Below are 69,213 nucleotides of genomic sequence, written 5' to 3'. Positions count from 1 at the left end.
AGGAAACAGCTGACATTAACAGCGGGATGAGTGTTGTGGTTACCGCACGGACATGGGAGAAAGGGTGCAGATCTTGCAAGGTCTGGTATGCATTTTACTCAGAAATGGGGAGCCAGGAAAGAAAATGACAGAGCTGCTGGGCGTGGTGGCGCACCCCTGTTATCCCAACACTTGGGAGGCTGAGGCAGGAGGATCGCTGAGAGTTTGAGGCCAGTCTGGGCTACATAGTGAGTTCAAGGTCAATCTGAACTACACAGAGAGACCCTGTCTCAAAATATGAAGAAAAAAAAAGAAAATGACAGAACAGTGATTGGTAGCAAAATTCAACCACTGTGAGATCCAGAATCCAGACATAACAACTTGTTGAAGAAAAAAAGAGAACATCACCAAGAATTGGGAAGGAACTGACAGAAAAACTTAGAAGCCACACAGAACTTGGAAAGATGGCCCAGAACACAGAAAAAGGAAACAACTTATGCTCTCCCTGGCTCTTGTAGCCTGAAGGCGGTGGTGGTGGGGGACTGGACTGCACAGAGCCAAGGTGAGTGAGCAGGGCTGGGGAATCCCAGGAGAAATGTCAGCAGAGTCCTTGTGAACTGCAAAAATTTAGGCTAATCTAAGATTAATTGGAATAAGAGAAAATCAGAAGACAGCACCAAGGGCGTACAAATCCTGGTTACAGAAATAATAGCAGAAAACTTTCCAAATATTTAGAAAGAATTGAACACTCAGATAAGTGAGGCATACAGAACCCCAAATAACCAAAGTCAAAAGAGAACCTTTCCACATCACATCATAGTCAAAATCCCGCAAGTCCAGCACAGGGACAGAATCTTAAAAGATGTTAGAGAAAAGCAGTGAATCAGGTGTAAAGGTAAGCCCGTCAGAATTACAGTAAACTTCTCAACACAAATCTCCAAGACCAAGAAAGCTCAGAGTAAAGTTTTTAAGCCCTAAAAGATAACAACTTCCAACCAGACTGCAAAACTTTCTCTTTTTTTGGTACCGGGGGTTGAACTTGGGACCTTGCGCTTGCAAGGCAGGTGGTGGAACCACTGAGCTAAATCCCCGGCTCCTTTCTTTCAAAACTGATGGAGAAATACAGTATTTCCATGACAAAGAGCACCTCAATAAGTTCATGAGCACCAAAGCAGCATTACAAAAATTCTCAAGGACATCCTAGAAAAAGACAACGAAGCCAGCAATGGCAAAAAGAGTCAACACACAAAAATCAATAGTGTTCCTGAACACCAATAATAAACTCATTGAGAAAGAAATTAGTGAAACAATACCTTTCACAATAGCACCAAAAAGTAAATACCTAGGAATTAACCTAATCAAGCAAGTGAAAAATCTCTACAGTGAAAACTCCAGGGCCGGGGATTTAGCTCAGTGGTTCCGGCACCTGCCTTGCAAGCACAAGGTCCCAAGTTCGATCCCTGGTACCAAAAAAACCCAACAAAAACAATGAAAACTACAGTACTTTGAAAAAAAAGATACCAGAAAATGGAAAAATATCTCCTGTTCCTGGATAGGCAGAACCAATATAGTAAAAATGGCCAACTTCCACAACTGTTATACAGATTTAACACAATCCCAATCAAAATACCAATAGCATTCCTCACAGAACTAGAGAAACAGTCCTAAAACCCATATGGAACCAGAAGAGACCTAGAATAGCAAAAGCAATTCTGAGCAAGAAGAGCAAGGCAGGGGGCATCTCAATCCCCAACTTGAAAGTATACTACAAAGCTACCATGATAAAAACGGCATGGTTCAGGGGGGAAGACCTGAGGATCAGTTTAACAGACTAGAGGATGCAGAAATGACTCCAGGCACACTCAGCCACCTTATCTTTGACAAAAGGGGCCAAATATTTTCACTGGAGGAAAGGCAGCCCCTTTAATAAATGGTGCTGAGAAAACTGGCTTTCCACATGCCGAAGACTGAGTCTCAGCCCACATCTCTCACCATGCACTAAACTAAAGTTGAAATGGATCAAAGATCTAAAATATTAAAACAGCAACAATCTGTTGGAAGAGAGAATAGGTAAAACTTTTGAAGACACAGGTGTATGTAAAGACAAGGACTTTCTGAACAGAACCCCAGTTGCATAAGGGATAAAACCAAGAATCAACAAATGGGATTGGATCAAATTAAAAAGCTTCTGGACAGTAAAGGAAATAACCAACGGAGTGAAGAGACAGCCCACAGAATGGGAAAAAATGTTTGCCAGATATTCCTCAGAGGACTAATATATAAAATACACACAGAATTCAAAAGAATTAGACTCCCGGGCCGGGGATTTAGCTCAGTGGAACCGTGCCTGCCTCACAAGCACAAGGTCCTGAGTTCAATCCCCGGTACCAAAAAAAAAAAAAAGAATTATACTCCCCCAAATAAAAGACCCAATCAAAAATGGGCAACTAAAATGAGCAGAAGAAATACAAGATGGCCAATAAATATATGAAAAAATGTTCAACATTTCTGCCATTAAAACAACAAATTAAACAACACTAAATTAATTAAAATAAAAACACTGAGATTCCCCATCATACTTCAGAAAGAATGGCCATCAGCAAGAAATCAGATAACAACAACAACAAAAGAAATCAGATAACAACAAATGCTGGTGAGGCTGTAGGTGGGGAAAGGAACCCTTCTTCATTCCTGGTGAGAATGTAAACTAGTACAACCATTATGAAATCAGTATGGAGATTTCTCAAAAAGCTAAAACTGGAAATTCCATTCGACTTAGCTCTCTGTGAATGGTCTCAATTCTCCAATCAGATACCTTCCTAGGTGTCTTCCCAAAAGAGATAAAGTAATCATATTATAGAGACACATGAATACCCATGTTTATAGCAGCACAATTTATGATAATTAAATCTTGGAAGCAGATTATATATCCATCAACAGATGAGTGGATAAAGAAAATGTGGTTGGGCCAGGGATTTAGCTCAGTGGTTCTGCCACCTGCCTCGCAAGTGGGAGGTCCTGAGTTCGATCCCTGGTACCAAAAAAAAAGAAAATGTATTTATACACAATGGAGTACTATTCTGCCATAAAGAAGAATAAACTTGAGTCATTTGCAGGAAAATGGCTCCATCTTGAGGCTATAATGTTAAGTGAGGGCTGGGGATTTAGCTCAGTGGTTTCGCCACCTGCTGCATAAGCGGAAGGACCCAAGTTCGATCCTTGGTACCAAAAAAAAAAAATGTTAAGTGAAATAAATCAACACACAAGCTTAAATATCATATGGTTTGTCTTATATGAGAAACCCAAAATATAAGTAAAGAGCAAACCAGGTGTGGTAGTGCATGTCTGTAATCCTAGAATTTGAGAGGCTGAGGCAGGAGAATTGCTGTGATTTTGAGGCCAGCCTGTACCACAAAGTGGGACCCTGTCTCAAAGAACCAGAACCCAAAAATAAATAAATAAATAGAGAGCAAAATAAAAGATAATTAATAGGAAAAAAAAGAGGGAGGGAGGTGGGAGGGATGGTAGGGGGAAATGCAGCCAGGAGAGAAGGGACTGGGATGTAAAAGAATTAGGATGTGTTGTGTACAGATATCAACTCATCACATTCCATTGAATGTAGTCATCACATACTGCAAATCTGTACTAGTGAAAAAATGAAGAAAAAACTGGGAGCCACTGCAGGATTTTGAGCAGAAAGGTGTCGCCATCTGACTTATGTTCTAAAATGATTATTCTGGCTGGGATGTAGCGCAGTGGCTGGGCTCTTGCCTCACATGATGAGCCCGTGGGTTTGACCCCAGTACTGAAATAAAATAAAATAAGTAAAATAAATGATGGCTCTGTTGCCATGTTGAGAGACAGGGAACAGGGCAGATAGAGGCAGGGCCCTGCCGGCAGGGCTACTGTGGCAGCTCACCCCGTGTGCAGGTGACAAAGGCAGGCAGGCAGGCAGGGTAGCCTGTGGGTGGGGAAAGGGGGCAGATTCTGTGTGTCCTTTGAGGAAAGAGCCCATAGGACTTTCCAAAAAGTTAGAAATGGGTTAATGCACTAAAGAGGACGTAAGAGCTTCTGTGTCTGTGAGCTAGGTGTGACAGTGCACCTGTAACCCAGCCACGCGTGAGGCTGAGGCAGGGGATCACTCGGGCCCATGAGTTCTGGGCCAGCCTGGGCAACAGGAATTCTATCTTTGTTTTTATTTATTTTTTTGTGGTACTGAGGATTAGACTCAGGACCTTGCACTTGCCAGGCAGACTCAGTGCGACTGAGCTACATCCCCGGCCCAGGAATTCTGTCTCAAAAAAAAAAAGAAATCACTCTAAGATTTTTGGCCCAAGCCAAAACTGTACTTAAACTGAACGGGCAGTTTAAGTACAAAAGACTGGGGATGTAGCAGATTTGAGGGCTCAGGAAAATCAATATTTACAAGAAGAGTCTTTAGCCAGAGAAGCACGGATGTGAACAGGGCGTATGACAGAGTTTGTTATAGTTGAAAGTCATAAAAGTGTTCTCTCACCGGGCTTGGTGGTGCACACCTGTAGTCCCAGCTCTCGAGAGGCCGAGGCAGAAGGTTCGCTTTGAGTTTGAGGCCAGCCTGGGATACACAGCGAGACCTTGTCTCAAAAACCTAAAAAAAGAAAATGAAAGAAAGTGCTCTCTCTTCCTGTGAAGCTGGAGAGCTGTCACTGTGGTGCTTTAAGCAGGCACAGGGACAGATCTGAATCAGTTAGGGTATTTTTTCAATCTGAACCAAGCCAGGTGTTGAGGCCAGTGCCTGTGGTTCTAGCTGCTCAGGAGGACAAGGAGGGGGTGCTGATCCCAGAAGTTCAAGACCAGCTGGGGCAACAGAGGGAGAACCTTTCTCAAATAATAACAAAACAACAAACAAAAAACAACCCAAAACCAGCAAAATCAATAATCGGAACCAGTGAGGTGATCCTTCTTCCCCTAAATCTATGGCGTATTGGTTGGCAAGAGGTGGTGGGTAAGTTATGCCATAGCTCACTGCTTTTCTGCTATTTGCTTTTTTTTTTTTTTTTTGGTACCAGGGATGGAACTCGGGTCCTTGTGCTTGTGCAGCAGGCGGCGAAACCACTGAGCTAAATCCCCGGCCCCTATGCAGTATATTTTTCATCTCAAATTTTGTCATTTTTCCCTGTAGGGGTTTGATGTGGGTCTTTTTAATATCTTTCATGTCTTTACCAGACTTTTTGAACATACAGAATGTTATTGTCCTTCTCTGATAATTCTAAGATCTCTCTCAGTTCTGGGTCACTTTCAGCTGCCTGACTATTCTTACTGTGAATCAAAGTAACCCCAGTAGTTCCTGGCTCCTGAGGCTGCCATGGTGGCCCTGGCCACAGAGTCCCAGGGCTCTTCCGAACTTCCTCTTCTGGGTGCAAAGTGCTAGAAACTCAGTACCACAGAGGGCTATTTTAGGGCTCACTCCCATCATGCAGAATCATTGTCCTACTTGTCTGATGTTCAGGGTCTTCAAACCCTTGGTTCATCTCTCTCTCCCTATCTGTTGTCGCAGTGGGTAGATAAATCAGGTTCTAATTACTCTGTCTTGGTCAGGTGGAAATTAAGTCAACACTTCTTAAAAAATTGCAGTAAAATAGTGCTGGGAATGTAGCTCAGTGGCATTTGCATAGCATATACAAGGCCATGAGTTCAATCCTCAGTACTGAAAAAAAATTGTAGTAAAATATACAGATCAAAATTTACCAACCCTTTTCAAGGGTACAATTCAATGGCATTAAATCTATGCTTTGAAACCATCATCACTATGCACTTCAAGAACGTTGTCATCGTCTCACATGGAAAGTCCATGCCCATTAAAACATAACTCCAGGGCCGGGCATTTAGCTCAGTGGTTCTGGCACCTGCCTCACAAGTGCAAGGTCCCGAGTTCGATCCCCAATACCAAAAAAAATAAAAAATAAAAAAAAAAAGAATAGAAGAGACTCGTGGGGCTACAGCAGTCGCCCTCACTGAGCTACATGCCTCCTTTGTCCCGTTATGGCCATTTCATCCCAAGGGGGCAGAGATGAAGAAAATGAGACAGAGGTGCTAGCTGCACCCTGCTCTATTTCCAGCTACGTGGAAACGGCACTCCGGGGAGTAACGCAAACCCAAGTGACGCCACGGACGGCTGAGGAGAGAGTGCGCAGGTCTGTTTAAAGGCACGATTCCAGTTGTCTGTAGGCCCAGGTGTACTTTCTTCCTTCTTTTGATCGTTTACATATTCTGGTATCCTTTTAACCCCTCCTTTTCATATCTAAGCTAGTACTTTTGGGGTTTATGTCCCTTGCAACCAAAACAGCCCTGACTACTACAGTTCAATTCAGACTGCCTCCTGTTCAGGAGAGAGTAAAACAGTCTGTCTTAGTTTAGATTCTCCCAGAAGCTGACCCTGGGCCAAGGATGAAGTGCAAGTAATTCATTGAGGAAGAGTTCCTGGGGGAATAAAAACACCAAGGAAGTGACATAAGTAGCATAAGCAAGTGTGGAAAGCTGTGAGGAGCTCTGGAGTATAAGTGACAACCGAGAGTCTCCTGCCTCGGGCAAGGAGGTGAGGTCCTGGTGCTCACATACCAGTCCCTGGCTGCAGGTCCCCTGGGGTCAGCCAGCTGCAGCCTCCAGCAGCAGCATCCAGACGTGGTGGGCGTCAGCCAGGAGCAGCAGGACATACAGAACCTGGGCGTGCTGTGCCGGTAAAGGCCTCCAAGGATCTGTGTGGACCATGGTGCTCTGTACAGCCAGGAGGAGTTTGGGCTTCCACCTCTCCCCCGCATCACAGCTCCCTGCCCCTGCTGCACACTGATCCCATTCCCAGGCCAAAGCATGGGCTACCCATGTGCCCTGTCATCAAAGGTAGAGTGTTGGCTGGCAGGTGCAGCTCAGAGGTAGAGTGCTTCCTACCATGTGCAAGTTCCTGAGTCCTATCCTCAGCTGTGATGTAAAAATCAATAAATAAAATAATAAATATGTGTATGGACATTTTTTTCTTCCTATTTTTTTACAGTGCTTTCTAATGGTCTACATAAGGTGTCCTATATATTAAATGTGTACTGAATTTTTGTGGAAACATTAGCCAGAGCAATTAGATAAGAGAAAGAAATAAAAGGAATAAAGATAGGAAGGAAAAAGTTAAATTATCATTATTTGTCATTGACATGAAACTCTACATAGAAGACCCCAAAAACTCCACCAAAAGACTCCTAGATTTAATAACTATATTCAGTAGCATAGCTGGATGCAGTCAACAGTCAAAAATCAATAGCATTCCTGTATAGAAATACCAAACTCACTGAGAGAGAAATTAGGGAAACAACACATTTCACAATAGCATCCCAAAAAATAAAATACCTACAATCTAACGAAGGAAGTAAAAGACCTCTACATTGAAAACTACAGTACTCTGAAAAAGGAGATTGAAGAGGCTACCAGAAAATGGAAAGATATCTCTCCTTGGGTAGGAAGAACCAATATAGTGGAAATGATCATACTCCCAAAATTCTTATACAGATTCGATGCAATCCTGATCAAAATTCCAATAGTGTATCTCACAGAATTAGAGAAAACAATCCTAAAATGCATTTGGAACCAGAAGAGACCTAGAATAGCAAAAGCAATTCTGGGCAACAGAGGCAAGGCAGGGAGCATCACAATCCCTGACTTGAAACTATACTACAAAGCTGTGGTGATAAAAACCGCATGGTGGGGCCAGGGATTTAGCTCAGTGGTTCCATCACCGGCCCCACAAGGGCAAGGACCCGAATTTGATCCCTGGTACTAACAACAACAACAACAACAACAACAAAAACCCCAGCACGGTACTGGCAAAAAAACAGACCCAAGGAGGGCCGGGGATTTAGCTCAGTGGCACCTCACCTGCCTCTCAAGGTCCTAAGTTCAATCCCCAGTACCACAAAAAAAAAAAAAAAAAAAAAAAGAACAGGCCCAAGGATCAATGGAACAAATTAGAAGATGCAGAAACAACTCCAAACACACTCAGCCACTTTATCTTTGACAGAGGGGCCAAACACCTTTACTAGAAGAAAGAGAGCCTTTTAATAAATGATGCTGGAAAAACTGGCTTTCCACATGCCAAAGATTTAAACTAGACCCATATTTTTCACTATGCACTAAACTAAAATAAAAATGGATCAAAGATCTAAATATTACAACAGAAACACTAAATCTACTGGAAGAATACGTAGAACTCTTGAATACATAGATGGAGGCAAAGACTATGAATAAAACTCAGACTACCTGGGAAATACTATAAAGAATCACCAACTTGGATCTCATCTTATTAAAAAGATTTTGTACAACAAGAGAAACCACCAACAGAGTGAAGAGACAACCCACAGAGTGGGAAAAAATTTTTACTAGCTATTTAGATAAAGGACTATTATCTAGAATATATAAAGAACTCAAAAAAAATCACACCCCCCAAATTTAAAGACCCAATCCAAAAATGGCCATCTGAAATGAAAACACTTGTCAGATAAAGAATTAGAAATAGCAAATAAAAATACGAAAAAATGTTCAACATCACTGGTCATTCGTGAAATGCAAATCAAAACAATGCTGAGATTGTATCTCACTCAAGAAAGAATGGCTGCTATCAAGAAATCAACCCATAACAAATGCTAGCAGGGCTGTGGGGAGAAGGAACCCTTCTCCACTGTTGGTGGGAGTGCAGACTGGTGCAACCACTGTGGAAGTCAGTATGGAGATTCCTCAAAGAACTAGGGCTAGAGGTCCCATTTGACCCAGCTATCCCCATTCTTGATATCTTCCTGAAAGAATTAAAAGCATCAGAGCCAGGGATTTAGCTCAGTGGTTCCGCTGCCTGCCCCACATGTGCAAGGACCAGAGTTCAATCCCTGGTACCAAAAACAAACAAACAAACAAAATGGATAGTATTTGGGCCGGGATTTAGTTCAGTGGTTCCAGCACCTGCCTCACAAGCGCAAGTTCCCGAGTTTGATCCCTGGTACCAAAAAAAAAAAGCATCATACCACAGCGATATATGCACACCCATGTTTATAGTGGCACAGTTTGTAATAGCTAAGTTGGAAACAGCCCAAGTGCTCATCAGCTGATGAATGGTAAAAAAGATGTGATTGTTTTATACAATGGAGTACACTATTCTGCCATAAAGAAAGACAAGCTTGAGACATTCCTAACTTAACGGATACACCTTAAGACCATACTGTTAAGTGAAATAATTCAGACACACATGTTTAAATACCGTATTGTAGCTGGGTATGGTGGCACACACTCGGGAGGCGGAGGCAGGATTGCTGCATAGTGAGTTCAAGACCAGCGTGAACTACACAGCAAGACCCTGTCTCCAAAAAAAAAAAAAAAAGAAGAAACCAAAAATATAAATAAGGATGAAAATGTATAATAGATATTGGGAAATGGGAAGAAAATGTTCAAATGAGAAGGGGAATGGGGTGGGGGAGGGAAAAAGGGACGAGGGAAAAAAGAATGGAAGGAAAAATGGAAACAAAGCTTTGTAAACAAAGAGGGGAAGAGGGGTTGAAGGGAGAAAAGGAGAATGGGGGAATAAAGAACAAAGATATATCACATCTGGATTTAAATTCCCTATGATCGGGCCGGGGATTTAGCTCAGTGGTTCTGGCACCTGCCTCGCAAGTGCAAGGTCCCAAGTTTGATTCCCGGTACCAAAAAAAAAACCCAACAAAAAAACCCTAAATTCCCTATGATGAATGTTATCATTACGTATATCTGCAATGTACCAATAAAAAAAAGAAAACAAAAAATGTGTTCTGGCTAGACGAAAAAGACCTTTCTACCTCTGTAAGGGCTGCCATGATCATGATGGTGAGCCAGGCAACATAAGTGTGACCACAGTAGCTAACCCTAGCTTTATTTTATCCAGCAGATGCCGGAAAGTACTCCAAGTGCTTCACCTTCAACATCTCATTAAATCCACAAGCTGTACCAGGAAGTTATCCTCACATCGTTATTTCCATTTTATGGGAAGAAATCTAAGCTAATAAATGGGTAAGCTGGGATTTAGATCTTCAAGCAATCTGACTCCAGACCTGAGCTTTTAACTCTCCTCTCTGAAAAGTGTCATTAATAGTGTAAGGGTTTAATTTCTTATATGTTAGGTTAACAAAGATCCATAAAATGAAATATTGATAAGGCAAGGAAAAACATGTGGAATAATTTTATTAGAAATATTCTAATAGGTCAGGGATTTATCTCAGTGGTTCCACCACCTGCCTTGCAAGCACAAGGACCCAAGTTCGATCCCCGGTACCAAAAACAAAAGAAAACAAAAAAACAGAAATATTCTAACACATTTTTTGAACAAGTAATCAAAAAATAAATCAGGACATAGAAGATATGAACATGTAAATTTTTTGCTCTGAAAACAAACGCTAAACTCCTTTTCAAGCTTAATGGACATAACAAAAATCAATAAATATTAAACTACAGAGAATATATTAGCAAATTTTGAAAAGTAGAAATTTTACAAGCTATTCTCTGACCAAAATGCAATGCAACTAACAGTAATATAAAACATGCCCCTTAGAAATTTTAAAACATAAAAATAGCATCTCAAATTATCCTTAGGACAAGAAACAAAAAATAAAAAAGATTATTTAGAAAGTAATTTTTTTTTTTTAGAAAGTAATTTTAAAAGTCGGATACAGACAAAGCTCTGTGCAGAGGTAAATTAATAGCATTAAATGCTTTTAGTGTCAAAAAGAGAAAAATGAATGAATCAATTGAGCATGCAAGTTGAGATTTCAGAAAGTAGTGTAACAATAGGCCCCTCCCCAAGACATGGGAAAAAATGGATATTTGAAATAGTAAACAAAAGAAAAAGAGAAACACATAAAAGGAGATGGGACGCGCTTTCTGCCTGTGGAGAGCAGGCTTAGCAGCACCCACGTGGACTCCGCCTTCGAAGAGGTCTCGCCAGCCCGTTCCACAGCAAGTGGCATGACACCGCTGCTTAATTCTGTGCACTTATGCTCCCTCGCTGTTAGACGTGACAGGACAGAGACCCCATCTCAAGACTCATTACTTGCTCAGGGCCTGGTAAGTGTTGGGACCTTAATAAATGTTTGCTGAACAGAAAGAATGAATGCGATCAAGCACTGATCTGGAGTGGCACGGTTCCCAGTGTTGCTCCTGTCCCCTCTGCCTGGCCAATGTTGCTCGGTCTGGAATGAATTATTCTAACAATGAGGAACAAGTTATAGATATCTGCCTAAAGTATATTATGCAACCAACAGCAATTCTTTTCCCAATATCAATAAAATATGAAGATGTGGGGTTTTGCTTTTATTTATTTCCTCTTATCCACTGAATAATCAGATATTTCTTTTGTGAAATCGATTCCCAAGGCCCTGTTCAAATGCCACCCACTCTGGAGACGTACCCTGATTTCTCCAACCAGCAACAATCTGTGTTTCCTGGGTGTCTTAGTTACTTTTCTCATTGCTGAGACGAAATACCAACACCCAAAATTAAAGGAGGAAAGGTTTATTTAGCTCATAGTTTGTAGAGGTTTCAGTCCATAATTGGCTGGCTCCAAGGCAGCGGGGCGTGGCAGAGGGACAACAGTTCATAGCAGAGGAAGACAGCAAAAGCAGCAAGGGGCCTTATCAGCGTCTCTCTGCCCCTTTTATCTTACCCAGTCTGCTTAGGGCAGGCAGCACTCACACCCGTAATCCTAGTGGCCTTGAGCCTAGCAGTGCCCTGTGAATCAATCCCAGCGTCACACACTCGAGATCCAGCCACTTCTGAGAAGCCCCATCTGTGAGTTGTCAGCACCTCTAGACAGCTCTCCTACCCAACAGCACCCAGCAGCACCCCTGATAGGAAGCTGCACTCGGGATTTGACCCTGGCTTGAACTCGTCTCCCTGGGGTCTGGGGTGGGGAGAGAGGCAGGCACAGGGCACTGATTTCGAAGGTTGGTTGCCCAAATGCCCATGCGGAACTCAGAGCATCCCAGAGCAGAGGCGAAGGGTTGGTAAGTTGACTGCCGTAAGGCTCGGGGCCCAGCTGTGTATACTTACACCTGCACTGCACCTGGTTAGGAAAAGGTACCAGAGGCAAAAGAAGGCCGGGGCGGGAGAGGAGGGGTTGCTGGCACATTAGCTGGGGCTGAAAGATGCTGTCAACAGGTGTTTTGTGACTGATGAACATTCCAGGCAGGGGACCCACTGGGAAGTCCCCAGGGTCAAGAGACAACCAGTTACTTTGGAAAGAGCCACAGCATTGGGCAGCCCTCCACATGGTCTTTGGCTCTCAGAACAATCACCCTGAAATGAAGGTCACACCCTGTCGGTCTCTCTGCTCACCACTCTTCAATGGTTCCCCAGGATTCAGGGCCCTCTCAGCTTTGTGCGATCATCTGCCCTGGCTTTTGCTAGCTCCTGCGCACACCACCTCTACACCCTGAGCAGCGAAGGCTTCAGGAGCACCAGTCTGACCCCTTTTGCTCCTCACTCTAATCCCTACTGTGCATCCTTACACAACATTCAGGGTGGGCTTTTATGCAAATGAATCATGTCACTCCAGTGAAGTTAGGATGAAAGCCAAGCTTCTAGCTTTTAGGGGTTCCCACTAGTCATCTGGGACAAATTGGGCACCAAAATAATTAAAGTTAATAGTTATAGAGCCGGGCACGGTGGCACACCCCTATAATTTCAGTTATTTGGGAGGCTGGGGCAGGAGGATCTTGGGTTTGAGACCAGCTTGGACAATTTAGTGAGACCCTGTGTCTAAAAAAAATAATTTTTTTTTAAAAGGGCTAGGAATGTAACCTAGTTGTAGAGCACTTACCTAGCATGTGTGAGCCCTTGGACTCAACAGTCCTCAGGAACACACACGCACACACACACACACACACACACACACACACAGAGTAGAAATTCAAGAGTTCCTTCTAATAATAAAAATAAATAAACATACCTGGAACATACCTGCAATCCTAGCTACCCTGGAGGCTGAGGCAGAAAGATATAAATTTCAAGACCAAACTGGGAAACTTAGTGAGATGCTGTGTCAAAATAAAAAAAAAAAAATTCAGGGCTGGGGATGTAATTCAGTGGTAGAGCACTTGCCTAGCACACGCAAGGGCCTGGGTTCAATATCTAGTGCTGTGGGTGGTAAATATATGTGTATGTGTGTGTGTGTGCTGTATATCTATAGAGGAGAATGTCAAATGTCAACTAATAATGTGGAGAGAGTCTTGGAGCTGAAGAGTTAGCATTTTTGAAACCATCCTGAAAATTTATTCAGTCAAGAATCATCAGCAGATGTTAAATCTGTCTATTTAAACTTTGACATGGCATGGGATATCTTGTGGTCATAAAGTATCTCCTTATAGATTGCTTACTAATTATTAGTAACTATGAATTGGAGAAATCTGACCATATCTTGACTGTGTAATGAAAATGAAAGTCAAAAATCACCAAAGATGTACAGAGAGACATCTGTGCTTTTAACTGGTATAAAGGACACAGTGTCACTTATGCAGTCTTTCATCAATGAAAGCATAACCCATATATAATAATAAAAAACAGCAGACAATACAAAAGGAGAAACAATCTATTAAAATAAAGAGGAAGACTGAATTCTTTGAAAATTTCAACATCATAAAAGACAAAGGAAGGCTAACCACTCCAGAATAAAGGATGCTAAAGAGAAATAACAACATAATACAACACATCGTTCCCAGACCAGACCCTGTACTACATGGAAACAATGCTATACGGAGAGAGACAGAGACAAGTGACAAGAGATGAGTAAATTAGCTGGCATGTTGTGGCAGTGTTAGAGCTAGTGCAGTGGGAATTGTATTGTGGTCAGAAACATGCACTGTACCAAAGGAACATGATGCATAGAACTCATAGCTCCGAATAAAAGTCCCACGCCTGCGCTTGGCACCGAGGGCCCATGGCCTGCGGCCTCCGGGAAGATGTTAGCAGTGGGTGAGCTGTGGACAAAGGCTAGACGGATGCCTTCTGCAGCATGCTCTCCAGCTCCAGCACCTATGAAGTCTCACACAGCAGTCAGTGGGCTTTTTGCATACTGATTGCATATTGAGTCACGTCATTCCACCGAAGTGTGGATGAAAACCAGGCTTCCAGTTACTCTCTGTAACTATAATTACTTCCTATAACTTTGAAATTATTTCCAAATAAAAAGTTAAACCAACAAGTCCAAGTCCCTTGCCATGGCCTGCAGGCCTCTGCACCCCCCGCCCCCCAGCACCGTCAGCCCCAGCTGCGCGGGGCACATTCAGTTTCTCAGCACACCGAGCCCTTTCCTACTGTTGTTTGTACATTGAATTCTTCTCCCCTCACTCAGGTCTCGGGGATGCAGTATTATCATTTCCTCAAAAAGGCCTTTTTGTCCCCAACCCCTCCTGGTTTAGCTCTGTCATATTCTCTCCTAGCGCCCATCTGAGCTTTCTCTTCATGACCTTGTCACAGTTTATGAGTTTGTAGTTCAAGAGGACTGCTCATGTCTGTCTCCTCCAGCGGCCTGGAGCCTCCTGAGGCTGGGGCTCCTGTCTTTTCCTCATGGATGCATATTCCACTTCAGCTGCTGGATACGGCTCATTGCTGGGCCCTGAGCTAACTGAGGAAATGTATTCCACTCTCCAAGTTCACCTCCAAACTGTTGGCAGCTCTCAGAGAACATACCCTGCAGGTCATTAGCCCCATATTCAAGCGGGTTCTTCTGCCGGGAGTGGCGGCTCAGCTGTAACCCCAGCATTTGTGAGGCTGAGGCAGGAGGATCACCATGAGTTTGAGGTCAGCCTGGACTACATAGTGACAGCCTGTCTCAAAAAGCAAAAAAAAAAAGGCTTTTTCTTTGAAGGCTTCCTAGGTGGTGTCTCCCTTCCCCCTCACCCCAGTATTTGAAATTAAGGTAAAGAGGAATTTCAGAGAGGGCATGTCAAGGAAGCAGTGGCTTGGTCAGACTGCTGCTCAGAGGGTCAGGCTCATTCTAACGAGAGGTGACTGGGGCCCAAAGTCATTGGCATAAGGATCCCTCAACTGTGGAGAGTCCGGAATGGGTGCAAAAGGCTGACTTAAGGGCTGAGTGGAGAAGAGCAGCAAAGAAGCAGTGTTCAGAGAAGTAGGAGTAATATCAGCAGAGAGAACTGTTACCATAGGGCTGGGGATTTAGCTCAGTGGTTCCATCTCCTTCCTCGCAAGTGCAAGGTCCCAAGTTCGATCCCCGGTACCAAAAAAAAAAAAAAAAAAAGAGAATTGTTACCAAAGGCAAGAGAGGAGGACAGCTGGGCATAAAAACCTTATACATTTGGGCTTTCTTCTTCCTTGTTCAAGATCAGCATCTGGCACCTGGTGGGCTGAGACAGCTCAGTGCTGGAGAAAGACTCATTCTCTAGACCCTGACTCCACCACACAGAACCTCGGTGACTGTGGGCACTGGACTTAGCTTTCCCAGACTCCAAGCCCTCATCTAAAAAACTGGAGCAGTGCTGATATTTACTTTATGGGCTGCTGTCAGGATCACATCAGATCATCTTTGGATTACAGATGTCTTTGAACCATGCCTGGTCTACAATCTCTGGTAAGATCTCCTCACTCCAGCCTTCCACCAGTGAGTTCCAGGCCAGATTAGAGAGCCTCTGTCACCACCATCTGTTACACGCTCCCTTCCTGGGATGTGAACCCCACTGAATAAAAGGGGCTAGATTCCATTTAACACTAGCCATTCTCCAAAGACTCCCTGAACATCAGCTTCCTACTTGTCCCCAAGAGCATGGTCTACCGTGCTGGAGTTTGCCCACTTGACTGCAATCAACCGTCAACCGAGAGCTGTCTACACCCTGTTTTTCAGCTACGATGACCTCAACACAGTGACAGTACAGGAATTATAATTATTCTCAGGCTCCCTACTTGGGGATACCACTAATGTCTACTCATACATTCTGACCATCCCATCTCTGGAGAAAAGAGAAGCATGTGGTACCATTTCACAGCTTAGAAAACCCCATGCCACTGTCCCTCCCCCCTTCACCCTCACAACTGCCCTGTGAGGTAGATGCAGCCAGTAACTATACTGCTTTACACTTGCCGAGCATTCACAATGTACCATGCTCTGTGTCACGTTTCCATGTGAGATCTCATTTAAATTCACCCAATCACTATGAAATAGATTCAATCAGTGTCCCCATTTTACAGAAGAGAAAATTCATAGAGTGGTTAGAACTTGCCCCAAATCAAAGAGGAGGCAAGTGATGGAGCTAGGATTTGAACCTCAGACTGTCTGACTCCAAAGCCACACTCTCAACTCTTCTACAGTATTGTTTCACAAAGCGGGCATGTTACTCCCCAGACATTACTCCTCTGTCCATTAAATTGAAGTTCAGAGAGGTAAAGTGGTTTGTCCAAGGTTCCACAACTAGGAACTTGAAAGCTGGAATCCATGTTGGATCCTCTGGTTCTGAGGCCTCTGATACCATGAAGCTTCCCTGACCGAGCCTGACAAAATACTAGGTCATATCTCTGCAGCAGACTTTCCTTACCACCCCTGCTCAGCCCAGATAGTATTTCTGTGCAGGAATTCCTTTGTGGCATTTATTGGAAAATGTGTGTTTTTCTGAATCTCAAAAATCTGTGAAGAAATTGAGAAAAAAAGTACTGTAATTCTCCTATGAGAATTAATGCTTGACAATATACAGGAGTTCCTGGTTTGAAGGGATCTACTGATATCAAGTAAAAAATAAGAAAAGGAAACACTGACACTCAGAATCTAAAGTTAAGGTAGACATTTCTGGAACTTGGGACAGGAGCACATAGGGGAGAAGTTATCATAATTTAATGATTTTTTGGTGGCAGTTGGCATATTAAAAATCTGTCTATGGCCCTGTCTGCTGTTAATAGTGACTCACTCTCACAAATAGAAATTATATGTTTACATGCATACTGTATTTTATACAAATTCTGTGATGTTCCAAGAAATAAGTGTCGTGGAAACAAGCTTATATTGGCAATTTCAACTCATAACTGTGAAGTGCTGTCAATCTAGGTGAATATTTAAACATTTTGCTATTCAACCACCACCAAGAGTGTTTGCTGACATTTTCCAGTTTTTGAATATTTACTATGGCCTACAGTTCTTTTTAACTACTACTAAATTTGTATTTATTTGTTTAAAAAAGTACAGAAAGTTATGAAAAAGAATAATATATTTCAGGAATTCCCCAGAATTTCAATTTTCATTCCTAAATCCTGAAGATTAGTATCTGCTGGGAATTTGGAAACTTTAATTAATAAACCTTTGTGCTTTGACTCCCCCAAGCAATCCAGTGTGCCAGCAAATGTGCACAGAGGCCATCGCTCTGGCCTCCGGGAAGCCCCCCCGCACAGGAGCTAGTCCCGGGGCGCTTTCCTTCACCACCCGCTCTGGAGGGCTGAGCGGCGGCCGCTCACGGGACCGCCTGCTGACCCTGCGCTCCGTCTGCGGCGTCATCTGTGCCACCCAATCTCATCTCAGTCACTGGTACAATCCTCGTGTCCCTCCCGGGAGTACGGCTCACTTCCCTGCGGAAGTGTCCCATGTACTCCAGCACTGACAAAGACGCAGGGTCCGTAAAAGGGTGCCTTGTCAAACTGACAGCCTCAGTTCCACGCGTCCAGCACAAGGAGCGAGGCCTGGAGGGCTGCGGCGTTAGGCAGACCGCGGTCCGAGTGCCGCTCGGCCCGCAAACGGCTGTGTGGCTCTGGGCAAGTCCGTTAACCTCTTGGAGACTCAGTCACTCCATCTGTACAGCGCTGGCAGCATCTGTGACACAGGGATGCCGCGAGGGTCGAGTGAGGCCGCAGGTCCCGTGTCCGACCCAGAGCAAGCCCTCAACGGACGGCAGGCAGGAGTTACTCCCAGGCGACGGCGCCCGCGGCCCGGCCCGGCCCAAGCCAGCTGCCCGAAGCCCTTCCTTGAGCGCGCACACTCCAGGCTCCGCCCACGGTTTCTCCGGGGGCGGGCCGGGCTGGCTCAGGGCCCAGCCAGGAGTCTCCCCCTGGCCGGCGTGGGCGTCCAGGGCGGCACCCGAGACCAACGCCCCTCGCGCCTCCCGCGCTCCGCGTCGCGTCGGTGTGGCGCTGCGCCTTCGAGGCCGAGGCCGGCGCGGCTCTCCCTTAGTCCGCGGTGCGGCCGCAGGTTTCCGGGGAGGCGGGCAAGGCCCTCGGCGTCCGCACAACCCTGCGCTCGAGCAAGCGTCCTCGGGCGCCCGGCGGCCCGCTCTTGCCCGCGCGCTTCCACACCTCGAGGCGGGAGCGGGCCGGAAGGGCCGGGAAGGAGCGGGGCGGCTCGTCCCGGGTGCTCCCGCGTGGCTGCGGCGGCGGGAAGCGGAGAGGCTTCAGGGCCCGGCCTTGCAGGGAAGCCGACTCACCTCCCCTTCCCCTGGGGGACTGTCCTGGGTGCCCTCGGGGCCTGGCTGCCTCCCCCCGGGGCTCTGGCTTCGGGCACCGCAGAACTGTGCCGGGCGTTTGCCCGCAGGCCCCTCCTGGGCAGGAGCCTCCGGAGCGGCTCTGTCTTCAGCCCTTTCTCTTGGAGGGCTCTCCTGGTCATTCTTACTCCCGAATCCTGCGGGGAGAGAAGAAAACTGGGGTTGTATTTCCTTGTCTTCACCACAGCCAAGGCTAGGAAAACCTGCCTTGGGAGACCTAGGTGAGGCAACTTGGCGGAGAATCTCTTGTAAACATCCAAGTTTTGTATTTATTTATTTGATTATTTATTTATTTTGCGGTACCAGGGATCGAACTTGGGTCCTTGTGCTTATGTGAGGCAGGCAGCGGAACCACTGAGCTAAATCCCCGGCCCTTTGTTCTGTGTTTCTGACAGTAGGCAGAGGATGAGGCAGTCTTGTGGGAAACCTGTCAGAGCTCAGTTTCTGAAAACTGCTGGGTTTGAGTCCTAGCCCAACACTTCTTGCAGTGCAACCCTGGACAAGCTACAGAATTCCGTGTAGTTCCTGTTCAGTCAAAAGATGGAGATAATGGTAGCTTCAGAGGGTCACGTGTGGCTGGTGAATCTGCAGAGCCAGGGAGAGCCTAGCAGTGTTATATTAAATTGGAACAATCAACATTAAATTTACATTAAGGAAAACTTTCCAACTCTGTCACCATTTGAGGATGGGTTCTTTACCTCCTACTACTGGTAACAGTGATAAATACTTATTTACCATTTAAATAATCAGGAGTCCTTTGAGGGCAGCTGATTACATTCTTTGAAACAAGAGAAATCAGATTGGGTCTACAGCATCCTAGTGATACCAGAAAGCAAAGATGTTTTTTAAGGATGCCAGGGGTGATTATTAAACAGATTGTCACTGTGCAAGTTGTAACAATTTCAGCACCCTAAAATATATAATATGCTCAAGTGAAATAACTAGGAAAAGTATTCCATAAGCCACTCAAAAGCATTAAATTATTATTATTATTATTATTATTATTATTTTGGTTCCAGGGATTGAACTTGAGACCTGGCGCTTCCAAGCAGGCGGCACCACTGAGCTAACTCCCTGGCCCAAAAAGCATTAAATTATGATAAAGACTTTAAAAAGGTCATTGTTAGGCCGGGGAGTTAGCTCAGTGGTTCTGCCCCCTGCCTCCCAAGCACACGGTCCCAAGTTCAATCCCTGGTACCAAAGGAAAAAAAAGGTAATTGTACCAAGAAAGGTGATGGTCATAAAGATATGTATCATTTTGAAAATAGTTGTAAGTAGGAGAGTGTTAATATATGGATATTTTTTCTTCTATTTTTTCTTGATAAGGAATAAATACGAACTATGGTAGTTTCTACCCATGTAAGGAGGAAATAACAGAATCAGAGAACTAAGTATGGTAACCCAGGAAAGCAAAGCTCCTACTATGACTGGACAGTACCAGTGAACATACAAAGTAACCAGGTTGGAGGAAGTTCTGTACTTTGTTCTGAAATGATATTGACAAGTAATTTTTTTTTTTTTTTTTTGGTGCTGGGACTTGAACTCGGGCCTCTGTGCTTGCAGGGCAGGCAGTGGAACCACTGAGCTAAATCCCCACCATGAAATGATGAAGTATCCATGAAAACTGACTTAAACTTACTGCCTCATCTCCTAATAAAATAATTCTCAACCTGGGAAGCTTAAAAAAAATACTGAGCTCCAGGTCCTACCACCAAATATTACCAGACTCTATGATAAGGGGCTAATATCCAGAATGTATAAAGAACCCCTTGAACTTAACAACAAAAGAACAAAAACCACAATTAAAAAATGGCAGGGCTGGGGATTTAGCTCAGTGGTTCCGCTGCCTGCCTCAAAAGCGCAAGGTCCAGAGTTCGATCCTCAGTACCAAAAAAAAAGGACAGATGAGTTAGGCAAAATGATGTATGCCTAAAATCCCAACTAATCAGGAGGCTGAAGCAGGAGGATTGCAAATTTGAGGCCAGCCTGACAATTTAGTGAAATCCTGTCTCACAAAATACAAAGGTCTGGGATGTAGCTCAGTGCTCCCTGGGTTCAGCCCCAGTATCACCAGAAAAAAACAAAAAGCTAGGCACAGTGGGGTACACTTGTAATCTTAGCACTCTGGGAGATAGAAGCAGGAGGAATGCAAAATCAAGCCCAGTCAGGGTGATTTAGTGATAGCCTGTCTCAAAAAAATTAAAAAGGGCCTGGAAATGTAGCTTAGTGCAAAACCCCTGGGTTCAGTCCCCAGTACTGAAAAACGACACAAAACAAAACAAAAACAATGGCCACCAAACACATGAAAAGATATTCAGCTTTACTAATCATTAGGGAGTTGCAAATTAAAACCACAATAACACTACCTCAAACCCATCAAAATGGCTGCTGTCAAAAGAAACCAAATGTGTTGAGTGTCAGAGAGGATGTGGAGAAATTTAAAACCCGCATGCACTGTTGGTGGAAATGTGGAATGGTACAGCCACTATCATAAAGATTGTCACTTAGCACTCAAAGAAAACATAAATCAGAACCAGTATGCCAGGTTCTCAAATAAAGATCTGGTAGTGCCACCTGCTGTGTATATACCTGAAAGAAATGAAAGCAAAGTCTTAAGAAATATTTAAACACTCACATTCCTAGCAGCATTACTCATAATAGTCAAGGGATGGAAATAACCCAAATGTCCCTTGACTGATAAATGAATAAACAAAATGTGTTATTTATATACGTTGGAATATTATCCAGCCTTGCAAGGAAAATCTGACCCATGCTACAATGTGGACGAACCTTGAGAACATTACATTAGGTAAAATAAGCCCATTGCAGAAGGACAAATCATCATACCATAGGGCTCAATGCATATGAGATAGCTTGAATATTCAAATTCATAGAAAGTGGAATGGGGGCGGCCAGGCCCTGGAAGGAGAGGAAATGGGGAGTGACTGTTTACACAGTTCCAGTTTTGTAAGCTGAGAAGTGTTCTGGAGATGGATACTGTTCTTGGTTCACAACGATGTGAATATATTTAATACCACTGAACTTAGAAATGGCCAAAATGGTAAAATTTATGTGTATTTTACCAGAGTTGTAAAAAAAAGATCCCCAAATTCCAATGTGCAGCCAGGTTGGAGATCTGTAAGGGGAAAGGGCGGGAAACCTTACCAATTACAAGTTAATACTGGTATAGATAGGTTGTGTGTGTGTCCATGTCCTGGGAACTGCCGAGGCCTCTGCATGCTAACCATGTGCTATATCACTGAGCTACACCTCCAGACTAGAAGAGGCAGGGGTTTTGTTTTATTTTGTTTTGGTTTTTGAGGCAGGGTCCTGCTTTGTAGTTCAGGCCGGCCTTTAACTCACTATGTAGCACAGGCTGGCTTTGAACTGGCAGTAATCTTCCTGCCTCAGCCTCTTCAGTGGTGGGATTACAGGCATGCACCACCATATCTGGCCTAGAATAGGTAAGTTTTAATAATGCCAGCAGGCCTGGTCAAGGTATCATAACGAAAGGACAGTGCCCCAGGTTTCGATAAGCATGCCGAACTTCAATGTATCATATCTAGGAAAGACACCGAAGTTCAAAAATTAATATCTGTATAAAAGTCAGCCAAATAATTTTTTAGTTTTGACAGTGGTATTGTGGTTTAGAGTCCTTATGTTTTAGAGAATCATAGAATTTCACCTGTGCTATCTGGGATTTGCTTCAAAATAATAAGGGAGGAGAATCCATGGCCATGAGTTATAATTGTTACAGCTGAGCAATGGGTTTGTGGGGATTCCACGTGCTATGATACTTATTTTCTGTGTTTGACATAAAAAGAAACAGGAAAAAAGAGAAAGTTAAAAGTACCATTCCATTGGGCTGAGGATTTAGCTCAGTGGCACCGCGCCTGCCTTGCAAGTGCAAGGTTCTGAGTTTGATCCCTGATACCAAAAAAAAGCACCTCATGGTGAAAAGAAGCACTTGACCATAAAAGGTGGTAGCGCTAGAGGTCAGTGGCTCAGGTTTAAATCCTTAGAGTTCCATAACCTGATTCCATAACCTGGGTCCACCTGGAACCTGCAATCTTCCCTTATTCTGAGTTTCTCTTTTCTTTCGGATCTAGTAGGATTATAAAAACTCTAGGAAGGTATAAAAATAGTAACTGGTAGAATTTCTGAAACCTAGAAAGGTATACAAATTGGAATCTCAGGGCCGGGAATTTAGCTCAGTGGTTCTGCCGCCTGCCTCGCATGCGCAAGGTCCAGAGTTCGACCCCTGGTACCAAAAAAAAAAATTGGGGCTGGGCATTTAGCTCAGTGGTTTTGCTGCCCACTGCGCAAGCTCAAGGACCAGAGTTCCATCCTGGGTAACAAAAAAAAAAACCAAACAAAAAACCCCAACAAATTGGAACCTCAGGAAGGTATTGGAATAAGAGAAAAAATTAAACCTATGGTTTTTAGAACTTTAATAACCAGTTTGGGGCCAGGGATTTATCTCAGTGGCACCATGCCTGCCTTGCAAGTGCAAGGTCCTGAGTTTGATCGCTGGTTCTACAAAAAACAAACAAACAAAAACCAGTTTTGGTGGTTATAGAATTTAATAAATAAATGATAATAAATAATAAATAAATTATAGAATTTAATAAATTCTATAATCACTGTATTTCTGTATGCTTAAAACAAATACAGTAGTGAAAAGAACTAGCTATAGTGAATTTGTATTTACAGTTTAAATTATTTAAGATATTTTAATTGCCAGGTGTGATGGTGCACACCCAGCACCAGGAGGCTCACTTGACCCCAAGAGTTTGAGATCAGTCTAGCCAACATAGCGGGACCCTTGACTCAAAAAGAAAAACAACTTTAATAGGACAAATTTATAATCAAAGCCTAAATCCCCTATGAAAATGACCTTTAAGGTTTTTTTTTCGTTAGTCTAATAAATTGAGCAATTAAATAGAGAAGTGGATATTTCTTTCCAGCCCAGAAGTCTCTCTCTCTCTCTCTGTTTTGTTTTTTTTTTTTTTGGTACCAGGGATCGAACTCAGGACCTTGCACTTTCAAGGCAGGTGCAGTGCCACTAAGCTAAATCCCTGGCCCTGGAAGTCTCTTACATACAAAATAATCTATTAGGGCCGGGGATTTAGTTCAGTCATTCCAGCACCTGCCTTTCAAGTACAAGGTCCTGAGTTCGATTTCCGGTACCAAAAATAAAAACAAAACAAAATAATCTATTAGTGGGTCCTGGTGGGAACTTTAAGAAGAGGCAAGCTTTGCATGGCGGAGCACTCCTGTGATCCCAGCACTTGGGAGGCTGAGGCAGGAGGATCACTGTGAGTTTGAGGCCAGCCTGGGCTACATAGTGAGTTCAGGGCTGACCTGAAGTATAAAATGAGATCCTGTCTCAAAAAACAAAAAAAAAAAAAAAAGAAGAAGAAGAAGAAGAAGATGTAGATAAACCACTTGGCACAGGGCAGAGACACAGGGTGCTCTTGAGTCCAGTTCAAATGAATTTATTTATTGGAAAGGGGGGAGGTGGCAGCAGATAGATATTGGACAGCAGAGCCCCAAAGGGGGCCTCCCGGTTGTGCTGTCTGCTGGACGAAGGGCTGGGGATCTGGTCACTCAGTCCTTCAGCACATGCTAATTGAGCCCAATAAGTGCCAGGTACTGGACTTAGAATGGTGAGCGAGAAGGGCCCTACCTCTTCCTGCTTCCAAGGTTTGCATCCAAGTCCCACTGGCTGTTTGCCTTGGTGGGGGTTGCACTAGGCCCTTGTGCATTCTGGACAAGACTTCATCACTGAGCTACATCCCCAGATATGTCAATAGATAAAAATAAATCACTGAAGAATGTGAGGATGAAGGAGAAAAATATCTCCAACGACAGAAACCAGGGTGGGAGGTGGTTGGAATGTTGAACTGATATGTATGTAGACTGCAGTGTCTGGGCTCAGGGCCACCGCGCGTAGTTACGCAGCTTGGGCTACCTCCGCCTCTGGGTGAGCATCAGTTTATACACTTATTACAGCACATTCTGAAGACTGCAGTGGTAAATTATCTGGAGAAAATGACACCCTTTTCCAGTGGCAAAGCACCTGCCTAGCATGAGTGAGGCTCTGGGTTCAATCCCCAGGACCACAAAAAGAGAAACTTTAAGTGAACTGAATCTGCCTGTGATCTCTCCAAAAGTCAGAGTTTGTACCACACTTTCTGTTCTACGGGGTTTATTTTCTTACCACACTTTTTTTTTTTTGGTACCGGGAATCAAACTCGGGACATTGTAGTTACAAGGCAGGCGCCGGAACCACTGAGTTAAATGCCTGGCCCCACATTTTCTTGATAGCTTTTATGCTGGGTTAGGATCTAAGAAACCTGAAGCAGAGAGGCCTCTCAAAGTCTAGAGCAGTGGTGGCAAACCTATGGCATGTGTGCCGCACCAGGCTGTTTGCTATCATTGAAAGCTCTAAAAGGTTTCCCATTACTGCTGTAGGGTAAAAACAGGCATTCCTTGGTGTCATAGGAAGAATACTGAAACTAGCCTCCCCAAGATTCCTATCTCCTGGTTATTCAGTCAAATACTAATCTAGGTTTAGGGGTTTGTTGTTTATTGTGAGACAGGGTCTCTCTATGTCATTCAGGCTGGCCTTAAACTCACTGTGTAGCTCAGGCTGGCCTTGAACTCATGGTGATCCTTTGTCTCAGCCTCCTGAGTGCTAGGACTATAGGCATGCAGCTCCATGCCTAGGCAGCCATTTAAAAACAAGTTTTCTTGGAAGGCTGAAGCAGGAGGGTTGCTTGAGCTCAAGAGTTTGAAACCAGCTGGGGCAACATAGTGAGATCCTGTTTCTAAAACATAAAAACAGTTTTCTTTGGCTGGTAGTAAAAGAGATTCAAAGCATCTAGCGGAACTAGAGCCATTGTTAGCTTGAAGATGGGGGTGCGGTAAGGGAAGGGTAAACCTTTGTGCTGAATGAGGGATGTAGGTGGCATGAAAAGTGCTGCCCCTGGCTGACAGCAGCGCAGAAGCAGCCAGCACAGCCCCCTGCACAGAGCAGAGTTTCACCAGCACCCTGTGTTCGCAGGGCTCTCCCCAGGCCTGTGAAGAAGAGCCTAGCACAGCCAACCCCTGAGCTTGACCATGTGTGAGCATGAGTGGAGACAACCAGCGCCAAGTGTGCATGATCTGACCTGCAGCACTGTGAAATGTGATGAGTGGGTGTTGTTTTAAGCCACGAAATGTGTGGCAGTTTGTTAAGCAGGGAGAGAAAATGAATCCAACGTCTCCTGAAGAGCTCAGCTGAAGAGAACAGGAAAGGGCTGGAGCAGCTGTCTTGCGCATTAGTGGGGAGAACACATTTCCCCACCCCGATGTTTCCTTTCATGTAGAGGGAAGTCTAGAGATACAACAGTCTGGATCTTTCCTGACCTCTGACTTACTTAGGAAGCAGTGGAGTTATTTAGGAAGGAAAATGGTGTGTCTAGGCACCTGTTCCTTGCTCTGTTTTTTTGTTGTTGTTGTTTTGGTACCGGGGATCGAACTTGGGTCCTTGCGCTTGTGCAGCCGGCGGTGAAACAACTGAGCTAAATCCCCGGCCCTGCTCTGTCTTTTCTCTGGAGAGTCGAGCCTGCTGGCTGGGAACTGAGAGGGTAGGCCTGTTCTGGCTGTGACCATAGATAGTAGATCGTTAATTCTGTGACATGGGCCAGCCCTCAGGACTCAGGGAGAGTAGAGAAATAATTAATGGGCTCCCTCATCTAACAGAGCCCTGCAACAAAATAAAAACTCCACACGTGTGCGCACACACCCGCGCGCACACACACACACACACACACACATGGGTGAGCACGCCCTGGATGCAAGCTGCACAGGCAGGCTGGCTTAAGAAACCGATGCCTGCCCTCCTCCAAAGCCCCACCCTAGTGCTGTAGCAGTAGGGTAATGTTTTCAAATGTGCCCAGCGCTGGTTTTCATGGACTGAAGTGACCGTTCCCCTTTTTGGCATACTAGGAGTTAGGGCTTTAACATGTGACCATATTTGGAATAGGGTCTTTAAAGAGATAACTGATAGGGCTCGGGATTTAGCTCAGTGGTTCTGCTGCCCGCCTTGCGAGCACAAGGTCCTGAGTTCGATCCCTGGTACCAAAAAAAAAAAAAAAAAAAGATAACTGATAAAGTGAGGTCATAAAGGGCCCTACTCCAACAAGATCACTGTCCTTATAGGAAGAGGACATTTCAGGCCAGGGATTTAGTTCAGTGGTTCCGCCGCCTGCCCTGCAAACGCAAGGACCAGAGTGTGATCCCTGGTACCAAAAAAAAAGAAGAGGACATTTGGATGCAGGTGTGCACAGAGGGAGGACTGGGTAAAAACTCAGGGAGATGATGATCACGAAGGCAAGTGGGGGCCTCAGAAGAAACTAGCCCTCCCAGCACCTCAATTTTGGACCCCCAGCCTCCAGAACTAGGATGAAATGTTTGTTTGGAGACTGGGTCTTGCTATTATGTAGTTCAGGCTGTCCTTGAATTCACTGTGTAGCCCAGGCTGGCTGGGACTTGCAGTGATCCTCCTGCCTCAGCCTCCTGAGTGCTGGAATTACAGGCGTGAACCACCACACAACAAAATGTTTGTGTTTAAGCCACCCAATCTGTGATACTTTATTACTGGCGCACTGGAAATGAAATTGTTGCCTTATACACTTGCCTCTGTTTTCGAGAACCTGATAACCTGTTCTGACTTCAAAGAGTCAATAAAATCAGGAATAGCTGAAAGTTAGCAGCCCATCTGAGGGGCTCAGAAACCAGAGAAGGCCCAGGCCAGCTGGATGAAATGGCTCCACCTGAAGTAAAATTGGAGAGGGCTATCTCAAAAATAGGTCACAGATAGCAGCACAGTTTGTAATAGCTAAAACTTGGAAACAGCCCAAATAGCCATCAACTGGAGACTGGATAAAGAAAATGTGGTTTTTAAAAATAAAATGGAGTACTACTCAGCCATAAAAAATGAGAAATTAGAGACATTTATAGCTAAGTGGATGCACATTGAGGCAATAGTCTTAAGTGAAATAAATAGGACACACATGTGTAAATACCGAATAGTTTCTCTGGTGTGAGAAACTGAAAGTGTAAATAAGGACTAAATGTATAATAGGTAATGTGAAATAGGAAGAAAAGGGGCAAAGGGGAAGGAAGTGGGAGGGCTAGGGGAAAGGATAGAAGGGAATGGGATTAACATGAGAAAATGGAAAAATAGGAACAAAATCTTTGTAAATAGGGAGGAATGGAGGGGTTGAAGGGAGGGCTGGGCAAGGGTGAAAAATAAGAACCAAGAGAGATTATGTAAAGGTGCAAATTTCCAATGATGAATGTCATTATATTGTGTACCTAAAATGTACCAATGATTAGAATGAATAATTGATAATGCAAAATAGGAAGAAAAGGTCCAAAGGGCTAGGGGTAGTGGGAGGGGCAGGGGAAAGGAAAGAAGGGAAAGGAAAAATGATGAGAAATGGAAAAAATGGAAATAAAGTCTTTGTAAATAGGGAAGGGTGGAGGGGGTGAAGGGAGGGCTAGGAATGGGGAAAAAGCAAGAACCAAGATGCATTATGTAAAGGTACAATTCCCAGTGAGAAATGTAATTGTGTTGTATACCTAAAATGTACCAATAAAAGAATTTAACCAAAAAAAAATGAAAAAACAAAACAAAACAAAAAAACAGGTCACAGAAGCTCAGATTTCCTCGCCACTGATCTCTCAGCCTGTTCCTTTCAAATCCATGGTCATCTAGCCAAACCATCACCAACAATCGGTACAGGTCTGTATTTCTGCCCACTGCGCATTCCAGGGATAGTGAAAACCACATGCACCACTCAAAAGCTGTGATGCCTGCAGGGGTCTTTCTGGCCCACTCTTCTTCAGGTTCACTCAAATGGGTGGTGCCACATCTGCCCACTGTCAGGACATAGCACCGTGTCATGCACTCACGCTAATCAGCTTGTGCTCATCCTGTCTGTCAGCTGGTCATAGGAGATTCCCTGGGAGGTCCTAGGGTTAATTGAGAAAGACAATACAGTACAACAGAAGTTGGTGCTGAAGGAGTGGGAACCATCTGCTCATCTCAATGGCTCATACTTTCTGGACCCTTCTAAGCTTGGCCAACCTTATATCATTTCCATTTGCTGATAGATTGCTGCTGTGCACACCTGACCCTGTGGCTGGACTGGTCAGATGAGAATCCTTTTTTTTGAGACAAGTCCTTGCTTTGTAGTTCAGGCTGGCCTTGAACTCACAGCGATCCTCCTGCCTCAGCCTTCTGAGTGCTGGGATTACAGGTGTGTGGCACCACACCCAGCTGAACACTCCACTCTTGAGGAGAAGCTCATGTTGCATGGTCCTTCTGATTAGGTATTTAGTCCTTTACCCAGGCCCTGTAGCAAGCAAGATCTGTTTCTTGAAGGCAGAATAGTTGTCAGCAAAAAAAGGGCCTAGATTTATTTTTTTTTAAATCCTTTGAGGCTGGGGATTTAGCTCAGTGGTTCTGACACCTGCCTCGAAAGCGCAAGGTCCCGAGTTCGATCGCTGGTACCAAAAAAAACAAAAAAAAGCTTTGAACCTGTGCTTTGATTCCCTTATTGGTGCTTCCTAGAGGCTCCATATAGCGCCTCTGTTTGCTGTCAACTGTTGACTATTATGCGGCCTGCTGGAGCGTAAGTACTAAGTGATAAGGCATGGTGAAATGCGCCCTGGATTAGCTGCAGAGAGTTCTCTTGCTCTGGCCCTTACTCAGAACTCTGGCCTTGCAATGACTCCATCGATGACACAGCTTATCATCCCTGACATCCTCCAGCCATAAGCCATCAAGCATTGTGCCTCTTTAGGGGAGCAGGCTGTGTACGGTGTAACTTTTCTTTTACCTGGGAGGAGCTGTTATTGAGTCCTCTAGACCACTGAATCCACCGAGACTCCGCTGAGGTGCAGGTGTGTAAATCTCGCGTGGTTTACCTCTCACTTTCTAGTTCGCATGTCTTGTTACTCCTGCCCATCAGATGCAGTAATGCCCACGTATCGACCAGAGTGATATGTTGAGATCAAGATCTCAGCAGACGATTTTATGGCAGAGCAGAACTGATAGAACCTTGAAGCAACATGAAGATACATGGTGGCTTTGGCAGCTAAACGCAAACTACTCCTGGTTGATTTTGCATTTGATGTAGAGCAAAGGCCAGGGTGATGCCTGCATAACAAATACCACTTTCCATATTGATTTTCTCCAAGAAAAACCTGTATCTGGGGCAGCAGCTGTAGTTGGGAGTCACCACCTGCTAAAGTTTATGATAATCCCCAGTCATTCCAAGACCCATCTGATTTCCACATATGCCAGAGTGGTGGGCAAAGGGTGATAAGTGTCTCTGCCCTTGCTTCCTTCAGTTCCTCAACAGCACCATTAACCTCTGCTTCCCCGGGGACATGGCCTTTTACAGCTCTTTATACGGACCATCCTGTGGCCACTACCTGTGCCTTCCATAGCGCATGATGTTAATCTCTGTCAGCAGAGGGCGCTGGCTGGTTGCTGCAGTAGGACAGGGATGCTCTTCCTGGTTCTGGTCCTCTTAAGGTTTTATTTTTCTTGCCCCTGCTGCACAGTTTTGCCGGGCTGTGTATGTGGGGACATGCCAGCAGTGCTCTGCCCTAGACGCAAGTCCTGAGTGAGGACCCCTTGGGAAGCTTGCAGACACCTTGTTTGCTCCCCTTATCCACGTGTACACCCACAAGACCACATGGCTCTATTTGTGAGTAGACTTCTGCCACTTCTGCCACCCCTCACCCATCTTGGCCTGCATGTGGCTTTCTAGAGTACTGAATTCTAGAACAACAAGCTTTCTCCAGTGCTTGACTTGTACAGCAATCTCGTTTTCTCCAGCACTGGGCTCACGTGGAGTATGCATGTTCTAGTTCTTTGATTTGATAGAGTACTGGTAGAACTCTCTCCAACCCCAGGGGCCTGGAGTGTAGACTTGCTAGTTTCTGGTTCCAGCAGTGCTCAGCGGCAAGCAGTGTCACCTGATAGCCCAGAGAGCCCATTCCTAGGTGGTCCCAGTGGTAAGGCACACCAGGGACTTCTCAGCCATGCCCCTTCAGATGAAGTCTGGATCTCAACCTTGGTGGTAGAGGACTCTTCTTTAACACTCCCAGCCCAGAGGATAGCAGCTATGTTCTTTAGGATTGTCTTTAGCTCTCATTAGCCAACTCCCTGTTCTTCCATCCCCTTTTAAGAATTCTTTATCTCATGTATGTAATCTCACCTACTTAGGAGGCTGAGGCAAGAGGATAGCAAGTTCAAGGCAGGTTTGGGGAACTTGGTAAGACCCTGTCTCAGAAAGGGCCAAGGGCGTATCTCAGTGCTAAGGTGCCCCTGAATTCAGTCCCCAGTAAGGACTGTGGAATAGATTCTTTGCAGTATGCCTGGTGACTACAGAGGGAAATGACAAGCTAGGTCTATAATCACTCATTTAAGTCACAATCTAGGAAACATAATGCTTCTGCAGCAGGCCTAAAACCATATCTTACCTGTGTAGACCCAGTACTGAGACTGCTAAGTCAAACACAAAATTTAGTTATATGGTTTGCTGAATTATAGTGACAGTTGAATTCACAGTCTGAATGAATTTGCCTGGAAAAACTAAGATATGGATCAGGAAAGAAGAGATCCAGAAATTTGGAATGATGCTCTGATTGGATCCAGAGGAAGTCCACAATACTGAACTTTCAAGTCCTTCTGTTTCCCTTGTGAGTGGAAGTAGCTCACCCCAGGGTCTCAGGAGACTGAGTTACTCTGTTTGAAAATGCTGTGATAACGTCACCTGAGCAAATCCCTTGAAAGCAGGTGCTCATTCTCCTCAACTCCACCACAGCTCCACTGTTGCCATTTGCCTTTTAGAGTCAAAGCTCATCATATTCAGGGTGGGGCAGATGGTGCACAGTGTGATCCAGGAGGAAATAACTTATGCACCAAAAGAGCTGCAAGATGTTTGCAGAAACATGAAAAGTATGAGAGAATGCATTTTAAGGGCATGAGGCCAGTGAGGGTAGACTGTAACACTAGATAGGGTCAAATGCATTGGTACATTTTACAAGCGATTCCAGATTTAATATATTAGCTTGTATATCTGAAGTTGGCTCTAAGAGGTTACTTGGTTGGTTGACTGAAACTTTCACTTGTTGGTAGCCTACGGTTAATAAACTGAGATTCCAGAGCTTTTCTGACATCACATGGAAGAAAGAATCTAAAGGATTTCCATGTTAGGTTGAATTTATTTATTCATTTATTTTTCTAGTACCAGGAATCAAACTCAGTACCTTGCGCTTGCCAGGCAGGTGTGGCACCACTGAGCTGCAGCCTGGGCCCTAGGTCGAATTTATGATGTCAGATCTGAACACTATATTCTCTAAAATGATACAGAAGACACTCCTTTTGCTAAGAAACATAAACATCTTTGAAAGGCTCTCTAGCTGCTCTCCTGTAAAGGTGAAATAAGGCTGTAGGGAATACACCATCGAGATGGACCCCCAATCTTAGTGAGTATGAGGGGATCCCAACGAGCTAGACACATCAGGTATAAGAGACAGCAGGGCCACCAGGGAATCTGATTTCTTGGCTTACAGAGGTTTAGGTGGTCACTAATAAATCATAGGCTCTCTAGGAATGAAATAGATGAGCAATGAACTCAATTGCTTGTTCCATTTCTTTACTGTTCTTACTTATTCCAGCCATTATTGAAAACAGGGTGTTGAAGCCCTTAATTATTATTGTTGAATTGCCTATCTCTCCCTTCAGTCCTTTTTTTTTTTTTTTCCTTCAGTGCTGGAGATCGAACTCAGGACTTTGCACTTGCCAGGCAGGTGCTGTGCTGCTGCGCTGCATCCCTCGCCCTTTTCTTTCTTTTTCCCTTCAGTGCTATCAGTTTTGCTTCATGTATTTTGACATGCTATTATTAGTTGCATATATTTTTTTTACTATGGAACGCTTCACAAATTTGCGTGTCATCCTAGCACAGGGGCCATGCCAATCTTCTCTGTATCATTCCAATTTTAGTATGTGTGCTGCTGAAGCGAGCACAGTTGCGTATGTCTCCCTGACGGACTAACCCTTTCATCATTATAAAATGTCCTTTGGGGCCAGGTGGTTCCACCACCTGCTTTGCAAGTGCAAGGTCCGAAGTTCAATCCCTGGTACAAAAAAAAAAAAAAATTGTCCTTTGTCTGCAATAACAATTTTTGCCTAAATTCTGTTTTGTCTGATATTAGTATAGCCATTCCATATTCCCTTGTGGTACTTTTGCATAGTATATCTTTTTCCATCCTTTTACTTACACCCCAATTGTATCTTTGAATATGAAGACAGCATATAGTTGGATCATTTTTCAAAAATCCATTCTGCTGGGTTAGGTGTGGTGTGCACACCTGTGATCCCAGCAGTTGGGAGGCTGAGACAGGAGGATTCCTGGGAGTTTGAGGCCAGCCGAACTAACAGGGAGACCCTGTCTCAAAAATCCATTCTGCCAATCTCTTTTTTGACAGGAGTGTTTAGTTCATTTACTTTGTTTGTTTGTTTTTGGTACTGGGGATCAAACTCAGGACCTTGCCCTTGTGAGGCAGGCGGCGCAACCACTGAGCTAAATCCCTGGCCCATTATCATCATCATCATCATTATTATTTTTTGTTTTTTGCTACCGGGGATCGAACTTGGGTCCTTGCGCTTGCACAGCAGGCGGCGAAACCACTGAGCTAAATCCCCGGCTCAACCATCATTTTTATTATTGTACTGGGGACTGAATCCAGGGCCTTTGTACTGAGCTACATCACCAGCCTATTTTTTAATTTTGATTTTGCGACAAGGTCTCCATAAGTCACTAAGTTGCCTAGGTTGGGTTTGAGTAATGACTTTTCTGCCTTAGCCTCCTAGAGTACTGATTACAGGCATGTCCCACCACACCTAATTCTGTATTGCTTTTTGCAGTTGTCTTTAAAACCTTTAAAAAAAAAAGATTATTGGGCCAGGGATTTAGCTCAGTGGTTCCGGCGCCTGCCTCGCAAGAGCAAGGTCCTGAGTTCGATCCCCAGTACCAAAAAAAAAAAAAGATTATAAACAAAACTTTCCTATTTATTGCATATTTCATAATTTAGTTAAAGTGACATTTTAAGCAATGTAATGTGGCAACTCTGAAAACCAGGTTCTACTCCTCCCCAGGCTTTGTTTATTCTTGTCTGTTAAGTGACTCTCCTAGAGCAATTCAGTAAAGTCTGTATCTCTTGTGTGGCCACTGAGGCCGGCTAAGTGAGTGTGGTGGTCGGCTAATAACTGGTGAGAGATTTCCTTAAATACTTTCAACCAGTGAGGCTCCCAGTCCTCACTGAGGTATCTCATGGTGAGGGGCTATGCTTTCAAACTGCAGCAGGCAGCTGATAACACCGCTTTACCCTTCACTTCCGGCTTGCTGAGGGCAGCAAGGGCAGCTTGCAGCGAGTTTATGGTGCCCTGGGCATGTTCACATGCCCCACACTTGCTGGTGACTTTCTAGAAATTCCCAGGAATATGTCAAGAGGGTTTTCTTTGGGGGGGGTGGTACTGGGATCGAACTCAGGACTTTGTGCTTGCCCAGCAGGTGTGGCACCATTGAGCTACATCCCCAGTCCTGTCAAGAGTTTCTGAAAGCTCTCTCTGAATACCTCATACTCTGTTCCCCCTTATTCCCTGCTTTTTAGGGTTTTTAAACTTGTTTTGTTTTTTTACCCACAGCTGGTTAAGAAAAGTAAAGTCATGGGTGGAGAAGGACAATCGAGTTTGAAGAGTAAAAGGACTCACATGACTAAAGATAAGCATATAGACATTTGATGAAATTTCTGAATTTCAAAAATAGAAAAGACAACTTACAAGCTTCCACACAGAAAAACTAGGTTACTTATAAAGGAACAGGACTCAGTCACAAAGACCAAATCATCTGTAATTCTCTCAGCTGGGAGACAGTAGAACATAGACAAAGAGAAAAGAAGCGAAGCCAGCCATCAGATCACTTTCAACCAGGGCAAATAAAAGACCTTCTCTGGCATCTGTCTGCCTGGGCTGGAGTTGTCAGTGATTAAGATCTCACGAGAAAGACAGATGAATAGAAGAGGTTACAGAGGTGAGCAGGAAATCTTGCAATACCTATACAGAATTCCATTTGAAAGGCGAAGACAGACTGGGAATCTATGCTTTCAGTGTAGGAATTATTTTGCAGAAGTGATTAATAAAAACCCCAATAAAAGACAAGAACCAAAAATCATAAACTATCAGTGAAACCTCAGGAGTGGGGAGCTTGAGAAAGCTAAAAGCTTTCTACAGGTGTCATCTCTCTCATAGGGATGTGAAGGATGCAGGCTGATGAAGGGGTAGCATTCTTAGGATGTGTTGATATAGCAGTTTAAGAATAATTATGATTGTAAGAAAACATCAGCAGGTTAACAAAGGGAAAAAATGGTAATGAATAGAAATTTGACTAAGCCCACAAAAGTTTAAAAATAAAAAAGCCGAAGAGTAAAACATTAATGAAAACTAAACAGAAAATAAATTGAAAATATATATTTTTTTGTACTGGGGATTAAACTCAGGACCTTGCCCTTGTGAGGAAAAAACTTAAGAAGTATATTGTTTATTGCAATAAATATAAACAGCGGAATTAACCTATTGTAAGTCAGAACCTTTCAATTACTTTAAAAATATACCAACATACATGCAATTTATAGGAAACACACCTAAAAACAAAGTAACAAAACATGTTTAAAACAAAATGAATAGGGGGCTGGGGATGTAGCTCAGTGGTAGTGATTAGGAAGGAAGTCCGAGGCGTTTTGTTTGATCTTTAGTGCCTCAGATAGATAGACAGATGACAAGTACATGATGGGCGGATACATAGATGATGAATAGGTACACAGATACATAGACAGATGATAGATACAGATAATGTAGACGGACAAAAAATTCTAGGCAAGTACTACAAACCGCATGATTGAGGGGTGGAAGCATTACTGAGATCCTAAAAATGTTTATTTCTTTTTCTTTTTTTGGTACTGGGGATCAAACTCAGGGCCTTGCACTTGCAAGCCAGGCACAGTGCCACTGAGCTAAATCCTGGCCCTAAAAATGTTTATTTCTCGACTTGGGTGTTGCTTATGAGTATATTGTTTTATAATACCATACTGAACCTATTTTTCTGTTAATGTTTATGCATGTGGCTATTTCAGAACTGTGGTAGGCAAAATAAAGGTACTCGCTTTCATGTCTGACCCTGTGTCCTGGAAACTGCAGCAATGTTAGTTTACATGGTGAAGAGATTTTGCAGATGATCACATGACGGGCCTTGAGATGGGGAAGGATCCTGGACTAACCAGGTGGACCCAATGTAATCATGTGAGTTTATGCATCAGAATTTTTTCTGGTTGTGTTCAGAGGGAGATGTGACTGTAGAACCTGCAGTGTGATGCAGTGTTACTAGCTCTGAAGACAGTGGAAGGGGCTGTAAGCCACAGAATGCAGGCAGCCTCTAGAAGCTGGACAGGCCAGTGACAGACTTTGCCCCGGGCCTCCTGGGTGGAAGAGAGCCCTGGCCACACTGTGACTGTGGCACAGTGAGACCCTACAGAATGGTGACCTAATATATCTGTATTGTCATAAGCCGCTAAATTTGTGGCAGTATGTTACAGCAATAGAAAACTAATATAACAGGCCAGGTGTCCTGGTGCACGCCTGTAATCCTAGCACTCAGGAGGCTGAGGCAGGAGATTGCCGAAAGTTCGAGGCCAGCCTGGGCTACACAGTGAGTTCAAGGCACCCTGAACTACATAGCAAGACCCTGTCTAAAATAACCAAAAATATCAAACAAAAAAGAAAAGTAATATAACACCAAAAACTAGAGATTTTTAATTTTGCCTTTCTGTTATCTCCCCTCTCTTCTCAGCTTCCCCATCTCACTGTTTAAACTCATCTGTTCAGTTTTATCACTGGCCACAGCTTTGTGAGCTGACCTAAGTATAAAGAGCACTGGTCTTGGAGATAAAAGACCAGAGTACCAGCTTTGCATCAACTTGCTGTGTGTGACTTGCAGCCTACTGATTTCCTTATTTGAGCCTATAACCTTTAATTTTTGTTTGACTGGTTTTTATCTGGTTGGTTTTGGAAACAGGGTCTTGTATGTATTCCAAGCTACCCTCAAACTCAAAGTTCTCCTGCCTCCCAACTCTGAAATTATAGATCTGTACCACCACATCTGGTCAACCTTAATTATTTGAACTGATAATTATAAATTGAACAAAACACTTAGCTAAGTACTACACAGGTAATAATTCTTCCCCAGTTATAAATTCTATCTACGTAAAAATTTAAAATATATGAATTTCCTTTCTGTTCAACTTTTAGGCAACTATAAGAACTCAGATCTACATAGAAATCTCAAGCCATTTCTTTTCATGCCTTGCATGTAGAGCTACAAAATGTTAAAGGTAGCAAACATCTCACAGAAGAACACCTCTCTCCCAGCTGGGCATGGTGGTGCATCCCTGTAATCTCAGCACTGCGGGAGGCTGAAGCAGGAGAACTGCAAGTTCAAGCCCAACCTGGGAATTTAGCGACTTAGTGATACCCTGTCTCAAAATTACACAATAAAAAAAGAAAAGAATATCCTTCTCAGCAAATTACCTGTCCCCAAATTGCACACTGAAGGAATAAATTCCAAAACATTTCAAGAAAATAAGGGAACACTGAATGCTCATTGATAGGGTAGTTTAAAATTATTTAAAATGCCACTTATATCTCTTTAATGACTTTTGGTAAAAGGAAGAACATGTACGGGAATTTTCAAGAGTGTACATGTTCCTCCACCATGTAGCTGATGGGTGTTCATGGTGAAGCCTGAGACACTGACATAACCTTGCAACCCATGGAAGTCAGAGCTGTCAGCCCTTAGCCTTACGGGGCTAACAAACATACTAGGAAATTGGGAATTAAAAAGTAGACCAATCACCGAGGCTATGAAATTAAAAGAGCGTATTAGGAGATGGGAGATTGGAAAGTCAGCCCAGTAGATGGACTAGGAAGCCAAAGCCAAGAAAAACAAGCTCATTACACTCAGGGAGGTAGGGCAGTAATCAGCCCTGCTCCAACCCAACTGGGAACCTCCTAGATGGTCATGAGCAAACTCCAGCTGGGGAAGGGCAGCACGTGTGTAGGACAGTTGCTGAAATACCCCGTAGTGACTTCTGCCATATTAGCATGGTAGGAACCACACCCCAGTGCAGAGACCTGACAGGACACTGAGTCATGGCTCACGGGAAGAGGCAGGATGAGGAAAAGCACAGGCACAACTGAATTTCACTTTCATATAGGATGCTGTCGAGAACACTGGCTCCCTGCTTACCCTGTAGACCCAGAGAAGCTACAGTTTCTGCCCCCTGCATGCTGGTTCCTTTGTGCTTGAGTCTAAGAATAAAAAGCCTCGGTCCTGTGTCATGGTTTGGATTCTTATGATAGCACAAGCAGCCACGTAGTTGGTAGCTGAAGTCATGGGGACCCTGGGAGTTTATTGTTCCTCAGAAGTGTCATATACAAGAGCTGATAAAAAAATATAGTGAAGGGCCGGGGATTTAGCTCAGAGGTTCCAGCACCTGCCTCGCAAGTGCAAGGACCTGAGTTCGATCCCCGGTACCAAAAAAAAAAAAAAATATATATATATATATATATAGTGTCAGTTTTTTACAGTAAGACACATTGCCATTAGTACCCCTAAAAATTCTCCTCCTCACTCCAAACACACTCATCCTATTACTCTTGCCACTTTCTAAAGCAGTTCTGGAAGTCCTGTGTAGTGAGTATCTTTTGTTGTGCTATTATGGCTGGCTCAATATCCTGGATGGATTAAAATGTTCACAGCACTTTCTGTCAAATGAAAACATTTTTGGTGTGTCCTCTTTCACCTTAGTCACCAGATCTGGCACCATGTGACTTCTGGATCTTCTCCAAAGTCAAAATGACTATGAAAGGTAGATGTTTTGAATTGATTTAGGACATCTGGACAGCACAACTAGAGATGTTCATGAGACAATTTCCAGAACTGCTTCAGAGTGGTGAGGATGATGGCAAAAGTGTGTTGGAAGGGACAGGATGTATTTTGAGGGAGATAATGGCAATGTGAGTGGGTTTTTAAAAACTGTATTAAATTTTTTAAATATTCACTTTATAGGCACCTTGCACAGTGTCACTACCAGACTCCTGCTCTGGCCTGGATTGCCCACATTGTTTCGGTTCACTTTTCTAGGTCTAGCTTTCAGGCTCTCGGATACGGGATGTGATAAACCTCGTGGGCAAGACCAGTGAGGCAGTATTTCCAGGCCCGGCCTCAAAGCAGCCTATGGGGTTACTGGCATTCGGGACAGGCCATTTCTCGTGTGCGTATCTGGGCATCCTTTGGGATTGCTGACCACGTCCCAACAGCATCCTCAGAAACTGTGAGCATCAAATCTGCTCCAGTACATTTACCAGATGCACAGGCCCAGTAACTGCGCTGTTAAGAGCCGCTCCTATGGAGAATTGGGTCCAAATGCCAGTCCCTGGGCAGTTGAGATTCGAGAGAAGGAGACTGGGAACTATCACATGGCCCTCCATTTAGTAGGGACTGCACATGTGGCTGCCACTTCAACTGGGGAGAGATCTTTCTATTACACGGTCTTGATTTCCTTTCTGGGCCTTCACCCACCAAGGGGCTTTCAGGCATATGATCGTTTAAATTTCAGAAAGAGGGCTGGAGGTGTAGCTCTGTGGTAGGGCTCTTGCCTAGCATGTGAAAAGCCCTGGGTTGGATCTCCACCATGGCAATAAATAAACTGGACAAAAAGCACCCTACACAGTGGAGGCGTACTCTGAAGGCCAGGTGCTGATTTTCGTCCTATCACAAAGCCATGCATGTAAATCACAGAAAACTGAAGAAATACTAGCAAAAAGTAATGGTCTAGCTGGGTGCAGCGGTGTGTATTTATATTTCCAGTTAGTTGGGAGGCTGAAGCAGGAAGATCCTTGAGCCCAGGAGTTTGAGGATAGCTGGGGCATCACAAGGAAGTTTTCCCCCAATCACACCCCAGTACTGGGGATTGAACTTAGGGCCTTCACACTGAGCTATGTCTCCAGCCTTTTTAATATATCATATTTGGAGACAGGCTTGCCCAGTCTGGGCTCAGTCTAGGCTTAAACTTGTACTCTTCCTGCCTTAGCCTCCCAAAGTGCTGGGATTAGGGGTTTGCAGCACCATACTTAGCAAGACTGTTTCTTAAAAAAAAAAGAGTAACACTCTTTCTACCATCTAGAAATCCCTGCACTAGTCTTGTTAGTCTTTCCTATTTTTTTTTTTTTTTGGACTGGGAATCGTACTCAGGACCTTGTGCTTGTGAGGCAGGCATGGAGCCACTAAGCTAAATCCCCGGTCCCCTTTTCTATTCTTTCTATGCTAGACTCATGCTAGCTCAGCATGGGACCATAGAATAGAAACTCTATGACTGATGAAGGAATGAACAGAAATGACTGCTTGCCTCTAAATTACAGGCAGAATAAGGTGTTCACTAAGAAAACTCCTCTCCAAAACTCTAGAGAAGTGGAGTAGGGCAATGAATAAAATCATGACCTGTACGGGTGTGTGTGCGCGCGCACATAAATCTCTCTCTCTCCGCCAAGGCCCTGGAAGGTGAGGAAGACCAGTAAATGGAAGCCACTGTTACCATCATGCTGGTGTTCCCCAGGCAGGCTCCAGGGCTCCCCTCTTCCTTCCCCTAAACCCCAAGTCCTTTAGCCCACTTGCTGCTCTAGAAGCCTAGGCAGAAAGTGGTTCCCCTGGGCAGGCCTTCTGACCCCCCCAAAAGGAGAAAGCTTCCTTCTTTCAAACAAGCACTCTCTTCACAGTCATCCTGGAGTTTTATTTTGAAAATGGAACAAACCAACCCTGCTTTCATTAGAAAGTTGTAAGAAAAACAGATTTTTACAAATGAAGGAAACGGAGCCAGAGAGGGCAAGATGCTTGCTGGGTTACAACATCCAGGCGTCACTCTTCTCACAAAAGCATCTCCCAGCTCTGGAAAGGAGTTCAGAGGGCAGGGGACTCGGGGTGCACACTAGTGTGCCGGTCCTTGACAGCAGCCCTAGCTGAGTGCTCTTGGGCAAGTCACTCCACTGTCCCACTTCTCAGTTCACTGTCTATAGAATGGGGATAATCCCGCTTTGCTGGGCAGTAGCATGGTGAGAGAAACAGTAAATGTATCTTGTCCAGTGCTGGCACACAGAAGTCACTTAGGGTGACTTCTCCAGATAAGGAGAGCAGCCATTAGCTAACTTATCCAGAGAGGCGGACTGGGCAGGGAAAGGTGTCCCGGGTGGGGGCACCAAGTCTAGTACACAGACTCCTCTCAGAAAGGAGAATCCTCCATTCTTCCTAGGCAGCCTCAGACTGAAGGGTCCTGACAGACAGGAAAGCCTGAAATACTGCTGCAGATGGTAGAGGAAATTGTCCTTCTCTGAGCTTCCTGTGGAGAGCCCACATGCTGAAGTCAAGACTATGTGGATTCAAGTCACCCCGGTTGCTTACAAACTAGGGTCAAGTGATAATTTAACTTCTCTGAGCCCTAATCTGTGAAATGGAGATAACAGTAATGACCTCACAGAATTGAAATGATTTTGTGAGATTATGCACATAGCAATCTCAGAAGATTATCCAGTTCACTGATAGCTGTTTTGTTTTATACGGTAGAAAACGATTTAGATAATTGCTTGGCATTAGGGTTGAGAGTCTCACCCAAGTTCAGGAAGCCCTGTGTACAGAGTCCCAGCCAGCCTGAGGTTGTGGTGCTCAAATACAGCAAAGTCAGAAAGGGTCCTGCCTCAGCCGCCAGGTGCTGGGGTTACAGGCAGGCACCTCCATGCCCGGGTTTCTGAATGTTTTATAGTTTTGTTCGTACTAATAAGGCATTTTTTAAAAAGATAATTAAAAGAATTAAAAATACGTGTATGAGGATCACTATTTAACTTAGCCGGGTCTGTGAACCCGGGGTAAGAATTCTGCTCCTTTATTAAAGAATCTAGTAGTAAGCAGTCAACGTTAGTTAATAATTTTTTTTAAAGTGTGTCAGTCAAGTCTTGACAAATCTGAATTTGTCGCCCTTCCTATACTGATCTGCACCACAACTCTGGAGAAATCAACCTGAGCCTCGATGTTCTTATCTGATAGTCTTCTCTTTTTTTGCTGCTGGGGATCGAACTCGAACTCGGGGCCTTGCACTTTCGAGGCTGGGGGCGGGGCCACTGAGCTAAATCCCGGCCCTCCAGGCTCTGGTCTCAAATCCGGGTAACAGCTCCTCCTCATGAGGCCGTACCAGAGGCGACGGGCGCGGAGCGCCCGACACAAGCTCCCACGCCCGCAGTCACCACAGATGCCCGAGCCGGTGTGGCGGCCTGGGCTCAGGCGGGCCCAGGGACCGGGGGGGCGCAGCCAGACCTGCGGGCCAGACGGCGCCTTCACCACGGCAAGGTTCCTTCCTCCCGGCCTCGACGCCGCGCTTTCGCAGGGACCCCGAGGACCTCAGGCTGCAAGAGCGTTGCAGAAACTGACCGTGGCTCGGCCGCTCAATCGCGCCCGCTCGCAGCCCGGCCGAGCGCGCAGCCCCGCGCAGCCCCGCGCAGCCCCGCGTCGCAAGTCCGCCGGAAGTCCGCCGGGCCCCTCTAGCGCGGCCGCGTCGGTGGCCTTAACCCTTCGCCCGCGCACCGGCCGCGCTCCTTTGTTTCCCGCGGCTCCACAAAGGCGGGTGCGGAACCGGCCTGAGGCTGCACGCAGCCGCGAGCCGGGGCCGGCCGTGCGGAGGTCTTGCCACCTCGTCTCTCTGGCTCTCCCCCAAGAACTTAAAATATACACGTTAAAACCTCAATCCAAGTCATCACAGATTACAAAGGAGTTTTACTCTCTCGGCGCTGCATTTTCTAAATTCTCTAGAGTGTATGCAATAGTGCCCGAGATTCTAAAAAGTCGAAAAGACATTTTTATGGTTTAAGTACAGCGTCTCTGGCCATGCCCTGCACTTGGTTCCCGCTTCCTGATCTGGTTCAGACGGAGGACTTCGAACATAACACAAGCAAGGGAAAGACTACCGGCTCCATTCTGCAGTTGAGGCAACTGAAGTATAGAGAGGGGAAGTGACTTGGCTAAAATTCGATAAAACATGTTGAGCTGGGGAAAGCCTGCATTCCTATTCTGCATCCTGACCCTTCACCACACCACAGCTGCCTGACCGATGAAGAACAAAGGGAAAGGGCGAGGACACCACAACCTGAAAACCTACAGACAGATGTAAGGAATGGACAGCAAGTTATGTTCTGCCCCCTGCCTCCCCTGTGTGGGTACTGGGGTCAGCAACCTGCAGCGGCTCTGCCCTCACAGCCTTCAGAGGCCCATGTAACAGGTTCGAGGGTTCTGCCCCAGCTGAGTACACCTGCTACAAGGGCACACTTCCGGAGCCCGAGACGTAACCGCAGGACGAGAAGAATCTGGGGAACACTCCACTGGTTGCAACTTTATTGCGGTTTTGGGTCTTCAGAACAGAATTGGGTATTACAGAACTACAGCCAGAAAAGGAGTAGGATTTTGCCTTGGAAAGGAAGATGTGCTTGATTGTGTTCTTTCCTTTATCACTAATAAAAAATGATTCACTGCACCACACCAGGCACTACAAAGGCAGAGGTAAAAGAGACAGACGTGGCCTCGTTCTAGCTGCTGAAGGACCAGGAAGATATACAAGGAGAGAAGTACAGTGACTAACCAGGCACCTGGCCTACTTTGAAGGGCAGAGGGCAAGATGGAACCCAAGGGCTGAAATATAAGTGTTGGCCAGGACGAGAAAGGAGGAGAACTTCCCAGGCAGAGGGAGCAGCAAGTGCTAAGAGGGAACAGCCTAGCCAGCTTCAGTGTGTTCAAAGTTAGAAGAGGGGGCCAGGTATGGCACACAGCTGTAATCCTAGCACTTGGGAGGCTAAGGCAGGAGGATCACACTGAGTTCAAGGCCAGCCTGGGCTACATAATGAGAACCTATCTTAAAAAAAAAAAATTAACAAAAGAAGTTAGGAGACAGGCAAAAGAAGCAGGCAGAGGCCAAACTGAGCAGGCCTTGTTTGCCATGCTGAGGAACTTGAAAAAACTCCATGGTCAAAGGCAGGTATGAAAGGACACCAGGAGGTGCCTGTAACTGGAGGGCTAGAAGTGAGGTGTTACTAGCACAGTACTGAGGAGGAAGAGCAGTAGAGGCTAGTGCCTGGCAAGCCAAGCTGCAAGGCTGGGCCATTAGCCTGTGGGCCATCTGAGAGGAGTAAGACACTAGGTGAGGTAGGGACTGTGGTGACTTATCAACGCATGCTCCGTCTCCAGGCGTGTTACCAACCCTTTTGTGATGACTATTCCAGGAGGCAAATTCAGGGGCTCAGAACTTTGACTTTCAAGAGTTTCCAGGAGTCCAGATTTTTACATGAAACTGCTTGAATTCTTTTTGGGTTTTTTTGGTCCAGGGATCAAACTCAGGTCCTTGGGCTTGTGGAGCAGGTGGCGAAACCACTGAGCTAAATCCCTGGCCTGAAACTACTTGATTTTAAATGTCAACGTATTCAACACCATGTCAGCCAAGCATATTGGGTCCATAGGCTGGTGGTTCCCAGATGTTTCCACACATTAGCATTGCTTCAGAGGCTTTCCAAAAAAAAAAAAAAAAAAAAAAAATCCAAATGCCTACGGCAGGCATGGTGGAGCACACCTGTAATCCCAGCACCCTGGGAGGCTGAGGAAGGAGGATCACAAGTTCAGCCCAGCCTGGGCAACTTAGTGACTTAGTGTGACCCCATCTCAAAATTTTTTAAAAGGGGAGGGGGAGCTGGGGATGTAGCTCAGTGCAGAGGTCCTGGGCTTAATCCCAGTGTCAAAGGGAGGGAAAAACCCAATGCCCAAGTCAAGTCATCCACTATACCAAATAAAAATTCTGGAGTAGAAGTCAGGCATCAGACTCTTTTAACTTTCTCTCCTTTTTTTTTTTTTTGGTACCAGGGATTGAACTCCTTGTGCTTGAGCAGCAGGTGTCGAAACCACTGAGCTAAGTCCCCGGCCCCAACATCAGACTTTTTTATGAGTCCCTAGATGTACAGTAGTTTGAGAACCATTAAGTATATTTCTTTGGGTTGCCAGGCAAAGCCATAGGGAGCTATGTACTCGATAATATCTGTGCATTTCACTAGATGGATATTTTACCTCAAAGGAAAAAACCTGCAACCAAGCATACTGGACTCTAATTAATGACATACATGCTGAAGTGTTTAGAACTAAGTGTATTGTTGCAGGTTATTTTGAAATCTATCAAGAAAATAAGATGGATAACTGTAGATATGAGATAAAGCAAATACTGTAAAATGCTACGGGATCAAAGTCAGATGTGTTGGCGCATACCTGTAATCACAGCACTTGGGAGGCTGAGGCAGGAGGATTGCCAGGAGATCAAGGCCAGCGTGACCCACAGAGACCTTGTCTCAAAACACAGCTACAGGATCTAGGTGGTGGGTACATATATGCCACCTATACAATTCTATCAGCTACTAAATCTTTTCTATTCGTTAAAAAATTTTTATGTATGTTTAAAACTTTTTGGGCCAGGGATTTAGCTCATTGGTGCCACCACCTCGCAAGCCCAAGGTCCCGAGTTTGATCCCCAGTCCCCCTCTCAAAAAAACAAAAAAACTTTATAACAACATGTTGGGGGGGCAAGTCTGATCATTTCACCCCTCTGTTCAGTCTTTGTCATCCCCACAATGGAAGCCAAAGCCTGACAGTGGCTTCCAGGCAGGACCATCAAACGCTCTGGTCACCCCAGCATTCCTGTTACCTGACATTACTGCTGCTGCCCTCTTTGGTTCTCAGAAGTCTGAGTGAAGCAGTGTTTGTCCTGCCTGAGGCCCTACCTGCCCTGCACTTACCCTGCTGCACCTCCCAGGTGTTCCCCAGGCTGTTCCTGCACCTGGCACTGCTTCCACCTGATGTGTGGCTCTTTCCCTCACCTCCTTCACATTTTTCTTCACGTCTTCTCTTCTCAGTGAGGGCTCTCCTGACTTGTTTAAAACTGCAACCTGCTTTCCCCCATCTCCTTGCTCTGCTTTGTTTTTTCCTAAGTACAGTCATATACTGCACAGCAGTGTCTCAGTGAAAATGGACTGTACCACCTAGTGACATCGCAGTCACATTAGCTTGTGTGAGTACACTCCAGTGTTGCCCAGTGATGAAACTGCCTCAGATGCACTTCTCTGGACATACCTCTGTCCTTAGGCTACCATGACTGTACTTACAACTTCCAGCCATAGGCTGAATATGCTCTTTGGTTGCCAAGCAAAGCCATAGGAAGCCATGAGATTTATGGCAGCAGTTACTGATCTTCTTCCATGTTGTTTATGTTATATTCCTAGGGGTTAGAACAGCGCCCGGTAGACTGTGAATAAATACATGTGGGAGCTCCCAGTCTGGTACTGAAGACCAAAGCTGAGGGGCCCAGTGCTGTGCGGAATGGGGTGCACAAGCAGAGGAGAGAAGACACCCCGGCAGCTGAGGGTGAGAAACAAGAACAAATCTGCCCAGCAAGGGGAACAAGAAGGGCACACGCACAGAGCACACAGCAGCAGAAAGCCCAAGAAGTGAGACGTGCTGGGCTGCATCTGGGTGGACTCTGGGCAGTTCAGAGGCGACTGGAGCTGAGGAAGCAGCAGAGTGCAGCTCCACCATGCAGGGGATGAGGAAAACTGCAGCTGGACTAGGGCAGCTTCACAGAGGCGGCTGGGGCCAGGGATGTAGCTCAGTGGTGCCTCGCCTGCCTGGTAAGCACAAAGACCTGAGTTCAATCCCCGGGATGGAGCATGGATCGGAAGGGAGCACGAGTGGGGCAGGAAAACCTGCCAGGAAGCTTCAACGAGTTGTGTTAGCACCTGAAGAAAGTAAAGCAGTGTGGTCCTGGGGAAGCGAGCTGGAGAATCACTAAGATGTTCGGCCACGGTGGCTCGGGGAAGTGGACTTTAACTAGTGCACAGGAGACAGTGGGAAGGGGCTGGGGGAAAACAAGCCCCAGGGCCAAGGGTCTGTGGGACAGGGACTCCTCATGGAGGTGCTGGCAGCCGTCTGGTGCTGAGTGAGGCAGAGAATTCAAAACCATTAACTCAGAGAGAAGGTGGGGCTCTGTGGGGAGTGTTCATTAAGGGAAGAGCCAGGCCAACAGACCAGAGAGGGAACAGACCAGGGGTGCATGGAGCCAGAGGGAGGAGAAGGGACAAGCAGTGGAGGCCCGGGGCTACCAAGGGCAGACTTTCCAAAAGGAGGGGAGGAGGTAGAGAGGGCAGGGCAGATGACCAAGCAGAGGTGGCTGGGAAGGATGGAGGAAGATTGGAGGGGAACAGGCCACAGGGAGAGAGGGGCAGGCCTGGCCCCGCAAGGTCACCAGGGTCAGCAATGAGGAGAGGGACGAGAACAGGGAGACTCAAACTCCAGCCTGCTCAGAAAGGGACAACCCATCCAGGCCAGAACACTTCCCAGCCTCAGACAGCAGGTCTCTGCTGCTGACCTCCACATCTTAGTGTTCTCTCCTCTGAAATGGGGTAACTGGAAAAACAACTGCCATTTATTAAGACGTACTGTTCGTAAGCCAAGGGCTCTCATTCTACCTACTGGCCCATTTAATGCCCACAATAGCCTTACCAGACTGATGTTACTATCAACACTATTTTACAGATGAGGAAACTGAGGCAGGTGAGAAAAAGACAGGTTAAATCACTTGTTCAAAGGCACACAGCAAATGAATGGAGAAGCTAAGACTCAAACCCAAGACCTGAACTGTGGGCTTCAGCATCGTACCACTAACTCCAGGCACTTAGCAGTTCACAGAGCACCTGCCTCACTCACAGGGCCATGGGCAGGCTACTGGGAAGAATCGAACACCCGGCTGAGATTGCCCTGTGTGGGACAGATTGACTGACGGCCCTCCAGAGATGTCCACCTCCTGATCACCAGACCTGAATGTTTATTTCACATGGCAAACCAGGTTTTGCGCCTGATCAACATCAGCATCTTGGGGTGGGAAGAGGGTCCTGGGTCACACTGGTGGCCCAGTGTAAACACAAGGGGCATTAAAGTGGGAGGCAGAGCGGAAGATGCACCTGCAGGGTGGGTGCTGTGCTGACAGCTTCGGAGACGGAAGGGAGAGGCCACAAGCCAAGGCATGCAGTGGCCTCTAGAAGCTGGAAAAGAGAAGGAACCAGACTGGGCCCAACAGCTTGTGGGAGGGACTGTCCCTGCTGACACCCTGATTTTAGCCCAGGGAGGCTAATTTTGGATTCTGATCTCCAGAACTGTAAAATAATAAATTTGTGTGGCTTTAAGCCACTAAACGTGTGGTAATTTGTTACAGCAGTAGTGGAACAACTACATCACGTCACTGCACCCTGGGCCCAGCCAGCTCTGACTCCAATATTATGACAGGAAACACGTTTACATTTTTAATGGTTCTTTTCAGTTTCATTTTAGTCCTCTCTGAACCTCAGTCTCTTCCTTCATTAAAAAGAAAAATAGGGGATTTAGCTCCGTGGCACCACACCTGCCTGGCAAGCACAAGGTCCTGAGTTTGATCCCTGGTACCGGAGTGAATAAATAAATGAATGAATAAATAAATAAATAATAGGGCCAGGTATAGTGGCACGTGGCTGTAATCCCAGCACTCTGGGAGGCTGAGGCAGGAGGATCACAAAGTCAAGCCTAGCCTAGGCAACTCAGCAATTTAGTGAGTCCCTGTCAGGCATGGTGGTGGATGTCTATAATCCCAGCACTCGGGAGGCTGAGGCAGGAGGATCCCTGTGAATTTGAGGCCAGCCTGGACTAGTATCGAGTTCAAGGCCAGCCTGAACTATATAGTGAGACCCTTTCTCAAAAAAAAAAATTTAGTGAGTCCCTATCTCAAAATAAACAATAAAAATGGCCTGGGGGGCTGGGGCTATAGTTCAGTGTGAAGGCCCTGGTGAACCCAATACCAGGAAAAAGGGAGTGGAGAGGTTATACACCTGACCGGGCCTCTTGCAGGCAGAGGGAGGGGCTCTTATATGACATGAAACTCCCTACAAACTACTGGGGCAGGTGAGGCATAGCTATTGTCCCCATTGCTCAGATGAGCAAACTAAGGCTCAGAGAGTAGAAACAGCCTGCCTAGAGCCAGACAGATAGTGAGTGACAAAGCTAGGACTTGAACCAGGGCTTCTGACCACAGATCTCCCACACTGAGCACTATGTCTCAGGCCCAGCTCACACGCTGCCTCCTCAGAGAAGCCTTCCTGGATAGCCCAGACCACTCATTCACCATTTCATTCACAAAGCAGTTGCTCGGCTGCCCATCACTAATGCTGATCCTCAAGGAGCCCACAGCCTAGTGGGTAAGGCAAACACACAGACCAGTGATCTCCAAACAGCCTGACCAGTGCCAGAACGGAAGGAAGGACACCCAAGGCCGTGTGGGGACTCACGCAAGGGAACCAGATTGAGCTTGGGGTCCAGAAAGGCTTCTCGGAGGAGGTGGAGGCTGAGCGGGAGACCGCGAGTGCTCAAGCACAAGTGGGCGGGGTCTCGGTGCAAGCCTGGCTCCGCCCAGGTGGGCAGGGCCACAAGTCCGCTCCGAGGGTGGGGATGGGTGGGGCTTCCCAGGCCTCGGGTCCCTCTGGGCGCTGTGTTCCAGACCGAGGGGCATGGAATCATGAGCCTCGCTGCCCAGTGGGGACGACTGCTGGGCCAGGGGAGGACTGGACAGGAAGAAGAGGGGTCCTGGGCTTCCCAGAGGAGGACAGGGAGGTAAGGGAGGGCAGAGGGCAGAGGGAAGGAGGGCAGGCTGGGTGTCAGGAGAAGGGGTCCTGGCTCAAGCCCCCACTGCACATCTGATCGCAAGGTGACTATAGGAAGGTCCTCTCCGAGCCTCAGTGACCCCATCTGAGGAATGGAACACGAGACAAAACTGTCGCTAAAGACGCTCCCAGCCCTGCCAGGGGAAATGACATGACACGAAATTACAAAAGGGACTTTATTTGTAAAAAGCCAGAGGGGCCCCTGGGACGACAGGACAGGCAGCCGGCTCCTCAGGGGTCAGGGGCATTTGGGCAGATGCGCTTGAGTGGGGGGGCGCCCTCCGAGTCCTCTGTGTCACCCTGGGCTGCCTCAGGGACAGGTGGCACTGGCTCAAAGACGGGGTAAGCTTCGGGGGCCTGGAGAGGAAGGGCGGACAGGCGTGAGCTCCACCGAACCTGGAGTGGGCCTCCCGGCCCTGCCCTGTCCAAGGCCTCCACTCCACTCCCTGCCCGACCCAGCAGGCCAGCCCAGGGCCAGGGGCAATGAAAACAACAGTGGCAGCACTGTCTCAGGGAAAGAATTTGATCTTTCTGAAAAATGCATCCAGTTAGTTAGTCCTTGTGAGAAAGGTCAAGTTTATGAGGTTTCTTTAGCTGCTTTTGTGGTTTAGGATTTTGGTGGTGTGTGTGGTGCTGGGGATGGAACCCGGGATCTCGCTCATGTGCAGCTTGCCCGCTACACTGAGCTACATCTCCAGCCTAGGGCTTTTTTTTGTTCATACGCGGAGCACCATTAGTTCAGGGTTTTAATGCTCTTAAGCCAGCCCTGATCCAGACCTCAGGACTCTGTCTCGAAAACACTTTTTTTTTCAATTCCCCAAATCTGGCCTCTAAGCCTTTGCAGGGTCCACATCTCCCTCCTGGACCTCAGGGCACAGCCCCCAGGACCCAGAGCCCCCATGCCCTCCAAGACCTGGCAGTGCAGCCTTCTGGCCTCTCTCACCTCAGCTTCCAGCAATTCTGGAACAGGCTCCTCCTTGGTCAGCATTGGGGGTTCATCGGTCCCGCCTGCAGGTGTGACCATGGGCTCTGCAATGTCAAGCGAACAGACTTCTCTGAGCAGCCCGTAGCACAGAAAGAGGGGAAAACAAGCACAGCGGGTACCAGCCTCATAAGCGGAGGCTGTGAGAGCTGAGAAGAGGAGCCAGGACCCGGACTGCCATCTAGGATGTAGACAAAGGAAAGCAATTGCTGCAGGGTCTTGAACACATGCTTAGCGGGCATAGATGCTGCAGCCCGACTGCCTCAGTTCAAACTCTGACCTTGAGCAAGCCATTTGATTTCTCTGGGTCTCAGTTTTCTCATCTGCAAAATGGGGATATCAGTAATTATCACATGATAATTCTTCTGTGAGGATTAAGTGAAATAATATCATGTCTGGAATACTAGTTAGGTTTTTTTTCCAGTGCTGGGGATTAAACCTAGGGCCTTGGGCTTCCTAGACAAGTGTTCTACCACTGAGCTACACTCCTAATTCCTATCTTTTTTATATTAGCAAAGGTATAAAAGTACCTGTAATCCCAGCACTCTGGGAGGGTGAGGCAGGAGAATCAAAAATTCAAGCCCATTCGAGGTAACTTAGAGACTCGGCAAGACCCTGTCTCAAAATAAAAAAGGGCTGGGATGTAGCTTAGTGCAAAGGCCTTCAGTTCAATTTCTAGTGCCACAAAAAAAGAAAAGAAAAAGCGTGAGAGTGCCTGGCATGATCTAGACCCAGCCCCGAGGCCCAGGTCATGGGTCTTCAAAGGAAACAATGAAGCCAGCAGGGAACAGTTTGTGAAGGTCCCACAAAGGCTATGGGGAGCCACTGAAGGATACAAAGCAGGAAAATGACCCATCAAAGCTGTGCTTTAGAAAACTGTTCTGTCACCTGTGTGGAGGCACCTGGAAACCAGTGAGGAGGCAGCACAGGTGCAACTGAAAGACAGGAGCCCAAGCCATGGAGGTGCACTGACCAGACAGGGTGCTGACTATGGAAGACAGAGGAGCAGAGGGCCTCAGGCCCAGGGCTGTGTAAGCTTAGGTTCCTTACTTAACTTCTCTGGGTCTCATTCTCCTCTTCCATAAATAGGGACCATAATAGGACCATGACCTTTATAAGGCTGTTGCAAGGATTCAGTAAGAGAAAGCAGGTGAAGGGCTCAGAAGGGTGCATGGTACACAAAAGAGATCCAGCCAATAAATATTTGCTATTACTACCCCATTACTATTAATCACTCCTGTGATTATCACTATTTTTTTTTTTTTTTTAGAGGCAAAGTCTTGCTGTGCAGTTCAGGCTGGCTTTAAACTTTTATGTAGCCCAGGCTGGCCTCGAACTCACAGCAATCCTCCTGCCTCAGCCTCCAGAATGCTGGGACTACAGGTATACGCCACCATACCTGGCTATCATTATCATTGATTCACTTGAGAGATATTTATTGAGCACCTATTATGTGTCCCATGGTATACTGAGGATATAGTACTGAACAAGATCAATATGGGCCCAACATTTAAGAAGCTGACAAGGCCTGGGGATGCTCAGTGGTGCAGAGCCTGCCTGGCAAACTCGAGGCCCTGAGCTCAATTCCTGGTACCAAAAAAAAATATTTAAGAAGCTGACACGAGACAAGAATACAAAGAGTAAATTACTGAAGAATTAAACGTGCATGAAAATCTCAGATGATGATGCTGTATCTACAGATCATAAGAAGCCAGAAGAATGAGGCACAGCAGCTAGAGGAAGTGCCTGCAGGGGTCAAGGGTCACCCCCCAGGAGGCCACCCAAGAAGGGGCACAGGTTCGAGGCCTCTGGAGAGCAGGACTCAGAGTAGAGGGTTCCTGGGAGGCACATGGTCCTACCTCTCTCTTGGCCCAGCGGTGGGGGCTGAGCCTCCTCAGTGACCCCTTCCGGGGGTCCAGCAGGTGACACAGGGCGGCTGGGCTGGGGGGTGCCCCCGGGGCTGGGCTCTGTGCCCTTCTGCAGGGAGCCTTCGGAATGGAAACTCTGGTTGCTGTTCTCATCTGTGGAAGCAAAAGCTAAGAGGATTGGCCTGAGCCCCCAGTATCCTCTTTCAATTCCTACAGCCCCCCAAATCCCAGGATCCCTACGTACCATTGAGATCTAGCAGGATGAGGGGGCCACCTGCTCGGGGACTGGTGCCCCTGCCCCGCCGCTCTCGGCCCCGGGATCTCTCCGCCCCGGCACCTGCCCGCCGTCGCTCCTGGGGTTAGAGGGATAAGGGTCAGGGCCCTCCCGAGACAGGAAGCGGGGGCAAAGAAGGCCCTGCCCGAGGTGACAGGCTGTGCGCACGGCGTGGCTCCGCCTCGAACTCAGGCTGGAGCAGCGAAGAGGGGAAGGGGCGGAGTTGTTAATAAACATTAACATCTGTCTGGACGGCAGACTGGGGGTCTCCGAGTGCGAGTGCGGACTGGAGGGGGGTGCCCGAGGTCGCACAGATGCAGGGGAGGGTTTGGGGGGCTGGCTCACCTCCTCCTGGGGGTCCACCACTGGCACCCACTTGAAGATACGAAGGGAAGTGTCGCCCACCGTCACCCAGCGCTTCTCCCTGTGGCAGGGTAGGGGACGGGTCAGGCCTGCAGGGGAGGCCCCAGAGGCTGGGGACCTGCGGTCGGGTGAGCCCAGGAAGGCAGGGCCAGTTCGCCGAGGGGCGCGGTCAGGGGGCCAGCTGGGCCGGAGGGCGCGGGCGGGAGGAGTGTCAGGGCCGGGCGGGACGCAGGAGGGAGCGCCCGCCCGCCTGGGAAGGCGCGGGACCACGCTTTGTAGCCGCCGGGAAGGCGCGGGAGCGGGGACCGAGCCCTGTGGGCCAGGGCGCGGCAGCGGCGGGCGGGGACCGCCTCGCACCTGCGGCCGGCGGCGAGGCGAGGGAGCCTCCTTGGGGGGGCCTCGCCGAGCCCCGCGCCGGGCTGGGGCAGCGCTCACCATCGCCGGACCTTCTCGATGGTCGCCATCACCTTCTTGATGTCATCCTTGGCCCGGCTCCGGGTCTCGGCCCGCACGGTCCGGCCGGCCATGGTGGCAGCGCTGGGGCCGGGCCGAGCCCCCGGCGGGGCCGCCTCCCGTCCGGCGGACTCGGCTCCGCGCCAGCCCCGGGCGCCGCTCCAGCAGCCGGACGGCCCTCGGGAGTTGGCCGCGCCCTCCCGCTCCCGCGGCCTCCTCTAGGCCCCGCCCCGCTTCCTGCCGCCCGGCCCCGCCCCGCGGCCTGAGAGAGCGGGGGCGGGGCCGCGGGTCAGACCACGTGGGCGCGGGCGGCGCGAGGGTGTGTGTGGGGCGCCCCTAAAGGCGGCGCGCGCGTGCGTGTGGGTAGCGCGTGCGTGTGTGATGTGTACGTGTGTGTGGAGTGAGCGCGTACTTCCGCCCTCTCCGGGCTGGCTGGTGTTACACTGCGCAGCTTGTTCATTCATTCAACAGTACATTACATGAGCGCCTATTGCCTGGCAGACTGCACGTGTGAGTGGCTCTCCTGCACCTGCATGAGCAGTTAGACAGACCACACCACGTGAAGGCGAGGAGGTGGAGCGCCAGGACCCCCTTATCTTCCTAGGGTGTGTAACTTTGTGATCGAGCCGCTTGAAAATCGGCAGTTTTCTAGTGCAGCCTAAGTTATGCCAACCCTATGATCCAGCACTTCCACTACTCAGTTGTCTACGCCTAACAGATGCATTTGCATGAGCACCAAGAATGTCCACAGCACTACTCACAATAGCCCCAGACGGGAAACAACCCATCAGGTTGGATGGAAGATGAATTACGACCAATTCATAGTAGAGACAGCAACCAGAATGGCTGATGTCCTCCCAAACTCATTGGGCAAGTACCATAAACAAACTGAGGAAAAGAAGGTACAAAAGTACACATTAGAGGCTGGGTGTAGTGGTGGATGCTTGTAATCCCAGCATTCAGGAGGCTGAGGCAGGAGGATTGCTGTGAGTTGGAGGCCAGCCTGGCCAGAACTACATAGTGATACCCTGTCTCAGAAAAAAGTCCACATTAAATGAATTTATATGAAGTTCAATAACAAGAACTTATGATTTGAGAAGTCATGATAGTGGTCATCCTTGGGTGTTCTGGGAGGTGGTTGTGTTGTTTCTTAATCCAGTGCTGGTCACCTGGGCATATGTACTCTGAAAACTCATCCAGTTGTACACTTACGATGTGTGTACATTTCCATGTGTGCCTTATCGTTCAATTAAAAGTTTAATGTGATGTGGTTGTTCTGTTTTGTTTGAGACAGGGTCTCACTGCATAGTCCATCTGGCCTTGAACTCACTATGTAGCCCAGGCTGGCCTTGAACTCGAGACAACCCTCCTGTCCCAGCCTCCTGAGGGCTGGGACTACAGGTGTGCAGCTCCATGCCTGGCCCCATGGTTGCTTTGAGGCCACCCAGTCAGCAGATGAAGACTGTATCTAAATTTGTGCTGCTGTCCCTGTGTACGTTTTCAAAGGCATGTCTGTGAGTTTTGGTGTGATCATGCCCAGAGAGGTGAAGGGCTTAGGAAGCTAGTGATAGCAGCATTTCTGAAGCCAAACTGCTGAGGTAAGATCCCAGTTCTGTCACACTGCGTTACAGTGCGACCTTGGACAAGCCACTCACCTCCATTTCCTCATCTGTAACACAGAGGTAAGTTAGGACAGCGCTTGGCACACAACAAGGACTCTGTTGATAAGTGTGTGCTGTGACCCCTGCTGATGAGTGGCCAAGCCAGTGACCTCCTTTGTACTGGCAGCTGTCTGGTCCTGGCCTCAGACACACAGGCCTCCTCTCAGTCCTTCAGTTCCTAAACTCAGTTTCCTGCTGTTGTTGGGTCCTCTCGAGCTATGAGTTCCTGCAGGGACCAGAGAACAAATGCAGACCGGGACTGTCCCAGAGCCCAGCAGAGCCGGGGCGTGGGAGCCAGCTGCGGACGTGTGTCCAGTCCCTTCGGTGTCACTCCAGCTAGTGGGGTTGCTGTGTGGTTGCCACCTTCTGAACAGGTCTCTGAAGTTTGTTCTCACTGGAGTGAGACTGGACACCTTACCTGTCCTTCAGCAGGTGCAGGTGTGTGGGCAGGGGCTGCTCTGTTCCTGGGCCTAGGGAGGGGGGTGGTCTGTGCCCCTGGCAAGTGTGAGGATAAAAGTGGAAGGCATCGAAGACGGGATAGGTGTGCGTCTAGATGGGAGTGCTCGGAGTCACCCTGCTCCACGCCCCCCAGCCAAGAGGGAGGGCCTCAAAGTCCCTGTCCTGCCAGCCGGCACCTTCCTCCTCCTGTGCCCCACTTTTAACCCCAAAGCAGCCCAGACTTCCAGCCCAGCCTCAGGTCAGAACCTGAAGCTTCTCCCAGCAGCATACAGGGCTGGCCCCGGGCCCCGACACCCCCAGCCCCCAGGTCCATTCACCGCGCCAACAACCTGCCTCTGTGGGCCTCTTCACGGACTAGGCCCAGCAGGCGGGAGCTGAGCTCAGAGACTAGGAATCTGCCTGGAGCCGACGGGGGGGGCGGGGGAGAGGGGAAATCCTCTTTGGGGTCTGGACTATGATTGGTTGCGTCTGGGCCACGCCCCTACCCCTTCTCCCCTTCTTCCACCTAGGAAGGGGGGCGTGGAGGGAGCCGGGATCAGCCAGGGGCCAGCATGAGCCTGAGGGAGGGAAGTCTGGGTAAGGGGCCGAGGGACTGGAGGCTGGATCCCCGAGGGGAGTAGGAGTCAGAAGGGGTGACAGCTGGGGTCTGGGCCTCGCCACCCGGCTCGGGAAGGGAGTGGCCTAGGAGGGGGAGAACAGGCTCCAGTGTCAGGTAACGAGCGGGTGAGCTGGGAGACGGGCAGGCGCAAGGGCTTGGGGGAAGGCCTGGCGCTGAGGCTTCAGGGGCTTGAGTTCGAGGGTTAGACCACCGATCAAACCGGTGAGTACGCCCTAAGGGAGCGCTGGAGTCGCAGCTGGGGCAGCCAGGGGCCTCTCTGAGATTTGGAAAAGACTCAAGTGCTGTGGAGCCCGAAGGAGGGGTGAAGTTAGGGAAGGAAGTCTTAGAGCTGGAGGAGCTAGTAGTAAGTGACCAGAGACGACCGTCCAGGCGGCGGCGGATCGCTACTGGCGGTGGGAAACAGGCGGGGCAGGGCGAGGCGGGAGTCGCCGGGCCAGGACTACAATCCCCAGCATGCCCTGGGCGCCCGCCATGTGCTTCTTGGGAAATGTAGTCCTCCCGAGGCGCCAAGCTCTGGCCTGTGCCGGGGAGAGGGGGGACGCTGATTCATGGCTGCCCAGGCCCGCGCTTTGCATAGCGGGGCATAAGGAGGGAATGGGGCTGCTGTTAAACGGGCCTTAAGGCATATTCCAGTTTGAAGCTCTGTGCTTCACTGATGCTGCATTCTACCAACAGTCACAGAGGACATGTAAGCCCTGTTCTCAAGGGGATCTTGGAACACATCTGATACACAGAGGTAAAAGAGCTACTTTGGAAGTATGGACAAATGGCCTTGAGTCAGAGGAAAAAGTTCATTTCAGGGAAGAGAGAATCTGGAGGCTGCACTAAGGAGGCAGAATTTGAACTTGGCTTTAATAGGATTTCAACAGTGATATGAAGAAGGGGACACATTTCACATAGAACAACTGCTTGACAATGGTCTGGTGCCTCAGTTTCCCTCAGCTGGAATGGGACAGATTCTTCTGAACACTGGAGAATCAGAGCAGAGTTTCTGGCTCAGGAGGGAAGAGCCCCCTTCCCTCTTCCCTGGCCCCAGGGAGAAGTGGTCAAGGAACAGGGGTTGGGGCTGCCCTCATCCTTACCCCCTTTCCCACCAGAAGACCCCCAGGCTGACTCCTCAGTCTCATTCCTTCCCCACTTGGAGGCCAAGATCCGCCAGACACACAGCCTTGCCCGCCTCCTCACCAAATATGCTGAGCAGCTGCTCCAGGAATATGTGAGTGGGAATGGGGGTTTGGGTACCAAGGGCCTGGGAACGGGGAACCACAGGACACAGCGGTCCTCCATCTCCCATTCGCTTAATCTCATCCCCAGCTGTGGAAATCCAGGCTTTGGAGAGGGATGCACAGCAGACTGGAGGAGAACTCTGTCTGTGCCCCACATGATAACCTGTCTGCCTAAACTTGGAAGCTCCCTCCTTGGTGCTGAAAATCAGAAACGGCCTGAGAGAGCAGGAACCTGACTGGGACTTAGGTTCTATGCGATTGTGTCACACATGGAAGTGAACTGTTCTAACTAGAATATGCCCAGAGGCCAAGAAGGGGCTTCAACCTGGGCAAAAATTGTGTCCCACAAAGGAACGTTTAGAGAGCAGAGGGGTCTGCCAATATTTTTGCCCAAAGAAAGAAGATAATCCTCTAAGCACCTTAGGGTGGTGGAAGAAGGCTGTAGTTTTGTATCAGACAGACTGTAAACCTGCCTGATTTAAGGCTTTGGCCGGTAATGATAAAAATAATGTAACAATTAGGACAGTGGACAGTATTTCCCCAATGCTGAGTGTGAAATATTGTGTTTAAAGCAACAAACATAATGCCTGAGCCAGAGGCAAGATGTTTACAAAGGGAAATGTTATTACAGCATTTAACAAATTGCAAATCACTTTTATCTTTCATTTGTTTATTCAAATGAGAATTAGTGACTCATTGAGCCCCTGCTCGGTACACGTACAAAGGTTGGGGAGTACAGGAAGAGGAGTGTCTTCCACATTTCTAAGAGGCCCTGGTAGAAAGAAAGAGTGGAGAGCAGTTCCCTCGCCACCTTACAGCTAAGAAGACTGGGGCTCCCAGGAGGCTTTGCATAGAGTGGCTCAACTAGTAAGTGGCCAAGACGAGATTTGAACCCTGGTCCGTCAGACGACATTAATAAAAGAGCCAACATTTATCGAGCCCTCCTGGGGCCAGGCCCTGTCTTAAGCACTTCACATGCTCACCCCTGCCTCAGGAAGCGGACACTTACTGGCTCTGTACTGGGTAAGAGCAGACAAAGGCACCGGTGTGAGGCGCGTGTGCTTGGGTAACCGCTCAGACACTGCCCGGGCAGGAGGGGGTCTGTCTCCGCTGGCAGGAGCGCCCAGGGGCCGCGGAGAAGGCCGCGCCAGATCTCGCCCTCCGGGCCGAGCCGCTGACCGCCTACCGCCTGTCTCCGCAGGTGCAGCACCAGGGAGCCCCCTTCGGCTCGCCCGGCTTCTCGCCGCCGCGGCTGCCGGTGGCCGGCCTGAGCGCGCCGGCGCCGGGCCACGCGGGGCTGCCGCTGGCCGAGCGGCTGCGCTTGGACGCCGAGGCGCTGGCCGAGCTGCCCCCGCTGTTGGATGCCGTGCGCCACCGCCAGGCCGAGCTGAGCCCGCGCGCGCTGCGCCTGCTGCGGCGCCTGGAGGACGCGACGCGCCAGACCCGCGCGCTGGGTGCCGCCCTGGAGGCCGTGCTGGCCGCGCTGGGCGCCGCCGCCCCGGGGCCCCGCCGCGAGCCCCCGGCCGCCCCCGGCCCCGCGGGCGTCTTCCCAGCCAAGCTGCTGGGGCTGCGCGTGTGCGGCCTCTACCGCGAGTGGACGCGCCGCACCGAGGGAGACCTGGGCCAGCTGCTGCCCGGGGGCCCCGCCTGAGCCCGCGCGCCGCGCCCGCTCCCGTCGCCCCGCCTGTCCCCATCTCCACCCGGGTCTGTCCCACCGCGGTGCCCCCTTTCTCCCGGACTCGTCCCTGCCTGGCACGCGCCCCCGGCCTGGTGTTCTCGCCGCGCGAGGCTCCCTCGGCCTCACCTCCGCCTCCCTGTCTCTTAGCCCCTCTGCCCTCGCCCCTGCCTGCTGCCCGCACGCTGCCCGCTCACCCCGTCAGGCCGCCTCTTCGCCCTCGAGTACTTCCTGCCCTTCGCTTCCCCGTCCCGTCCCTGCACAGCTCTCTCTCCCCAAGCAGGGCTGCGGTCAGGGCAAGAAAAAGGGGAAAAAGCAAAACCCTAAACCAGTTTTATTTGACAATAAATAGTTAATATTTTGTAAATAAAATGTTCAAAATTAAAACTAGAGTTACCCGTACATGCAGTTGTTGAAAAGGAGACAGCTTTGAGATGCATAGGATCCCTGGGCAGCAAGCTGGTCCCCTCCACCACATATCCAAAAGGCACGGAAGAAACGGGAAATTCGTGAAAGCCTAGGCCGAAGACGCCAAACACAAAGGGGTGTGACAGGAACCCTCACTTCTTCCAGGCCTGGCCTCGCGCTACTCAGAAGTAAAGCTCCTTCAGACAGGAGGTGGACAGTGGCCAGAAACAGACTAGCAAAGGAGACGAGCTGCACCGCGGAGGAGGAAGCCCTGTCCGCTCAGAAAGGCTGTATCTTCGCGCAGGAAGTGAGGTAGACGGTTAGGCCGCCCTTGGACTTCCCCAAAATTGCAGGGAGGAGATCTGCGAGGGAGCCCAGGAAGGAGACCAGCTGTCCTGAAGCCTCTTCCAGAGGGAGTCTCCTTTCCAACCAGGAAGTAGGAAAACCAGTACCACTGGATGGGAATCCACAAAAGGGACCCGCGGAGCCCTACCCCGATGTGGAAGGAGGCCAGAGGCAGTAAGGAATGGAGGCCTGGCTTCCAGGAAATATTCCAAAGACATGGCACACAGCCTGTCTGATTAGATGCAGCTCCTTCTCTAGCTCAGAAGAAAGGTGGAAAAGAGACCACTGTGAAAGAGAAATGGCGGCAGCCTCTGGCAGGAAGTCCCACCCTTCACACTGGATACTTGGCCTTGAGCAGAGCCAAATCCCTCACAGCTCTGTCTGTCCAGTGCCCATATTCCCGGGTCACTACATACCCTCGACATTTTCTCTCGAACGTGGAGGCCCCAAAGGGGACAAGACCTAGAGTGTCCTCTTCTGGGGGAATAGGCAGCCCCAGGGCGTTCATGATGGCAGCCACATTGCCAAGCAGACCTTGGGCCCTTAGTCTCGCCACTCCGAGCTGGGCCAGCAGGACAGGACTACCAGGATTCAGGTCGATCTGGTCATCCCCCACGAGCTGGAGGTGCTGGGTCAAGGCCAGGAAGGCTCTCTGGGCACGGCTTAGCCGCTCCCGGTCTTCCAGGGCATGCCAGGTCTTGAAGGAGACTGCGGCAGAAGGCAGGCTGCTGAGCTGGAGCTCAGGGGCTGAGAAGCCAGGGTCACTAAAAGGGCTGCCCTGGTACTGGAGCTGCAAGAAGGACAGAGACAGATGGAAACAAGGAAATAAGTGATGGCAGGCTCTGACTCCATCTTGTCCTCTGAGAGTGGAGAGTTGGTGGGATGTCCTAATGCGGGGCAAGGGCGCCATTTGGCTCCTAGGTCACTCCCCACATACTGTTGATCATCGAATCGCAAGTTGTTGGTTTTTGAGACAGGGTCTCTATGTAGCCCAGGTTGGCCTTGAACTCATGGTGATCCTCCTGCCTCTGCCTCCTGAGTGCTGGAACTTCAGGTGTGTGCCACCACACCGGCTCAAGGGGGTCACAGAATTTGAATGCACTCTGAGAGATCTTCTGACTGGCAGATCACCCAGTCTGACACCCCCATTCTGCAGGTGGCTCAGGGTACTGAGGGAGTCTGGGGAATAGTGGCAGACAGGAAACCTGTAGATTGCAGAGCTTCACAAGGCCCTTCTGTACAGTGTCGTAGGAGAGTTGCAAATGCCAGGCCCCCACGGCCAGGCAGTATAACTTGGGAAAGAGTCGTACTGAAAGGCAAAGTGGGAATTTTGGCCACTGGACCTCTAAGCCTGTTTTAGGCACACACATTTAAAACGGGAACAGGATCTCATGAGCCTGACCAAGACCATCTGCAGGGCAGACCCAGGCAGCAGGCTGCCTGTGGCACTGCTATGTGCAGGGGTCAGGTGAGGGCAGGGAGGCTGTGGCGTGGAACTGTGGATTCTAACCATCTCTCAGCATGGTCTGAGGAGTCTGTAGGTCATGGGATGGAGCCAGGAGTGGTGGCACTCTCCTGCAATCCCAGTACTCTGGGATAAGAAAGTAGGGGGATCACAAATTCAACAACCTAGTGAACCAGCCTGGACACCCTAGTGAGACCCTGTCTCAAAATGAAAAATGAAAAAGGGCTGGGGATGTAGCTCAGTGCTGTGACCCTGGGTTCAACCCTTGGGGGGGGGGCGGTGCACATACAGCCTGCGAAGATTAAAGCCCTTCCTTTGGGTGTGTCCTTTGAACAATCTAATGCACCTGAGAAGACACCAAAGGCAGGATTACCCTCCCATTTGGCAGATAAGGAAGATGAGACCCAGTGAAGAGGCATGACTTGCCCCCAGACACCCAGCCATCCATGGCAGCACTCAAGTGAATGTCTCTAGTTCACAGACCCTGCAGCGGAGTCTCCTGGGACCGCTTCTCCAACCCAGGCAGAGCCCCTACCCATCCCCCACTCAGCCCATGCATGTCACTCACGTAAGTCTGCAGCAGCGTGGACGTGTTCTTCTGCATGTAGAGGGCCAGGCTATAGGCTTGACTGATGGGCTCAGCGGGGGAGATGGGGGCTGCCAGACTCGGGGATGGCAACAGCAGGCTCAGCAGGCAGAGGGGGGCTGGCAGAGGAAATCCAAGCTCAGCACCGGGTCCTTGAGGCTGAGCCCTGGCTGCCAGTTCATTCATTGATCCTGACAGCTCCCAAAGGGTACAGCCTCATAGCCTGCAATTATCTTGTACCTCCAGGCCAGGGCAGAATCACCCTGTAGGTAGATTATTTTTCCAGCCCAGAACTCCACTTGAACATCCTTAAACTCCAGATCCACATATTCAACTTGCTACTTGACATTTTCACTTGCACATTAATAAACATCTTTCTTTTTTTTTTTGTTTTTGGTACCGGGGATCAAACTCGGGTCTTTGTGCTTGGGTAGCAGGTGGTGAAACCACTGAGCTAAATCCCTGGCCCATTAATAAACATCTTAAATACCCACTTCTCAACTCAGTATTTCTGTCTTTCTTCCCCTCCAGCATCCTTCCACTTGCTCAGGCCCAAAGTATGGGGGTCCTCTTTGTTTGTTTGTTTTTTTGTACCAGGGATAGAACTCCAGTTCTTGTAGGGCAGACAGTGGAACTTGTTTTTGTTTTTTGAGACAGGGTCTCACAGTGTAGTTCATGCTTACCTTGAACTCACTGTGGAGCCCAGGCTGGCCTTAAACTAAAGGCAATCCTCCTGCTTCAGCCTTCTGAATGCTGGGATTACAGGTGTGTGCCACCACGACCGGCCAGGGTGGGGAGTCCTTTTGAAAACCACATTTTCTTCCCTAACCATCCAATCCCACAGTAAATCATTTTGGCTCTATTTTATTTATTTATTTATTTATTTATTTATTTGGTACCGGGGATCGAACTCAGGACCTCGCACTTGCCTGGCAGGCGCAGGAACCACTGAGCTAAATCCCTGGCCCATTGACTCTATTTTAAAAGTACCCAAGGCGGGGGCCAGTGATTTAGCTCAGTGGCGCTGCCCAAGCACAAGGTTCCGAGTTCAATCCCCGGTTCAAAAAAAAAAAAGTACCCAAGGCAAATGTTTCTTTTTTATTTTTTTATTTTTTGGTACTGGAAATCGAACTCAGGGCCTCATGTTTGCCAGGCATGCGCTTCACCCCTGAGCTACATCCCGGCCCTCTTCTTTCTTTTTTAAAACATGAAATGTTCTATGAATTATATGTCATCCTAGCTCAGGGGCCCTGGTAATTTTCTCTGAATCATTCCAATTTTAGTATAGAAGCAATCAGGCAGGGGATTTAGCTCAGTGGTTCCACTGCCTGCCTTGTAAGTGCAAGATCCTGAGTTCAATCCCCAGTACCACCCCCCCCCAAAACCCCAAAATACCCACTACTCAACTCAGTATCCACCCCCCCACCCCTCAGCATTCTTCCAGTTGTAACTTATTGAGACCCTGTCTCTCAATATAAAAAATAAAAAAGGGCTGGGGAATTAGCTCATTACAAAGGCCCTGGGTTCAATCCTCAGTAACAACAATAACAAAAAAGGATATAGTCTCTGTGAAAATGTATTGAGCTGTGCACTTATGATTTGTGTATTTTTCTGTATATGTATTACTTTCAATAAAAAACTTTTTAGCCAGGTGTGGTGGAGCATGCTTGTAATCCAGCACTTGGAGGCTGAGGCAGGAGGATGGCTGTGAGTTTGAGGCCAGCCTGGCTACATAGTGAGTTCAGGGCTGACCTGAACACATAGTAAAACCTCTCCAAAAAATAAATAAACAAGCAAACAAACAAATAAAAGTGAAAAAATAAATAAATAAAAATGAAAATAAATAAAACAAACTTTTCAAAGATGTTTTCAGAATCTGGCCACTTTACCTCCTTCTATTGCTACCACCTCAATCCAAGCCCCCAGCACCTCTCACCCCTCCCTGGTCTCTACTTCCATCCACCCTGGCCACAAGTCCTGCTGTGTCCTCCCCTGTTCAAACATTCCCACGGCTCCCACCTTACTCAGAGTAAAAACCAAAGTCCTCAGTGGGTCTGCAGAGGCTTGGTCCCTCTACATTGGCTTTGTTGCTTTGCTGGTATTCTTCCCTGGGACTTTTACCCTTGCAGTGCCCTGTCAGGGGGACCCCAAACCCTCCCTAGGCTGGCTCTTTCCAGTCTCCAGGGCCCAACTCAGCTAAGCTGTCCTGACCCCCATTGCCAAAATCCCTCCCTCTCCCTGACTATCTTCAGGAATTTTTGTTATCTGAGATTGTCAGCTCTAGAAAAGGGGGAAGCTGCCTGCTTCATTCATTGCTGATTTTTCTTAATAAACATTTCTTGAATGAATGAAGGAAGGAAGGTGCTGTGAACAGCCTTATTCTAGCCTCTTTCTGGCTACCTGGATCCAAGGTTATGCTTTTTCCTGAGGTGCTGTGGACGGACCCAGGGCCTTGCACATGCTAGGCAAGTGCTCCACCACTGTGCTGCATCCTCAGCCCGGGCAGGCTTATTTTCAGTTTGAATATGTGATACAAAATTGTCCTCCCAAAGGGTTGGCCCCATTTATGTCCCTGCCTCTGAGAGCAGAGGGAAATGACCTGTCACCTCCTAGGAAGCGAAGGAGATGAGAAGCAAACCTAGGGGCCCCCTGTTTCCCCTTTCTACATTCTTGAGTTCCCAGCCCTTCAGAACCAATCAAGAAAAGGTTGAAAGAGAAGGCCCTTCCCAGAAGCAAGCGGAAGCGTAGTGAGCTCATCTCCTGCCGCACTGGCATTACAGTTTCCTTCCGAATTGCCTGTGTCCTGTGTCTGCACAATGAAGTCACCACCAGGCCTTAGTGTTTTCCTGCCTGTTCACAGTGGTGTCCCCAAAAGCTCGGGCGGTCCAGACAGCCCTCCGCATCTGTCCACTCCATCCACATATTCAACTAACTGCAAATGGAAACTTGCTTCTGCTACTGAACATGCATAGACTTGTTCTTGTCACTATTCCCTAATCCATATGGTACAATAACTATCAGCACAGCATTTACATTGTATTGGATATTAAAAGTCATGTAGAGATCAGTTAAAGTACTTGGGAGATTGTGTGGGTTATATGCAAACATCACACCATTTTCTGTCAGGGACTTGAGCATCCTCAGATTTTGGTCTCCTGAGGGAAGGAATTTCTGAAGCCAATCCTCCATAGGTACCAAGGGGCAACTGTACTTAGCACACACTAGGCACTCAGTGAATGTGAGCTGGACAACTGGTGCACAGGAAGGGTGAGGAGTCCGAGGTGTCAGCAGGTGCCCCGTCCCCAGGCACATGCGCCAGAGCAGCTGGACAGGGGGAGGGCGCCTCCCTCCCGGCTCTGGGCCCTGTGCTCTTGGCCCTCACTCACCCAGCCGACAGCTCATGCTCTCTCCGGGCTCCCTCCTCTCTGCAGTCTCTGGGTCTCTCCCTTGCCTGTTCTGGCCCTGAAGTGGCTTTATACCTGGGGCCAACCCCTTGAGCTGCCCAGGAGGGAGGGAAGGAGTCACACCCTGTGGAAGGAGGGCGGGCAGTGGACAGGGTCCCGGCAGACGAGGCAGACATGGCGGGGGACATGACGGAGGGGCTCGGGAAGCCCCTGAGGGGGCGTGTGGTCCAGGCCCAGGAAGTCCTGGAGGCAGTGACAGCCTGGGAGGGAGAGGTGCCCTCCACAGCCCCCAGATTTGACCTTAAACCCTGGTGGTGTAGGGAGGGGGCAGGGGCTAGAGGGGATTACGGGGGACAAAGGGGCCGCCTCTGTCCCTGCTGCTCCGCACGTCCAGGGATCTGGTTTCCCCTGAGGAGGCGGCCCCCTGCTCCGCCCACGCCCGCGGGGACCCAGGCACGGAGCCTGGCTCCCCAGGAGTTTGGAGCAGGAATAGGAGAGGCAGTGTAGGAGCAACGCCATCCACGGCAGGTGCGCCCTTGGACACAGGTGCACATGGGCAGGCAGGTGGGCATAAGAGTGCCCACATGTGTTCATCCACTCCAGTGCGCCTGGCCCTGCTGTGTGCCAGGCCCTGTTCAAGGTGCTTCGGACTGAACACGGAACATGACCAACAAACGTCCCTGCCCGGAGGAGCCGACACGAGCCGTGTGTGTGTGTCACACCAGGCCAGGCCTATATTTGGTACACGGCCAGGTCCCAAGAGACAAGTCTCAAGTGCACACAGCTGCCCATGGGACACACACTGCGTGCCCGGCCGGAGGCACTGCACAGAGCAGGCCTGAAGACCGGCTCACACATGCACACGCACACGTGCACACACAGACACACGTACGCACACACGTGCGCATGCACAGACACACTTGCACATGCACGCACGCACGCGCGCACACACACACACACGTGCAGCCAGGATGGGGCGGGAGGCTGGGCCTAGCCACATCTCAGCCGCTGATGGCTGGGAGAGCTGGTCCTTCTGCCCCACGAGGCCCTAGGCCCTCTCCCTCCTCTCCGTCCTCTCCCTCGGAAACCTGTGGCTCCATCCGCCTGCCGGTGATGCCCGCCGTGCCCGCCAGTGGAGAGGTCCCGCCCAGACTTCCCGACCTCTCTGCGGGGTGTCATCCACACTCACCCTCTGTGACCCAGAGACCCTGACTGGATCCAGGGCCACAACACTGCTTACCCTCCCTGCCCTGTGTGCCTGGTTGGTGGGACACAGCACCTATGATCATAGCACCAGGTGAACCGCAGCCAAGCAAGGTGAGTCCTCTCCGCACACAGTCTGGGGTGTAGACCACAGCGCGGGAGCTGGGGAAAACCAAAGCTAAAGGGGCTGATGTGATTTCTGGGGACTGAGCTACAGAGACCGAGGCCCAGAGAGGGGAAGGACTTACCCGGGGTCACACAGCAAGGCAGGGCGGATCCTGGGCCGTCTCCCAGCTTGGCCTGGGAGGTGGGCTGTCCCGAGTCTGAGCTGCGAGCTAAGGTGGGCACCCTCACTGCTGGGGGCTGGGGGCTGGCAGGTGGGGCTGGTGCTGGGCCAGTGGTGTGTCAGGGATTAGGGGGCCATTCAGTCGGTGCACTGAGGCATGGGCAGCTGAGTGGGGAGGGGCGGGCCAGACACTCGATCTGTGCTGCCCCCAGGTGGAGGTGCATGCGGCTGGGCCTCGCCCGCCCAGAAGGAGGCTGACCCCCACCCGACCTTGCCCCTGCCTGCCTCTCCCGCAGCTGGAGGACTCAGCCCCACCCCAGGCTCTGCTCCTTCCCATCCGTCCGGCAGGGGCCAAAGCCTGTGCACTGTGCTGTCCTGCTCCTTAGGGGTCTACTCCCTCCCATCCTTGCCCTTCCTCACCAGAGGCAGCCATCACAGGGACCCCAGTGCTTTAGGAATCCGAGGGTGTGCATTCAAGTCCCGCCTTCGTTCAGCACTAGCTTGGCCAAGTTATGAAACCGCTCAGAGCCTTGTTTGTTTCCTTATCCAGACGCAGGGAGAAAGATTCCCATCTCCTAGACCCTTGCTGCTTCTCCCCAAGTGCCTTGACCCCAGTAGTACAAACGTCCCAACCGATGGCCACAGTCTGTGTCCTGGCCATGCTGAGCCTGGTCCTCCCGGGCTCACCTGTGCTCCGGAGAGGTCTGTGTCCACCCTAGGGTCCCTAGGCCCCTCAACCATGAACCCAGTATCATCCAGAAGCCACATAACAAGGCCCATTCAGAACAACCAAAGAGAATTCTAAGCCAGACCCTCGCCCTCCCCACCCCAATTCCAGTCCTGATTATAAATCATCACCCATCAGGTGGGAGTGTATGGGGAGCTTTCAGAAACAAGTAAGGCTGGTAGAGAGAGGAAGGAGATTTGAAGGTTGGTGACGTTAAATAGGCTACGGGAGAGCAAAGGTCGCCTTGTCCTCTCCTGCCTCCCTGTGTCTTGCCTTGACTCAGTGTCTGCAAGACAAGGCCTCAGCCCTTAGGTCCAGCTTTCAAGCCTCTGGGTCCCCAGCCTCTGGCTCAGCCTTGAGCCTCCCTTTTGCTTGTCCTCCTCCGCCCCTGCAGCCTCAAAGTCTACTGAGCACCGGTGGATTCCCTGGCATCATCCCGCTCACATCTGAACCTTCCCTTGGGTTTTTCCTCCTCCGGGAAACCCTTTTCCTGTAGCCCTTGCCCCCTTCTGAACTCCAGACTCCCCCCGCCCTCCCGCACCACTAACTAGGAGTTTCCTACTCTGTCACTGTCTCCTCCTTGTCTCCCCCGCCAGATGGAAGGCAGACTCCTCTCTCCACATTCCCAGTGCCAGGCCACACTGCCAAAAGAGACCTGGGTGTGGACAGAGCAGCCAGGAGCAGAAGGGTCGAGTGGGGGGGGCTCTGCCAAGCCTGCCCAGGAGCCCGCCTGCTCAGGCGATGCCTCGAGGGCACATCCAGGTCCAGGCCTCCTCTTGGTGTGTTTCGAGCCAACGGGGAGCAGCTGCCCAGGTAGAAGAGAGACTGGCAGGACTGTGGGATGAGGAGCCCAGCCAGTCCCTCCACGGCCTCGGTGAGCCTCCCCAGCACCCTGCAGAGCCCATGGGTGATGGACAGAGATGAAGAGGGCTGTGCTCGGAGCACCTAGCCCTGCGGCTCCATTTTCGTCCTCGTTGTCATTGAGCTTGTTGTTGTCTTTAACATTTCTATTTTTTGGTGCTGGGAATAGAACTCAGTACCTTGCGCTTGCCAGCCAGGTGCTGTGCTATGAGCTGTATCTCCGACCCTTACTGTTTCTTGACTGTTTACTAGAGGTCTGGAACTGTTCTAAGCTTCTCCTGTATATTAACTCATGTCACAAAACCCCTTGGAGTGCATAGTACCCTTTTCCCATTTTACAGGTGAGGAAATTGAGACACAGAAATATTAAGTGATTAGTCCCAACCACACAGCTAGTTGGAAGTATTGCTAGGACTTGAATCCAGGCTCCAGAGCTGGGGCTTTTTACCTTTATTTCTATCTTTACCCCTGGGCCTTATACTTCCCAGTCTTTGAGGCATTTCCACAGCCTCTTTGCCCTGGGTTCCTTATAAGAAAAGGAGCTGTCAACCCTGTTTTTCAGATGACAGGTAGGGTAAGGAGAAGAATTATGATTTTTTTTTTATTGGCACCGGGGATCGAACTCAGGACCTTGCGCTTGTGAGGCAGGCGTTGGCACCACTGAGCTACATCCCCAGCCCTTCCCCACTTTTACAGGTGAAGTTCACAGCGTTCTCAGAGATTACGCAGAGAATGGGTTGTAGGGGACCTGAACTCGGGACTGAGGGCTCCCAGCCATCCTGAGGTGCACCTCCTCTGCCATTGTGATACCTGCCTTGCGAGCTTCCCCGCCTGGGGACAGCTGGTCAGCACGGTAATGATGAAACAGGGGACACAGAGCTGGC

General features: G+C 48.4%; 3 protein-coding genes, 1 long non-coding RNA gene and 2 other non-coding genes across 16 annotated transcripts in view; 1 reads left to right on the top strand and 5 right to left on the bottom strand.

Moving 5' to 3' along the window:
* The window catches only part of LOC147828618 (uncharacterized), an 8,302-nt gene extending 3,354 nt beyond the window's left edge, over window positions 1–4,948 (bottom strand). The window contains exon 1 of the long non-coding RNA XR_015450357.1: window positions 4,496–4,948. This is a non-coding gene — a long non-coding RNA (uncharacterized LOC147828618). The remainder of the gene's footprint in view (window positions 1–4,495) is intronic.
* A 5,219-nt stretch (window positions 4,949–10,167) lies between these two features.
* Bcl7c (BAF chromatin remodeling complex subunit BCL7C) lies at window positions 10,168–53,663 on the bottom strand. Of its 7 annotated transcripts, XR_015450354.1 has the most exons (7): window positions 53,387–53,657; window positions 52,934–53,012; window positions 52,559–52,667; window positions 52,306–52,482; window positions 50,408–50,493; window positions 15,169–18,613; window positions 10,168–14,834 (listed from the first exon to the last, which is right to left on the bottom strand). XR_015450354.1 is itself a non-coding variant. In XM_021237472.2 (6 exons), exons 1-6 carry the CDS (start codon window positions 53,476–53,478, stop codon window positions 18,416–18,418), a joined length of 741 nt encoding a protein of 246 aa, XP_021093131.1. In that variant the 5' UTR covers window positions 53,479–53,657; the 3' UTR covers window positions 10,168–18,415. The 7 variants fall into 7 exon arrangements, 6 of the variants coding, with proteins under 6 accessions (XP_021093131.1, XP_004856248.1, XP_021093133.1 ...); XM_021237472.2 differs by having other exon boundaries at window positions 10,168–18,613; XM_004856191.4 differs by having other exon boundaries at window positions 10,168–18,613; window positions 52,306–52,467.
* LOC147828617 (U6 spliceosomal RNA) lies at window positions 32,468–32,574 on the bottom strand. The gene has a single exon (XR_015450513.1). It is a non-coding gene; the product is annotated as a U6 spliceosomal RNA (small nuclear RNA).
* Window positions 53,664–55,972: 2,309 nt separating the features above from the next.
* LOC101703771 (cardiotrophin-1) lies at window positions 55,973–59,165 on the top strand. 5 transcript variants are annotated; one of them, XM_004856194.4, is made up of 3 exons: window positions 55,984–56,100; window positions 57,244–57,359; window positions 58,571–59,165. In XM_004856194.4, exons 1-3 carry the CDS (start codon window positions 56,076–56,078, stop codon window positions 59,018–59,020), a joined length of 591 nt encoding a protein of 196 aa, XP_004856251.1. In that variant the 5' UTR covers window positions 55,984–56,075; the 3' UTR covers window positions 59,021–59,165. The 5 variants fall into 5 exon arrangements, 3 of the variants coding, with proteins under 3 accessions (XP_004856251.1, XP_004856250.1, XP_087064947.1); XM_004856193.4 differs by having other exon boundaries at window positions 55,986–56,100; window positions 57,241–57,359; XR_001184208.3 differs by lacking the exon at window positions 58,571–59,165 and having other exon boundaries at window positions 55,973–56,100; window positions 56,819–57,423.
* Window positions 59,166–59,363: 198 nt separating this feature from the next.
* LOC101704388 (cardiotrophin-2) lies at window positions 59,364–62,034 on the bottom strand. The gene is made up of 2 exons (XM_004856195.4): window positions 61,831–62,034; window positions 59,364–60,587 (listed from the first exon to the last, which is right to left on the bottom strand). The coding sequence occupies exons 1-2, from the start codon at window positions 62,032–62,034 to the stop codon at window positions 60,129–60,131; spliced, it is 663 nt and encodes a 220-aa protein (XP_004856252.1). The 3' UTR covers window positions 59,364–60,128.
* Window positions 62,035–63,049: 1,015 nt separating this feature from the next.
* Window positions 63,050–63,156, bottom strand: LOC147828616 (U6 spliceosomal RNA). The gene has a single exon (XR_015450516.1). It is a non-coding gene; the product is annotated as a U6 spliceosomal RNA (small nuclear RNA).
* Between the last annotated feature and the right edge of the window lie 6,057 nt (window positions 63,157–69,213).

The sequence above is a fragment of the Heterocephalus glaber genome, unplaced genomic scaffold, assembly GCF_053883595.1.
Source record: "Heterocephalus glaber isolate CG9 unplaced genomic scaffold, H.glaber_assembly_v1.0 deba00000943, whole genome shotgun sequence".
NCBI classification, from domain to species: domain Eukaryota; kingdom Metazoa; phylum Chordata; class Mammalia; order Rodentia; family Bathyergidae; genus Heterocephalus; species Heterocephalus glaber.
Note: the sequence above shows the minus strand (reverse complement) of the source record. Positions and strands in the feature narration are given on the sequence as shown.

What these genes read in the sequence shown, in the direction of transcription:
- LOC101704388 (XM_004856195.4), bottom strand. Translation starts at nt 62,034, where the DNA reads ATGAATGAACTGGCAGCCAGGGCTCAGCCTCAAGGACCCGGTGCTGAG. An exon ending in CCACGCTGCTGCAGACTTAC is followed by an intron (nt 60,588 to 61,830) that starts GTGAGTGACATG and finishes TCCTTCTTGCAG; the next exon opens with CTCCAGTACCAGGGCAGCCC.
- Bcl7c (XM_021237472.2), bottom strand. Translation starts at nt 53,478, where the DNA reads ATGGCCGGCCGGACCGTGCGGGCCGAGACCCGGAGCCGGGCCAAGGAT. An exon ending in TGGTGGACCCCCAGGAGGAG is followed by an intron (nt 52,668 to 52,933) that starts GTGAGCCAGCCC and finishes CTCTAACCCCAG; the next exon opens with GAGCGACGGCGGGCAGGTGC. An exon ending in CAGAATTGCTGGAAGCTGAG is followed by an intron (nt 18,614 to 50,407) that starts GTGAGAGAGGCC and finishes CTCTCCCCGCAG; the next exon opens with GATTCGGGAGTAAGAATGAC.
- LOC101703771 (XM_004856193.4), top strand. Translation starts at nt 56,076, where the DNA reads ATGAGCCTGAGGGAGGGAAGTCTGG. An exon ending in CCTGAGGGAGGGAAGTCTGG is followed by an intron (nt 56,101 to 57,240) that starts GTAAGGGGCCGA and finishes CTTTCCCACCAG; the next exon opens with AAGACCCCCAGGCTGACTCC. An exon ending in AGCAGCTGCTCCAGGAATAT is followed by an intron (nt 57,360 to 58,570) that starts GTGAGTGGGAAT and finishes CTGTCTCCGCAG; the next exon opens with GTGCAGCACCAGGGAGCCCC.